This window comes from Strongylocentrotus purpuratus, unplaced genomic scaffold, assembly GCF_000002235.5.
Source record: "Strongylocentrotus purpuratus isolate Spur 01 unplaced genomic scaffold, Spur_5.0 spur5_scaffold_9, whole genome shotgun sequence".
Lineage (NCBI taxonomy): Eukaryota > Metazoa > Echinodermata > Echinoidea > Camarodonta > Strongylocentrotidae > Strongylocentrotus > Strongylocentrotus purpuratus.
Genome location: NW_022145615.1, coordinates 7,426,631 through 7,492,226, shown reverse-complemented (window position 1 = coordinate 7,492,226; position 65,596 = coordinate 7,426,631). Strand labels below are relative to the sequence as shown.

The 65,596-nt window shown below is 37.3% G+C and overlaps 3 protein-coding genes across 3 annotated transcripts in view; 1 reads left to right on the top strand and 2 right to left on the bottom strand.

Annotated features, from left to right (window-relative positions):
• Positions 1-11,791, top strand: part of LOC105437237 (stimulated by retinoic acid gene 6 protein-like) — a 15,584-nt gene extending 3,793 nt beyond the window's left edge. The window contains exons 4-18 of the mRNA XM_030977435.1: positions 1-104; positions 726-768; positions 1,700-1,828; positions 2,950-3,050; positions 3,455-3,522; positions 4,100-4,161; positions 4,730-4,835; positions 5,240-5,315; positions 5,640-5,715; positions 6,699-6,747; positions 7,190-7,286; positions 7,655-7,759; positions 9,393-9,557; positions 10,396-10,576; positions 11,205-11,791. The exon at positions 1-104 is cut by the window's left edge and continues 26 nt beyond it. Of these exons, the coding sequence (XP_030833295.1) occupies positions 1-104; positions 726-768; positions 1,700-1,828; positions 2,950-3,050; positions 3,455-3,522; positions 4,100-4,161; positions 4,730-4,835; positions 5,240-5,315; positions 5,640-5,715; positions 6,699-6,747; positions 7,190-7,286; positions 7,655-7,759; positions 9,393-9,474 (1,098 nt within the window). The 3' untranslated portion in view covers positions 9,475-9,557; positions 10,396-10,576; positions 11,205-11,791. The remainder of the gene's footprint in view (positions 105-725; positions 769-1,699; positions 1,829-2,949; positions 3,051-3,454; positions 3,523-4,099; positions 4,162-4,729; positions 4,836-5,239; positions 5,316-5,639; positions 5,716-6,698; positions 6,748-7,189; positions 7,287-7,654; positions 7,760-9,392; positions 9,558-10,395; positions 10,577-11,204) is intronic.
• Positions 11,792-17,767: 5,976 nt separating this feature from the next.
• Positions 17,768-18,892, bottom strand: LOC105437238 (solute carrier family 35 member G1-like). Its single transcript, XM_030977067.1, has 2 exons — positions 18,652-18,892; positions 17,768-18,378 (listed from the first exon to the last, which is right to left on the bottom strand). The coding sequence occupies exons 1-2, from the start codon at positions 18,890-18,892 to the stop codon at positions 17,768-17,770; spliced, it is 852 nt and encodes a 283-aa protein (XP_030832927.1).
• Positions 18,893-32,303: 13,411 nt separating this feature from the next.
• On the bottom strand, positions 32,304-64,504 carry LOC100893820 (stimulated by retinoic acid gene 6 protein-like). Its single transcript, XM_011663600.2, has 18 exons — positions 64,288-64,504; positions 61,423-61,508; positions 55,006-55,142; positions 49,362-49,491; positions 48,117-48,159; positions 46,705-46,827; positions 43,881-43,957; positions 43,346-43,407; positions 42,404-42,465; positions 41,994-42,069; positions 41,610-41,685; positions 40,717-40,789; positions 37,452-37,500; positions 35,877-35,973; positions 35,308-35,412; positions 34,347-34,510; positions 33,170-33,310; positions 32,304-32,556 (listed from the first exon to the last, which is right to left on the bottom strand). The coding sequence occupies exons 1-18, from the start codon at positions 64,390-64,392 to the stop codon at positions 32,387-32,389; spliced, it is 1,776 nt and encodes a 591-aa protein (XP_011661902.2). The 5' UTR covers positions 64,393-64,504; the 3' UTR covers positions 32,304-32,386.
• Between the last annotated feature and the right edge of the window lie 1,092 nt (positions 64,505-65,596).

Below are 65,596 nucleotides of genomic sequence, written 5' to 3'. Positions count from 1 at the left end.
GCGTACATCATCATAGGAGGTCTGGTTTTCTACCCTCTGCTGCTGTGCATCACGTATAGTAACTTCTTGACAGACGTCCTTGGCTTTGTCTTCACCTGCAACTGGTACATTAGAAAGCCATAGTCATTTTTTTTTCTTTTATTTAGTTTTTTTTTTCGTCCCCCATTTAATGGTTGTTTAACAATGTCGCAGCTCTTTTCGTAAATTGATAACATCCTATGATAAAATCATGACGAGCCTATTAGATGCTCTGCAATACGGCAACATAGGGAAGGGGCTGGATATTTTGATATTTGATTATACTGTCTATGTTTTATCACTTTTTATTCTTCAAAAGTGGAAGATTGTCGGCTATTAATTAAAATAGTAAACTTATCATTTCCATAGTTATGAAACAATGTAATCTTTTTGTGCTATTGTGTACGTCTCTCATTGTGTCGCGAATTATGGCGATAAAAAGTTATCATTTGGAAAAATGGGTCTATTTAATAGTGATCTCCAAAATCAACTCTTCAAAAGTTATATACCATACCAATAATGTACAAGTAAGGTATATAGGGCAGATAGAATGTACAGTATCATACAAGTACCAAAATCTAAACAAAGGTAAACATGATTCCAGAGTGAAGTGTTGTTTTAAGGACCATGAAACGTGAGATATGATTAAGTAGGTCATGAGAAAAAAGTCTAAATAGATTCATATTTCATCTCTTCTCTTTCACCAGGTTTGCTATGTATGTTTATATTTACACCCTCTGCCCTGTCGGGGTAAGTGAAACTAAATTTGTTAATTGAGTAATACTGTACGGTAGTGTAGTGTGGGCAGGGGCGTACGCAGGGGGGGGGGGGGTTGGGGGTTAAACCCCCCTTGGTATTTTTATGTGTGTTAACCCCCCTAAAAAAACCTAAAACGCCCCCTTTGGTTTAAAAAAAAAAAATTTAATTTGTTTTTTTTAATTATAAAAAAAAAATATATGCCCACGTCTAACCTAAAAAAGGTAACCTTACCCCCCCCCAACGACGAAAAAATGTCAAATATTCAATTTCGAGACCCCCCCCCCCCCCAAAAAAAAGTGTCCCGCTTACCCCTCCCCCCCCCCCCCCCCCCCCCCCACTGAGTGTATTTTCGGCTGGCTGAGTCGTTGCGATTATTTTTTGGACTCCAAAAAAAAAAATAAAAAGAGTGTCCGCTTACCCCCCCCCCCCCCCCCCCCCCCCCCCCCCCTTGAAAAAATCCTGCGTACGCCCCTGAGTGTGGGAAACGAGAAAGGGGGAGTCCGGTCTATGGCTTGTTTCGTGAAGGGAATGCCACCTAGCTACACGTTCGATAATTAGGGAGGGGTGGGAGAGATCCTATTACCTTCTTTTCACGTTTCTCTTTCGATTTATTCCCCCCTTTTCCCCCTGAAAATCTTCCTGATATTATTGGTTGCCAAAGGTGGGGTGCCAACGTGTCGCCTGCCTACATGCCCCTTGAACCAGCTACGTCACTGATACTAGAACAATGATTCGACATTTTGTGACATTGAATCAAGTCGAAACGAAAGTGAAACAATAAGTTATAACAAATATAATAATGGCCTACAGTGCGATTAATCATTATAGGCCTACGCTATAATACACACATTATTATACGGCTCAATCCTTATGAAATTAATTAATCATTTTGATACACGCCTTGTTACATTACTTTTGACAGTCAAGAGAAGGGATACTGAACGGTCTAAGTTACATCCCGTCTCTGATTTCGTGTCTTGGTTTGGCCTGTTTCTTCCTCTGGCGGATAGTAAGGCGGTTACAGAGGAGGTGCATGAAATTGAGAAACAGGGTTAGTAAATTGTGGAGTATTACCTATACAAGGCATTTTAGCTGCTAAATAAAAAGTTGTATTTTGCACGCTGCACCGAATACGAAACCGGAGCGGGGATATTGCCATATCGCCCTCTTCCGGGTTTTCCCCGTAGATCACTTAAAGGTAAAGACCAGTATTGGAAACGCCCCAATTTCAAAAAATGAAATGGAAGCTCTCATTACCAATCATGTGAAAGAATATGTTTTGACTAATACATGATGATAAAAAAGAAACCGCCTACTAATCCATATATTTGGTAAATTTGTTTCTCTCATGGTCTGTGAGAGATATAGGGTAGTCCCATATACATCTTTCTGTGTATAGTGCTTGTAACTTTACGAAGAATGGGCAAATTTCTTATCATTTTGATGATTCCAGAACCTTGCAGATGCTAGATGCTAGATGATCAACCTTCTGATCGATTCCACAACGTTTCTTTCACAATGCAATTCGCATGACCATAACTGGTCTTTACCTTTAACTGTACTAGATCAGAGGGCAATATTGAGCCATATTCCATCAGTGCGCTTGCGCAGTAGGATTCAATTTACGATCGCTAATTTCAATTCACTTGGCTGCCGTGGGAAAATGTAAAATCCCATATGCTTGTATAGCATTTGTACACAAAAATGCCTTGTATAGGGGGATTAATAATTATATTGACATAGCTATTTTCGGGGTATATCTTAAATATTGACCGCACTAAGACCATATTGCCCCTGGATATTGCTTTCCGGGTTTTCGCCTCCTTCCGTATCTGAATTAATTACTGTATACTCTATGTTGAAATAATTGTTACATATATCATGTATATATACATTGTGTTTTATATTGTGCTGTAGAGAAGAAAATAAATGTTAATAAATACAAATAAATACAAAAAGCCCAGTCAAATATTGAAGGGCCGTGTTTGTAGGGAGTACAAACATCGTGACTTTGGTTTGATTTTGTTGTTGTAATCACAACAATATAACCTAAAGTACCTGTTATGTACTTATAGTACTTCCAAACGTTTCTTCAAAAACTAGAAACATAACATCTGTATTATTTCTTAGTTAGTCAGCTTCATTATTTTCTGTGATTTTCTTTTTTTAAAGAATTTTAGTCTCGTTGAAGACGGCACGGATAATAGATTGATGAAAAGCCACTACGTCGAACGTGTTAAATACCTACTGCGACGCGATGACAAACGACACGGGTAGGTGAACTTATTTATTAGTTATTATTATTTTCTTTAAATACTTTTCCTTTTTTTCTTCCATTTAGATAAATCATAATTTAGAGTTCAGAACTAGTTTCAATCAACCTGAAACTGAAATTAGTGTGATCATTGAAAGAGGATAAAGACGGGCTAAGTCGGTAGCGGATACAAGATGCTATTTTCGGGGGGCGGGAGGGAAGGCACGATTTAGAAAATATCTGACAAGTCCCCTAACAAATTCTCATGTTATAAAGCTTTTATTTAGTTTAAAATGTCGGGGGGGGGGGGGACGGTATTGATAATATACCTCTGACAGCATCCTTCTTTCAATTATTAAATGCTTACACAAACGTTTTTTTTAAGGTTTTTTTAAACTTTCTTTTTGACTTACATATCCTAAGATGTTTAGTTTATGAACCCAATGGACAGATGAAGCGACTCGCGCTATGGATTTATCCCACCTTTGCAGGTAAGAATGTTTTACTGTCACCATGGCAACACATGTTTTATGTTTCTCAGAGGATCGTCCCATAATTCATTTGGATGTTGTTCTCGTTCACGCGAATATAAGATACAAATTATAGTCATTAGGCCTACTATTATATCATAGTCAAATCGGAGCACAGCTATGCTTACCAAAACAATGGAACACTCGAATTAGGTATATTTGTATATAGATGCGGGTAGAAAACCATCACTTTTACTTTTATCTCCTCATGTTTTTTTTTTACATGTGATAGAGATTTACTGTATCAATTAAACACCTAAACAGTAAAAAAAAAAAAAAATCACTGATTTATGCTGGCAATAAAGGTTATTGTGATTTTGACTTAGAGCGATGATGTAAATGCTATTAAAATCCTAAAGTACTATATTTTAAAAGGAAAATGAAGAGTAGGAGACATGACTTTAATAACACAATAATTATTATTTCTGCAACTGCAATAGCAGATAGCAAACTATTTTCATAAATAATACTACTCTTTTAGAATTATTAATATAATTCCTAACGATCTAAAAAAAAAAAAACCTTTCCTCCTTTACAGGCTTCAGGTATTCAACTCGAATCGTGTGTACATTTGGACTTTCCCTTATTGTTCTTTATCAGGTGAGTTTTATTTTTATCATTCTTTGAAGAAAAAAGTCCAACGTATAGATAGTTCTCTGCTTCAAGCTCGAATGGGTTCGTGAATATTAAATTCATCGCCAACGACCCGTTTAGGTAAACGGTGTGTTTGTCTGCAAGTTGTTTCTTAAAACCTTTTTCCCCTTTTCGTTCGTGTGAAGAAGGTCGTGATGTGAAATAGCTTGTTTACAAAGCTCCATGTCGAACTTTAATTTGTGAACTATGATGAAATAAACAACATGCGTAAGTTAAGATCAATAATTGTAAAAAAAAATTCTCCTATCAATGCGTGTGTCAGTTTTTATGTAATATACATTGGATAGCTTTCTCTGCGGACATTTGTCACTTAATTTGATAGTGAAATGAAACAGTTTTATCAAACGTTACAGGGGATAATTGCATTATATAAATTATGATTCAAGTCTTTTAGAGCTTTTGCAAATAGCTAACAATATTTAGTCGTGATAATCAACGAAACTTAATGTTGTATGTGATTGAAATTGGATTGAGAACGTTTTTTGTGTTCATTTTTTTCTCCAACCATGCTTAGATGAGCATAATCTACATCACTAGAACGCTGATAATATTTCAAGACTTGGTACTTCAGTTCGTAACCACCAGTCCCGAGATGACCAAGTTCTTTGAAACGATCAGGCGTAAGTAAATATAATGATCCTTTGCCTACTGGTACCGGTTGGTCCATGTATTAAGCCTAAGGGAACTAGAGAATTCACTAGTCAGCCGGTTAAGATGTTCTGAAGTCTGACAGAATCTACGGTTGAAATTAAATAATATTATGTTTACTGTTTATTTTTATGAAATCAGATAATCATACTTCCGTCAACGTTTTTCTTGTTTAAAGATACTTACACTTGACGTTCTTGATCGCATTTGTTAGTTCGTTGATGTAATTACGACCATTAGAATGAATATTAAGAAAAAACACGTAAAACGTGTACTAACTCCCAAAACATATACCTCCCGAAAACGCCCTTAATAACATAATCTGTGTTTCATCCGTTTGTAAAATTTCAGCGTTATCTTTCTCCGTTTTATACAGTCGCATTTCATCTTTCAAGTTATCCTGCGATATGCATATCTTTCATCAACTGCATCCTTCTCTTGCGAAACTACAGGTTGGTTATGATTTTTTCATTGTATTAAGGAATAGTATTTTGTAGAGCTTGTATCTTTAGGTCCAAGAAAAGGGGTGAATTATTTTCTTCTTGATTTGCAAAAGAAAGCGTTGTCGATGCAGTATGTTCATCATGCTGGATTCAAAATGCAGGTATCGAGGTAATGATTTCTAGCTCAATACAATCTGATTCTATTTGTTTAAGGGTTGTTTTGTCTCTCTCTATATATTCTCCATCTGTTCGATGAACATATCATTGAAATTTATGGAGTTTTAAATATAATATTTTGCATCATTGTAATGATATTATGACACCTTTTCCCAGGGAGAATACGAGAGAATTGTGGAAGGGCGACCGATCTCGATTCCGAAACCGAACCAGGGCACCACATTCTATTATCGTAAGTCATTCAAAGTGTTTTCTAGTTTCATCTGCTTTGTTCGAAAAGTAATCAATGATTCAAGCACAAGTATGAGGAAGTACAGTTAACAACTAAATTATTCATACCCTAACCAGATTTTTGTAATTTTGTTAATTATGTGATAAATTGTTTTGTCCCATTTCATGTTTCTTGACAATGCCACATATTAAAGCTTACATCTAAAAGTATTCGACATTGGCCCCATTTCAACCAGTCCATCTTTGATTCTTGAGTTACGGAAAACACCAACAAATATCAAATTTACAAGGGGTATGAATAATTAAGTTGTTAATTGTATGTCATTGAACGTTGTGTTTTGTCTTGTTTTACACGCAGCAGGAAACTGTTCATAATCGTATATTATCATCGTCTATATCTTTATCCTTTTTTCAAGTGAAAAAACATGTGTTATACTGTCTAGGATGTAAATAAATTGGACTAGATCATTATCAAATATTTTACAATTATTTTCCTAATATTTTTAGTTTACTGTAGTTTTCCATCAACTCTTCGGATACCGAATAGTCAGTTGACATCGCGGGGGCGGGGGGGGGGGGGGGGGGGGCGTTTCATGAAACAATTAGTCGGTGGTTTTCACGGACTAATATATCATGTTCACCGACAATTTATTCAGCGCTGACTAAATTTGACAAATTACAGACTTGGAAAATAGTCGGTGACAAAAGAATTGTCGGTGAACATGATATAGTCGGTGAAAACCACCGACTACTTGTTTCATGAAACGCCCCCCAAAATAATGGAAAATCACTTTTGTTAGTGTATGATTTTCCTTTAATTGTCGTTCATATCATTGTCTATAACTTTATTCTTTTGTCCAGTGAAAATATAAAATTTACCGTCTGGTATGTGAAATAATTTGACTGGATCATTTTTCAAACATTTTATGAATATTTTTCCTTTGTTGGACACGTAGACCATTTACTACATTTTCTTTTTGCCAGGTCTCGTGTTTGAGTTTCTCTAGCTTCAGCGTTGCCTACACATTCTATGGTAAAAACATTTGTTCGTTATATTTCGTTATTAATGTTGCTTCCATCATCAAATAATTATTGTAAACTAATGTTCCTCCATTCCCCTCACTCTTAATTGTTCACTTTCACTTTTACTTTACTTCCTTGTGCTACACAAGTTGTTGAAAACGCTATGAAACATCTCTATGAAATAATAATATCTCATTTTGAACAGAGAATCATGCATATACATCATATTTCATCAAATGAACAAAAGGTATTGGACTCCCAACTATGTTCTATATTCCCTATAATTTCTTTTTCTCAGTTTGCATTACAATCTATTGTCGTATCATGGTCCACTTATTAACATCTTATGAATAGGGACCTGCGGAACTAAGTGAATATGATTATGAAATATCTGTTAAAACACAGAATTTTAATGATTATCAAAACCTTATGGTTGTATTCATTTCACCTAGGTTTTCTGGTGCTTCAAATCGTTCTTTGGATAATTATGTCGTGTGTGGTTGCCATTATCCGATACAATTTCTTGATTCAACTGCTCGATCATTATTGGTGAGTATATAAAGCTTTTTTTTTTTTTTTTTTTTTTTTTGGGGGGGGGGGGGGATTCGTGTTCTATACACATTTTAAAAATACATCAATATTTTTTGTTAAGCTCTTAAAATAACACGAATGTTTATGATGGGGGAAGCGATTGGCTCGTATAGTAAAAGTAGATTTTTTTCTCCTTTTGAAGTCGTTCTTTATGTCAGTTTGTGGTTGTAATTATTATGATTATCTAGTATAAAGTACTGCTAGGATTGCTTTAAACTTTTAAATTTGTTTGGCGTATCGTGATTACTTAAGAAAAACCATGATGACAGAGATATATGTGAATGTGAATACTGATAATGCTTTGTTTGTTTGTTTTAAAACACCAGGTCGCATATCTTTCTCATCGTACTCTTAATAGTGATTCAGCAACTTTTAGCCAGATTTGTTCTTCTCGATCGGAAGACAAAGGGAGCGTTGGTCATAAACAACAGGTTTGTCATTCTCTTCGTTCTGTCGAATCTCATCTTCATTCCCTGTTGAGCGGTTGTAATAGAAGGCAGGATAAAGTAAACTATATGTACTTTTTAAAAAGAGTTCTTCAAAATCCACGGTTACGCGAATATAAAATAAAAACAATAGTAAATTCACTGCTCTGATTATTATCATTAGAAAGTGTGTTTCCTCTTTAACCCTTACTGTACTGGGGGGGGGGGGGGGCTGGGAGGCCCCCTTGACATTTTTGGAGATTGCGCCGCAACCGCTTGGAATTTTGAATTGTCGTTTCATGAATTTTTCCCTCAAGTATTACGCACGTTTTGATACCATTTTCGTCAAAATCGGATATACCTGTAAGGTGTTACATAATAATTAGTGTGCGCATGTCATCAAAAATATGCTATAATTGCATATATTCATGTACAAGCAGAAATGTGAATACTATGAATTGATATCAAATTGCTTTTATATGTTTCTCAAAGTAACTTGATGTATTCCAGAACATAAGAATACATTAGAAATAAAACAATAGATATAATAAGAAAAAAAAAACAATAAATACAAACGAAAATAAATATTTGAAAATCGCATCAAATTTGCATAAATTGTCATTATTAATTACATCAAAATAACCATTTTTTTAAAAAAAGAAGTTTCATAGGAATAATAGGTTTCAATTAACATTCAAAAGTGGAGTCTGACAATTTTTGTAATGATTCGAGTTCCCTGTATATTTCTAGATTTGATATTCAAGAATGCGTATTCATAATTTATGCAAATTAACCTATGCATTTTCAAATATCATAAAAATAATGTAACCTCATGAATTTGATATGAAGGAAACATTTATTCAATACATTTTCAACATTCTTCACAAGTCTACAGACAAATATGAAGAGTTTTCTGTAGAATGCATAAATTTAGCATTTTGCATAATTAATTAGGCTATAACGACAAAAATTTGCATATTAGGAAAAAACTAATTATACCATCTTGTTCCTTACGTAAATATCTACAAACATGCAAATTTTCGCGCTCATCGGACTTTCGACGGCCGAGATCATAGGGGGGGGGCCTCCCAGCCCCCCCCCCCCCCCCCCCGTCACGAGGTGCTCAAAATAGCCCAGTACAGTAAGGGTTAAAGTGATACCACATTTGTTATGATTTTGCAGCCATGAAGTGAGCAGTACATCGGAATAAGGGTCATGGTCAAAAGTGTCTTTGATTCATCGCACCTTAAACAAATTTCATAACGTTCTTAATTTTTAATCGGCGTTTGCTCAAACTTTCCCCTACCTTTTTCTCTCCTTTTTCTGCTTCTATTTAAACCAAATTAAAAACAGGGTGGACTTCCCCTTTTAATGGCCATTGAACTATTGGTATATAGTGGTGTGATCCCTAAGGTCCCCTAAAATTATTGTTCCCCCCAGGATTGAAATGGGTGATACAAAGGTTGCAAAATTGTTTTTGAGTTTCTGATGGTATAACTCTATTATCAAATAAAAATTTACTATACTTGTTATAAAGAGAAGTGTTGCTGAGCTAGCACCACGATCGTCCCTTGACGGTGTGTGCGCTCTATAAGTTTACACTATTATTATACTTATTATTATTATTTATTTCCCCTAGACATCTGTTCAACATCATCATCCACTTCTTCTTCTTTCTCACATCATCATCGTCGGCCTCCTGGGAAGTCTTCTTCGCATAATCAAAGTCACGTTCATCGGTATCTTGCTCATTGGCCGAGTCGACTTGTGTCTGGCGCGCCTGGGTTTGAATGGGCTGATAAAGGTAAGACGATAATAAAAAAAATGATGGAAAAAATGAAGAAAAAAGAAGAAGATAATTCTACAATTCAGATTATTGCAATGAAAGAAGTAAGATAATATCTTAATCAAATTTCAATCCGAGAAGTGAGATCATTTTCTATACAGACTTTATGAAGATCCACGAAAGGACTATTGCATCTCCTGACGATGCCATCTACGTCTACAATTAAGGAAAGAATATAACAACTTGTGTAACTAAATTTCAAAGGCTCTTGATTTGATCGATTGAGGCCTAATTTCTCACGTTTTTGCAAGGTTTTAAATATTTCCATTTGAAAGCCGACGAGCCTCTGGTAATATCCTCACCAGTTGTGAATCTACAGGGTCACTTCACCAAGCGAAATGACCCCCAAACTGACAGATCCTCGAAAGAAATGGCCGTGTTATGTTGTCGGTCTCGTTTTGGGCTGGGCCCGGGGGCTGGGGGGGGGGGAGGGTACGGCAGGAGGGGATGGGGGGGGGGGGGGGGGGGGCCGGGGGGGGGCGGGGGGCGGGGGGGGGGACGGGCACGTAGCGTTACAGGCTTTCTTAGAGGGGGGCTGGGGGGGGGGGGGGGGGGTCAAGACCCTCCCAGATTTCTTCAAGCCCGAGCCAAAATGTAGAAAATAAATGTAAAACCCAAAGTCCCTCCCCCCATAGTTAGCGATTGCATTGTTAGATCTTGCGCAGAGCCATATCACAGATTGCAAAATGAGTGGTGCACACACACACGAAAATCTGGGGTCTGTGCTATAAATTGCTATCGCAGACTCGATTAGCAAAGTGGTAACGCACCTAAAACTCTTTCAAATTCTCTCGAGGTTTCAAAGCCTATCGCTCCTTTCTCGAGTTGGAAGTCAGCCTGACTCACCCAGTGGTCGTCACATTCTGTCATTTACTTAACCAATCACGGAGAAACAGAAGTGCCGATGGATGGAGATAACGATGTCGAGAGCGGGCACGACCTCCAAGCGGAGGTAGATAGTGACGTCGCTATTATTGGTAAGTCTATCTTTAAATGAAATCACGTTGAATAAATATCTCAATATTTAACAAACAGGCTATAGGCTTGTAAAAGTCATGGGATTCCTGACTGACCTATAGGTTTATAATTATGATTGCAGCATGAACTCAATCATTGATTTAGTGTTGGATCCAAGGCAAAGTTACCCACTCCCTTTTAATAATAGATTCTTGTAATAAAATGTATTTTCCTTAAACAATGTTTATTGATATAAAAAACAACCACAACAGGAACAAGAGTAGCAATAATAATACTACTAATACTTTTACTACTACTATACTACTACTACTACTACTTATACTATTAATGCTGATGAATAGTCTTATATTAAGGGGTGGGTAGCTTTTTTGTATTACTAGTGCCCTCCAACCTCTTTATATGTGATATGAGTATTTTGTGTCAAATATTTTACCAGAAATTCAACGGCCAGAATTCTACTAAAATGTTAACCCGATAGCTGGGTTAAGCCTTATCATCTTCAAAATCGGGTTTAACAAAGGAACTTGAAAGTCTTCCAGTTTTCATTTCTTGAACCTAATGCTTTTTACTGAATTCGTTTTATTTCATTGACGATGTTTCTCTTTTATGTTTCTCATTTCACCAAAGATGTTGCCGCTTCCTGGGGCGCAAGTAGTGAACACCTCCTGAGAAGAAGAGTTAGAAATCGTTGGCTCAAAGCATTCACATTGATTCATAACAAACGACTGGTGTACGAGAGACTACACAAGCTGGATGAAGCGAACAGAGAGGAACAGCATAATAGGATGTTCTACATGATGCCCCAGGAAACGGAAGCAGTGTAGAGGTCAGGTCAGGTTCATCGGTGGACTACGGAAGCTCCACTGTCCCGAGCAATGCGATGGTTTGTGGTATCGACCGACCCTCAACAAAAAAATAACGACTGTGCCAGAATTAGAAGTAGACGTTTGATACATTTTTCCTCGTTTACTTATGTTATATTTCAGAGGGGAAAATTCTTTTATGACGTTGTAAATGACTTTTCATTCAAGACTTCCGGTCTAATTATCTTAAAGGAAGGCCGAGGCTATCGAGCGAATTTTGTCGTCGCCGAAAAGCGTAACTCCCTGAACCCTAGGTTATACAAACTTCGCGCGTATGTGTCTGTGCTTACGTTAGGCGTAAACAAACAGAAATATTGCACTTTGCGACCTTAAAACAAATCTTAAAATCTACGGTCGGTTTTAAAAAAGTGTTTTTTTTTTTTTTTTATCGTTTTTTAGAAAAATAAAGAAATATGTATTTTGTTTGTAAGAAGTTGAGTTCTGTTTTTAGACCGCAAATGTCTTCAAAGTGCATAGTTATTGCTCTTATTCTTATCTAAGACATTTCTAGTGCCCTTTTAGGGCCTAAAATTGATATTAAGGTAATTTTAGACCCCAAAATGTGTGAAATTTAGCCAATACGATCATACCAATTTAGCTCCACTTTCAGAAAAATACAGTGACCGTTAATTAATTAATTATTTGATGATAACAATACATGGGCCGGCTGGTTGTGCGTAATATAACCAGGACGAAAAACCAACAAAAAAGCCAACATCGGCATTGGTTGAAATACAACGTAAAAGGCGCAATTACGTTTTTTCAACGGCTTTTTCAAATTATCGAATGTTTGTGGTGGTACACAAATATTAGAAATCGTTATATTTGTGTGTGTGCGATTCCCGAATGATCGTAAAATTCAGGCAACTTTCCAGCGGAGATTAACCGACAGTGTCTCAGATTATCTGTGATGAAGTTTTAACCAGTCTTTACTCAAGAAAAGGATAATAAGGCAAGAATTCTTTGTAGACTATAAATGGACTGCTTTAATATTCGAGGCATACCTGTCTCTATGCTGTCTTTCGGGGTGCCGCGGAGCGCCGAGGGGGTCATAGCAGGATGTAACGTCTCTTTGAGCCTATAGATACAGCCATCCCTCTCATAGCAGTCAATATCTATACCATTATCATTTTTTTAACATGTCTGTGTGTGAGCTATTATAATCATCATAAGCATTCATTTTCATTTTTTAAAGAATAAAGTCTACTTGAATTAATACTTCATATTTTGTTTATTATTTTGTGTAATACTCTCTAGAAAGCCATACGTTAGAAGGTAGAATTTGAGAGATGTAATATTACGGTCACACCGACGAGACTGATACCGAACACAGACAAGAAACCGGACAATATATTACATTATTACCCGTATCAGACATCTGAGCAGTGGTTTTAAAATCTCATATTACACTTGTTTGTAATCCTAAAAGAGAGCTAATCAGTAAATAATGAAGAAAAGAGGAAAATTCATGTGACCAAAGGTTAATAAGGTATCGCAGACCTCTAGAAACCAAATTAACACAGCGAAAAAGGCATGACCTTTTCCGCTGTGACCAAGACATTCAAGAAGTAGAAGGTCTGCGGAAAAATAATTCCTGGTCTGATCACTCTCGTGGGCTGCAACTGTTTTTTATAGGGCTCACAAGATCGACGGTTAGAAATACCGAATTATTTGGTCTGGTGTGCCTTCTAATATGTAGTAAGAAGGTCTACGACATTGAAACAGTGAGCTTAGGCCTTAGGACTCGTGAGTAACTTGTGTCATCGCCTTAGCCCCGCCAAAGTTTACTTTAGGAAGAAATAAGAAGAAAAAGAAAAATAAGAAACAGAAAAGGGAGTAGGAGAAGAGAAAGAGAGTGAGAGATGTAATAAAAAGAACGGCATTGTGAAAAAATGTGCTCGAGCACATTGAAAACATGCTCGCAACGACTCTCATGTAATCGGCCTAGTAGGTAAATTACTGTAGCTTGAATATCACTATAATTAAACGTGCGAACTTTACCATATTCTATAATCCGAACATTTTCTATCCACGACACATTAACCCTTGGGATGATTTCTCTAAAGTTTTTGCGATTGTGTTTAAGTAACATTTTCCTTGAGAAAAAGGACAAGACCATGATTTCTTTAAAAAGATAAAGAATACAGCTACAGTTGATAACCAAATTATTCATACCCTTAACAAGTTTTGAGCGCCTTGAGCACTCTTTTTAGAATGGATATGTGCGCTTTATATTGTTTGATTGTTCAAGTATGTAAAAAAAAAATTTGTACCGATTTATGTTTCTTGAGAATGTGACATATTCATCAAAAGCCCATATTCAACAAGACCATCTTTCATTCTGGAGTTACGAAACACAAAAATAACATCAAATATACAAAGGCTACGAACAATTTAGTTGTTAACTGAGTGTAGATAAGAAGAAAGAGGTAGAAAACGTGGACTACGGCACAAACGATATCCATCAATATGAGGGCAATACACTCATCCACTAAACAAAGGAACAGAAATTGATTCAATAAAAATACATGTATTTTTTAATAAAAAGTTTAAACATTCATAAAGATTTTCTTAAAGGAAACAATCATGATCGCGATAGGCAGGTGACCGCAATAGAGGGTCTACAACACCGTAATCCCCCCGGACCTTCTATAGCGGCCGCTATCGACAGGTGGTCGCAATAACAAGCTTACATCATTGACAACACTTCTGCAATAATATATTGTCGAATTTCCATTTTTGAGAAGGAATACACGATGGACTAGGTATACCAGGACAGGAACATTGGAACTATCAAGACCAAGCCAATATGGATAGGTTCCAGAGAGATATAATGCGGTATTGTACACTCTTGCATTGGAAATAATAGGAACTGGATGAACTCGATCTGGAGCTACGAAATCGACCCTATAGCGACAAATTGACCGGTTTTCAACACTTTTTGGCCCGTGGAATCAAATATTCATATCATTCCAGTTCGCTCCTGATTATAAAGAACAAACATATACAGTGCGTCCCAGAAAAAACGAAACCGAGAATTATCGATGTTTTATCATAACTTAATCACATTTATATTAAAAAATGACACATATTTGGAAAGCTTAGATCCTCCACTTTCATTTGATGCAACTCATTTTGATGCATATTTCACGCATGAGTGATTAAAATGAATTTGAAGAGAGGGAACCGAAAAGTCATTTGGCGGGCGGTATCTGAATTTCAAAGAGAAAATCACATTTCTAGAAAGTTGGGTTTCTGCCATTTCATATGACACCTTAATCAGGAAAAATGAGCAAGGAATGACAAAGTTCTGTTTGTTTAAAGTAGCCCTTACATTTTCATGATTTTAGCAAACAAAATCGTTTTCACTGGCTGCCTGTCGTAGCAAAAAGCAGAATTGACAAAAGACGTAACTCCGTTTCGTTGACAATCAGCCATGCATGAGGTCTTTCGTCTACGGCTAATTGTCAACGAAACGGAGTTAAATCTTTTGTCAATTCTGCATTTTGTTATGGCAGGCACACAGTGAAAACGAATTCGTTTGATAAAATTATGGAAATGCAAGCACTACTTTAAACAAACAGAACTTTGTCATTCCTTGCTCATTTTTCCTGATTAAGGTGTCATATGAAATGGCAGAAACCCAACTTTCTAGAAATGTGATTTTCTCTTTGAAATTCAGATACCGCCCGCCAAATGACTTGTTGGTTTCCTCTCTTCAAATTCATTTTAATCACTCATGCGTGAAATATGCGTCAAAATGAGTTGCATCAAGTGAAAGTGGAGGATCTTACCCCCCCCCCCCAACGAAGAAAAATGTCACATTTTCAAATTTCGAGACCAAAAAAAAAAAAGTGTCCTCTTACCCCCCCCCCCCCCCCCCCCCCCCCCCCCCGCTTATTCAACTCCATGATAGTCGATATTATCATGTTCATTTTTTGAGTCAGTCGTATTTCGTTTTAACATGATTTCAGATGACTATATTTTCATACAAAATCAGCATTTATATTCCTGGGCACAGAGTCGAACCATATATTATCGAAGTATCATCAGAAACACCGACTGTGTGATAGACATAGGGCAACTACAAGTCTACCCTCTTCTGGACTGATGGACGCCCACAAAGTGCATGTGACTAAACATCGGGTGATTTTTCGCGACACTGATGCATATAAATGGACGGACTATATCAGAGGGTACGACTCAATTCAGTTTTAATATCGGAAGTTAACTTGGCTCAAGTGGACGCTATTAAATTGAAAGGGCAAATTTTGATCTTTATCACCTTACAACCATTGTTCTTTGACCAAGTCAGCGTGATAAATATATTCCTAAGGATTGTCAACATGTCTTCACTGTATGCAAATGTTATCGTTATTTGTCCACTGCAAACGTCCTTCAAGGACGGAGAGCTAAGAGATATAATAGCAATGCCAGTAAACATGTCCAAGGTATCAAATCTCCAATCTTGTGTAATAAATACAAATCATGTTGATGCATACGTAGTCAGGTAGTGCCCGTAGTGACAAAACGTTTGATACGTTAGTACTCTATGGATAATGAACGTACGGTACACATTTGAAATTAAAACCAACTATTAAATGTATATTTGAGTGATTTGCCACACAATATATGACGTATTAGTATATGGCATGAATATATGACTTGAATATATGACTTGAATATATGACTTGCATATTCATAAGTTTAACTACCATACGTATTAAAAACTAACTTCACTCTTGTCCTTTGCGGCGACAATGAATGTTCAATAACGTTAGGTTCATGCTATGAATCCATATTTCTCTAGATGCACCAATAAAAGCGAAGGGATGTCACTTTGAAAGATTTTTTGTCTTTTTTTAGGGTTGCCGTAAATTTTTGGCTCCACACGTATAGGGCAGTCAGAGTACACATTAGTTCTATTTCCAAATTATCTTTTCTCCAAGTAATCATCTTATTCGGACATTATTCCGACCAAAATACAGTTGTCAGGTTTCAATTGTTATTTTCAAATGATCCAATTGAAATGATTTATTCAGTTATATGTCAGAGAAAGAAAGGCTGCATTAAAATTATGCTGCACCGTAGAATGGTACGTATATCATGTACCCGAGGCACACACAATGAATAGATACAGTATCCCTGCAACCGGAAATGAAATTTTGGTGAGGGGTGTAGTCTTCCACACTTTCCAGTCTAAATGATTCGTTTTCCAAATGTTATCATGTGACTGTATCACAAGCGCTGTGCAAAATAGATGCATATCCCCAATCCTAACAATTTAGTTCGGCTTTATTTTCAGTACCAAAAAACACATACATACATACATATGAATATACAAGTAATGATAATTATTATAAACAAAATACAACTGGATTGCTCTTTTCAAAGCTATTTATTTAATGGATCTGTATATCCTAAAAGATCCAGACAGATAGGGTGAAAGAAATAAGAGAAGAATTAAACATGCATAAAAATTACAAAAAATATTGAAAAAAACGTGCACATGAATATACATATAACATGAACTATTATAATTATATTGTACAGCCCTGTTCTATAAAAAAAAAAAAATTATCACCCCCACACGATTATAATTTTGATGCACTATTAGGAAGACATTTTTTTTATATCAAAATCTGTTATCCATTCTGATGACGTGGATCCTAATCAAGTGATTGGTTGAGAGCGTACACGTGACCAGGCATTTGTTTTGCCTAATACGTAATTTAAACAATCACCGGTCATTAGTAAAATCATGTTATATAACATTATTTTTTTAAACAAATTAAACATAATCTTATGAGTGTCGTGGTCGAGTGGATATGTCACCGGACTGTCGATCACAAGGTCCGCGGTTTGAGTCCCGCGGCACTAATGTCCTTTGAAAGACAATGATCTACATTCTCGACGCACTCAAGCCAGGTGATGTAAATGGGTACCTGGCAGGAATTAATTCCTTAAAATGCTAGAGCGCCGTGATGGCAGCCGTGCAAAAGACAGGGTAATAATCGGGAGCGCCAGGAGTGTCAAGTCTGACAGACATGAGCACTATACAAGAACCCACTATTATTAATATTATTATCATCATAATACAAAAAATACACATAATTTTGTCCAGGCATTAGTAAAATTACCCACACTCGGCCTTCAAAATAGTCCAAACACTCGGCTATCGCCTCGGGCGTGTACGTAAGACTGTTCCAAAGGTACCTTGTGTCGGTAATTCTTACTAATGCCCCCAATGTATATTGTTAGGGACATTTTTTAAATAAGGCAAGTGTGTTTGATCAACTTAAACTGATTGGTAAGTCATTATACATCCTAGATCCGCGATAAATGATCATCCCTGTTCTCGAAAGAGGCCTCCTCCTCCTCCTCCTCCTCCTCCTTCTCCACCTGCATCTGTTTCTTAAGTTCATAATTTGCCGATATCGTCATTCCAATTGCGCTTCCGACGACCAAGATCGCTCCGACAACGGTCCACGCATTGGGTACGATGTGGAATATAAGAAAGTCGAAAGCAAAAGCGAGGAAAATATCATTGGTTCGAATAATGGAAACAACAAGGGCCGGTTCGGTCTTGAGAGCGAGTGTCACTGTGACCTGCTCCAGGAACCCAGATACTGCCATCCCTAATACAAACCAGCGGTCAATCCCGCAGTGAGGGGTCGTCCATTCACCGAGTGCTGTGGTCACGGCACAACTGCAGAACATGGCAATGAATCCATAGATGAATATGATGGCGTGTGCATCGATGCGTAAGATCTGCATGAATCGCAAGATGATGGTGGCCCCGGCCATGACAACAGCACCCACGGTCGCGCATAGTATTCCAGTCAAATTTCCGATGTCACCACCGCCGAATATGAACGGTGGTTGAACAACAAGGTTGACGGCGATGACGGTGAGTAACGAGAAGAACGCTATTGCAACTGAGCAATGTTCTCCCAGACAAACACGTGCAAAGATACCAGTAAATAGCGGAGAACTGTAGAGCAACGCTTTAGCAGTTGCGACTGGAATGACTTGAAACGCGAAGTAGTTCAGAAATGAGCTCAGAGATCCAACTAATGCTCTCGACAATATCAGCATTACTACTTTCAAAGGGAATCGAAGTGAAATCCTATAAAACACCAGGTGCGGCAAAGAGAATATTACCTGAGCTAGCCCGCGGAAGAAGAGTATCTGAGTAGCTGCCACTTTACCTGTGAGCAGTTTGATACATAAGGATAATGCTGTAGCCACAAAGACGGACAAAACGGCCCATATCACACCTCTATGATGGTGCAACGTCCCAAGAATAAGTTTCCATGAAGACACAGATGGGGGTGCAATACTGTCGCTGCGGACACTCCCATTACCCGTCGTAATCTCCTTGACGTTAACATCATGATAATCGATGTCATCATGTCTTTTCTGGCAGTCAGCTCTCCTTCGCTTGAACATTATTCGAGACGGCCGGATATCCTGTGAATGCCGCTTATAGCCGCCCTCGTGATGTGATGTCACCTAACGCTGTCCACCTAAAATAAATAAATATTCAACAAGAGTTCAATTTCTACAATCATGGAAGGTCTGTGATCAATGTGGCACACCGCAATTATGACTTGACATCACAATGGTTGATTACGTGTCAGCGATAAATTACTCTTCGTCAAAGATCCAGGCCAGCTTTTCATGAAACCGTCATAAGTACAAGTTCACCGACATCCCATTAAACCGCGTGTTAAACTTAATAAACGCATTTCAATTGGATGTCGGTAAACTTGTACTTATAACGTTTTCGTGAGACGCTGCCACGAAAAAAGGCCATAAAACCATTGTGACGGGGTCACTGTTGGAAAAAGATTGATTGAGTTGAATAAACGTTGAAAGACTGTTTGCACATCTCACGGGCGTCGCTAACGGGGGGGGGGGGGGGGGGGGGGGGGGTAAGACACCCCAGGGGCGGATCTAGCCGGCGTCACGGGAGGGGTCCATATAGAGGGCCCAATTCGTGAGAAAATATTTAGCGGCGAATCAGCCAGCCAGTGAATAAGCCAGGGGGAGGGGACCCGTCTTCTTTTATTTTGTAAACAAAGATTACATTTACCCGTTTTGGGGGCCAGGGAAGGTGGCCGTGGCCCCGAGATCCGCCACTGGACACTCCGCCCACCCCCCCCCCCACCTAACAGGATATTGTCGGTAAAATTGCGCTGCCGTCGGGAAGAATGATAAAAGAGGGGGGTGGTGAGAGTGTACTGAGGGAAAGAAGAAAAGGAAAATACGAAAAGAAAGGAAAGAGAAGAGAAGAAAGACAGAGAAAAACGAAAAAGAGGAAGGAAAGAAAGAAAGAAAAAAAAGGAAAAGGAATAGAAAAGAAAGAAAAGAAAGAAAAGCAGATTAAAATATGTTTAAGAGGTTATCATGAGGGTTTAGAGTAGCATAATATTCATAACGATACAAAATATGGCCGCCATTTTGGGGGAAATATGATTAATTTGCGATATCTATATCTAATATTTTAAAAGTTGATTTCATTATATTTTACTTAGTGTATAGGTCTAGATCTGCATAACACACGTCGTATCTACATGTATATACTTGTAATCTGTATCTTATACACTGTCGCTCATATAGGGGGAATATTTTTGTTTTACCCCAATTTATGGAATTATTTTAAAATAATATAAAAATAATAGATCTAGATAAAAGTATACATTCTCAGATTTAATTGAATAATAATTTGCCAATGTGTGTTTTGCGTGACTGCTAAAGCATGTGTATGCTTCTATGCTTATCAAATAGAGGACCTACGCCCTTAAGTCATAAATGACAGTAATGAGGATTAATGTCCTACAAAAGGGCACTAATATAGCACATCGACACGGTTTGGATCCTGAGGCCTCACAGTTACGAGGCCATTGCTTTGTCACAAAATTCCATGCTGAGCTTGCCAATATAACATGGGAATCAGTTTATGCAGCGGATGATGCTGATCTCGCATACTCCCGTTTTTGTGAAATCATGACAAAAGTGTGTGATGAGCATGCACCAGTTGTAGCTCAACACGGTAAAAGGAGAAAGAACGAACCTAAGAAACCTTGGATTACAAAAGCTATAATGAATTCCATAAAAAAGAAACATACAATGTATTCACAGGTTCTTGCCACCAACCACAATCCTGTCTATTTAACAACATACAAGAAGTACAGGAATATGTTAACTACAATAATCAGAAACTCAAAGAGAAATTACTATAGTAGGATATTCCTTGAAAATAAGGGTGATACTAGCAAAACATGGAAGACTGTAAACGAGATTTTAAGTGGTGGAAACAATTCGTTTAAGCCAACAGTGGTGGATAAATTGTGTGTGAATGATACTGGTACTAATGAAACCCTGTGTAATGAACAAGATATTGCAAATGCATTTAATGACTTCTTTGTTAATGTTGGTCCAAATTTGGCGAATGCCATACCAAACACGAATCGTAATACAGAGAAAGTTTTAGACGATGGTGTAGACAAATCTTTCTTCTGGAAACCAGTTACTGAGACTGAGGTTAACAACCATTTAATAGCCTTGAATGTAAAGAAAGCTAGTGGGTATGATAATATGCCAATCAAGCTGATAAAAGATGCTGTGCATTATGTAACTTCTCCCCTTACATTTATTTTCAATCTGTCTTTCACCTCTGGTAAATTCCCAGATGCCTTTAAAATAGCAAAAGTGACACCTGTTTATAAGAAAGGACCTAAAGATGAAGCAGGAAATTATAGACCTATTTCAGTATTACCTGTTCTTGGGAAGGTTTTTGAAAAAATTGTAAATAATAGGCTTCTTGACTTTCTTGAAAAAAAATCATGTATTATATGAGCACCAGTATGGCTTCCGTAAAAAATACAGTACAAAATTGTCAATGATAAATTTAGTTAACACTTTGAGGAATTCAATGGATGAGGGAAGAATCACACTTGGGATATTTGTAGACTTTAAGAAAGCATTTGATACAATTAATCATGATATTCTATACAGCAAACTTTCACACTATGGAATACGAGGAATAGCATTACAGTGGTTTAAGGACTATTTTTATAGAAGATTTCAATTTGTACAGTACGGAAATGTAACATCTCCCATGCTGCCTTTAACATGTGGTGTACCGCAAGGCTCTGTCCTAGGCCCAACGCTTTTCCTACTTTATATTAATGATATGCCATTTGCTACACGTTACTTTAACTTTCGACTCTTTGCGGATGACTCAAACTTATTCCATACATTTCCTGAAGGGCAAAAAGAAATTGATATGACTGAAGTGAACACAAATCTTCAAATTGTTTCAGACTGGTGTAATGCTAATAAACTGACAATTAATTTACAAAAGACGAGTTATATGCTAATAAGAAACCAGAGACGGCAGATTAATGTTCAAGGGCAACTGGCTATATCAGAAGCTGAAATAATAGAAGTTGATTCTTCGCTCTTTGTTGGGATAAAGATTGATAAACACTTGACTTGGAAACCCCACATACAAATGGTTAATAAATGCATCAGACAAAAAATAGGAATCCTCTTCCGCTTACGGCATTTTGTGCCTAGAAATATCCTAGTGTTGTTGTATAAAACCTTTATTCAACCTCATATATCATACGGAATTGAAGTGTGGGGGAGCACTTACAAGTCTCACTTAAATTGCATACTGTATACACAGAAGATGGCCATACGGACAATCACATTTAGCCATTTTATGAGTCGTTCAGCACCATTGTTTTACGAATTGAAAATCTTAGATATTAACAAGTTCTATGAGTTGTCTCTATGTACATTTATGTATGACCTAGTACATAATAATTTACCTCACTGTTTGACGGATTATTGTGATAAAATTGAGCATAGATACAATACAAGAAAAAGAGAAAAGGGCCATCTACGTATACCACTGTATAAAACAACACAAGGCAAATTTTCAGTAACTTGTGTAGGAACCCGATTATGGAATGAACTTCCCGATGAAATCAAAAACAAAGGGTCTAGAAACACTTTTCGTAAACATCTCAACGATTACTTGATGAATAAGTGATTGAATTATGCAAGTACACATGTATATATTGTAAATAATCTCCATATTACATTTTTGTTGTTTTTTTTTGTCAAAAAAATGCAATTTTTTGTATAAATAATCTGTAGATACATGTATCTATGACTTTTTAACCTGGTATATCCTCTTCATAATTATATTTGGAGTGTAGAAATTGTGCTACGGTATTACTCAACATGTATACTTCTACTGTCAAGTTTTATTTTTTGATAATGATATATTTATTTTTGCCAAGTGTGTGCTAAGAACAGGGGCCAGACTCGACTAGCACATGTGCTATTATTTGGCTCCTTTTCATCACCTTCTATATTCTATGAGAAAAGACATATGTCTAGCATATCAATACTTTGTTAGGTTTTTCTTTAATATGATCTATAATATTCATTTATGAACATGTACCATTCACGTTGTATTCAAATGTTTAATCACTGATGTTATTGATGATGAATAAATAAAATAAAATAAAATCAAATCAAATCAAACTGAACCATGACTGTACGCAGCGGGGGCCAGGGTAGGGGGCAGTTCCATAAATTAAAAAAAAACACAGAAAATGCAATAATTTTCCAATAATTTATTACATTTTACCCCGGTTCCCAACATAAAAAAAATCCTCGGTGTGCCCATGCCTTAAACCATAATGCATGGCCATCCAGAGGATTTGTTTATGTTGGGGACACAGTCGAAATATTTTTCATTTTACATCAATATATGGAATTATTTTGACAATGATTTATTCTTAATAGATCTAGATAATAGTATACATTCTCAGATTTTAATGAATAATAATTTGCCAGTGTTTGTTTTGCGTTACTGCTAAAGCATGTGTATGCTACTATGCTTATCAACTAGGGAACCTACGCCCTTAAGTCATAAATGACAGAAATGAGGATTAATGCCCCTCAAAAGGGCACTAATATGGCACATGGACACGATTTTTATCCTGGGGCCCCAGAGTTACGAGGCCATTGCTTTGCCACTAAACCATGACTGTACACAACGGGGGCTAGAGTAGGGGGCAGGTCCCACAAATAAAAAAAAAATGCAATAAATTATCAATAATTCATTGAAATTCCCCCCCCCCCCTTGTGTGCCCATGCCTTGAGCCATAATGCATGGGCGGCCGTACAGAGGATTTTTTTATGTTGGGGACCGGGGTCAAATGCAATGAATTATTGATAATTTATTACATTTTTATTTTTTTTTTTATTTGTGGGAACTGCCCCTACTCTAGCCCCTACTGCGTACAGTCATGGTTCAGTGGTAAAGCAATGGCCTCGTTACTTTTTTTTTGCTATTTTATCAGTCTAAACGCTGCACTCTTGGGCCCTCTGGAGCCTAAACGTGTATTGCAGTCATTATTCAGTATATGCTATACAATTTTGTTTGCACTTTTCCAAATTTCCCTTGGGGGGGGGGGGGGTTGATCCCTCCCTAAACAAATTGAGGGGCGACGTGTCCCCCCCCCCCCGTCCCCCCGGGATCGCTTCACCTGAGTTATACTAATACTAGTCAAAGACCAGGACCAAGTACTGCAACTCTCGTGCCGGTAACACACACAGAAGAGACTGCATCGTCACAAAACTCACAATCTCAGGTATTGCCACAAATATATGTTGTCTCTAACCAGCTAGCCTCGGAGTTGGCCAAGAAGCATATGATTGTACAGTCAATTTTCACAATTAATCTGATTTTGACTGCATATCTAGGCAGAGATATGTACTAGACTAGTAGCAGTAGTAATACTAAGGCCTAGCTGGAGTTTTAAGCATTTTCGTGTTACAATCCAGACTTTACCGGTGGAGTTTGAATTTGGCGTTTATTTTAGTTGAGCTTGTTCCTGTTTAGAAATAGTTGGATTTCACCACACATTTGCAGATTTCTTAACAACTGACACTGCCACTGGAGTGAAGAAAACATCCTAAAATTAGGCCTATAAACTTAAATTGTCCCATAATCTATGGTAGATCAAAGAGCACTAAAAGAAAAGCAAACAAGCACCAACAAAAAAGATGTGATGACGACGAAGTGACCCTAAGATTGCCCTTATCTTGATCAGGTGTTTCTCTCTTTTCTCCTTCTCTCCCCCCCCCCCTTTCCCCCTCTCTCTCTCTCTCTCTCTCTCTATTTCTCTTTCCTCTTTACTCTTCTTTACTGTTCATGGTTCAGCTGCATTTTCATAATCTTTTAAATTTTAGTTGACATTTCATTTCTTATTATGAGTTACACCTGTACTGCTGATTTACCAATCATGATTCCTAGCAGTGGCGTAGAGTAGTCCCAGTGGTTGAGGGGTTTTGTGTGGGGTATTACTAGGTGGGTGATATGCTTATTTACAATGTCCCAGATTGGTAAGGGGGACGGGGTGTGAGGATTTATCGTCTTTATAAATTGTAGCGGCAGGTGTCACAACGGATAAGGAAAAGGAAAGAGTAACGTACTGGCGATTTTATGAAATAGTAAGATGTGAATACGGTAAACAGATATTCGATTAAAAAATATGACACATATAAATTAAACTATTTATTATACTAATTAGGTAGGAAGAGAGAGAAAGAAAGAGAGAGAGAGAGACATACATAGAGACACAAAGAGACATCACCAGGGAGAACCGGCGGGTGGATAAAAGTAAGATGAGTTGCGGAGGGGGCCTGATGTGAGGTTTTGAGGGACCATTGTTTGTATTGTTTAATTGTCATGATTTGTGGTTGTACCGTTGTAATAGAAGTTGCGATGTTGCGGTACAGCTAGCTAGGAGTGATTGATGTCAAGAAAGTATAGCATATGCCAAGAAAGTATATCATATGCCACACAAAATAAATTGAACAATAGTAATTTTCGTACAGAGGCCTTTTAAATTTAATACCATTCACTTTACCACAGCAATTTATCATGTATAACTATTTCTACCTTCTTCGTACATGCAGGCTCTTCTAATATTTTCCTTTGTAAAGGGGCTTGTCTATACAACTAAAAACACGTACCAGATAAAAAGGTTAACAAAACAATTACAAAAACTATTCTATAAACTTCAAATGAAAATATAGCAGAAGTATTCAAACTTATTTACAATATTTATACATCGCATACATAAAAGAAAAAAACAGCCTTGCTCTTCCAAATATTATTTGGTAGACGTCCGGACAACAAAGCTTTTATGAAATAAAAAGTGTTGAGTTTAAACCTGAGTCTGCACATCAGGTAATTTTCTTTAAAAAACAAATATTTCACTTCAGAATTTAATTCAAAAGTTTACTATATCATGAAATATAATCTTTCAAAATTCCGACACGAGAGGACGCTTTTCACAATATCATAATAGTACATTCCACTGCTTTCCCGAATAATATGCATGCATTGTGTGACTTACGTTTAACATTAAAATTGTAAATGATCACTTTTACATCCTTATTCTATTAACAAATCACGGCCCAGACAAAAAAAAAAATAAGAACAAATTTGATTTGTTCAAATCTATTGTCACATGAAGAAAAGAAAGTTCTACATTCACTCATCGATATGAAGTATACTGTTAAAAATGTGTAGTAAAATATCTTCAGTATGATCCTTGACTATAAAGAAGGTGCCTTTGGGTCCGACCAAAACTGCTCCCAAATTAATCAGAAAATAATTGCGCTCCTTGATATTGACATTGCGCACCCAGTATCTTTTCAAGAGTGGAGCGCTCTTTACATATTATTGTTGTACCAAGCAACCAATTAAATTGCCAAGACGAGAACATGACACTCACCTGAATTCATCGAGATCCGGAAAACAACAATTGTATATACATAATGTACTTAGCTACACTTCATAATAATTGTGCATTCAACGGACCACAAAAGGTATTTAACGAGACAAGATAGTGTTTACACGATCATGATGATAGCCCTTGAAAACTGTGGTTTTGTTTTTTCAGACCTAAGCTGAGTATACACAGATTAGCTAATCGACATTTTCCTGCGAGCTACAACAGTTAACATTCTCCATAAACAGATCTACAATATTTATTTTGACTGGAAAAAATAGCAAGAAATTATTTACGAAAAACACCTTAAACCAGTAGCCATTAACCTCCTGGACTTAAACTTGGGCAACGAATTCCCTCTGCACAGGCGTCATTTCGATTGCGTCATTTCGATTGATTCATTAACTTCGCTAATCGGCACGAGCCTGTGAATTTATTTAGCCTATAATAATAATGATAAGCCAGTTATTTACAACATTTCATTGAACTGTATAATACTATAATGTTTGTTTGACTCAATAACAAAACCTATGTTTTTTAAAGTTTTTTAAACAAAGTTTGCGCTGTTCGTTTTGCAATACCTGTTTTTCTTATTCGTGCTACTTGACTCTCAGATGGGGCGTCAGAGACCGCAATCAGTAAAAACACGACCGCGCAGACCTTCCAGAAATCAAATTAAGGGCAACATCGATAACCTATAGAATTGCCTATAGCAAGAATATAAATCAGTCAGCAGAATAGTCCGGCAGCCAAATCCAGATTATTGGCCTAACCTTGTTTTATGGTCTATAGTTTTTTTTTCAATGGATTTTGATTGCTTAGACCTTCTATTTCAAGAATCCGATTGCTGACACTCTGTCAGCCTTGAGCAATTTAAGATATATGACGTCATACAAAATGGCCGCCAAAGTACATGATTTTCCTTTAAAAATGAATAATAAATATATAATAAGGATTTTTTCTACAATTTTTGGCAGCCAAATGTCTGTATCTCTCTAGGACCATCACTAAAAATATGTTTTGTGGTGTTGCATGGCCAGAGATGACCAGCTTATTTGCATATTTTGAAATAGCGCCCTCTATAAACATATTAATTTGAATAAAATATGTGTGCCAGCCAAATGCCAATTTCTTAAATCTATGTCACGTTGAAATCATATTAAATGCTTTTTGGGGGAAACAATTGCAGTTGTGCTGCATTAATCTTTCATCGTATTTGGTACAAATTTAGATAGGGTAGGTGTGGGGAATAGAAGACCCTTAAGCAGATTTGCATAATTTACATAAACATGAACAATGTTACACATACAGACATTTTTGTATTCTCTTTAGTATTTTTTCTCTTTATTTGGTAACGAAATTGTGGTGATGATGTAACTGATTAATAAGATAACAATGATTAATGACGTCATCACCAAAGGTCTCTCATTACCTACATGTGTAGGTAATAAGGGACAGTTACAAATCAAGACATTTTAAATACAATTTGAATGAAAATGGGATAGTTATAGTTAGTTCAAACACTTTTTGAAAGATATACATGCGGCCAATGAACTTATCGAATTTTGAAACGATTTTAAAACGATGGGGCCCAAAATATTTCTGTAGTTTTTTGTTTACAGTAATAAAGGTGCTCTCAAATATGTTAAAATACTTTCAGAATAATGTTCTGGCAATATGACTTTTACATTTATCAAACTCACAGCATAGAAACAACTTCTTAAAATTAAATGCATTCAAATTAGAATGGTGACACGTACAACCAAATTTGTTTCATGATAGTGCCTTTCAACATGAAATGGACAACTGGGGAGAAGTAGGCCCCCATCTTGGACCTGGTGTCCCCCATTACCTACACACATTTCTGATCAGACACCATTCATAATGTGAATTGCAACACCCATTCAAAACACACAGTGGACATAAGCTTTCTGTGATGGTTGGCACATTTCATAAACTTCCTTTTAAAACTATTTTTTTTAAGAGCCACCCCTAAATATCTGCATGCACCACAACATTCAGTGAAAATTGTGTTTTTATATCAGAGCAAAATTTTACGATCAAAATTGTTTATCTTGGTCAATTTTGCCAATTTTCTCGTAGAGAGAACGCACTGTAGTCTTCGAAATGAATTGGATATATGCAGTAGTGTTGTTGAAGGCCACATATGTCGCTATATCAATATTGGAGCCAACACGGACAGACAGTGATGGGTTCAAGCTTGGTGGTCTCCAATTCCCTACACCTACCCTACATATGTCAAGAAAAAAAATGGCTATGAAAGAATTTATTTTTCAACAAATCGGTGAGAAGTGGTTTTACGGCACACATTATTATTCAATTAATAGGCTTTATTTAGACCAGCATTGCTCCAACGTCAGTGAATGTGGATAAAGCAGTTAACATCTATACTAGACAGATGCATGATTTTCAAAAGAAATTACCTGGTGGATTCTATGTCACAATTTCCAAGAATGTTCAAACCGTGGCAGCCATGAATAAGTCAATGTTGGGGTACGAAAGTCTATGAAAAGTTGATCTACTCCAGAGTAATAGGACTGCAGACAAGTTCAAGAGAGGTCAATGTCAAGGACATTTTGTCATAAGAGCTTTTACCAGTCCCAACAGCACTTTTTGATGATTCTGGAAACGAGCACTCCCATGTCAAAGACGGACTTATAGAATTTGACAAAAGTTGAGATGTCAGCCAGGCATGAGACACTGGAACAACCTTGTACAGTCATTGGTGGTTGTGCTCTGCTGTGGATGAAAATCTGATGATGTTTGCTTGGTGTTTGACAGATCCGAGAGTATTTAGAGGTCATAACGGGTCGAGAGTCTTCCAACTCAGTCCCGCGTCACTGCTGCCCTCCAAGAAACTATCTCTTAATGTTCGTCGTCGTCGTCGTTGTCATATAGATCATGGCTCACCCTTGTGACCCGTTTGATGAGACCTTTTGATCGGCATCTGTCTCCTGCAATCCGGTAGAGTGTCTTTAGTATTTAGAGGGTGGCTAGTGATTTCCCTAAGGTCGTCAGTCCATCTGAGCTTGAGTCTTCCTTTGTTACGTGTTTCTTCAAAGGTACCTTGAATGATAATTTGTCAAGGTTGTCTCCTGATCTTCTGCTAACGTGACCAAACTATTGTAGCTTGTACTTGTCAATCCTGGTAGCAAGTGGCGGTTGATCTCCGATGATGGACATTAATTGTGTCCGTTGGTGATGTAATCTCTTCATGATATCCCAAGTAGCTTCCTCCAACACCACATTTCAAAGGCAGATATTGCCGAGCTTCCACCCTCCTTGACAATCATTGACCCAAGAACATTATATAAACTTGTCCACTTGATCACCTTCTTCTCTTTCAACCACCATGCTCTGTTGCATGTAGTTAATTTCCACCAATCATGATCTTGGTCTTTTTCACATTGAGTTAGGGTCCAAATTATTCACTTGCATCCTTCACTCTTTTTTAAGGAGTTCTAGTAGTTCTTCTGATGTTCTTGTTATAAGTGTTGTCAGTGGAATACTGAGCAAAAACACTTAGAGGGGCAGAAAAACAATCTGCATCACCACCACTCATACATGTTACATGCAGGCCCCGCGGAACTTTTTTTTTAAAGCGGGGTGGGGGGGGGGGGGGATTGAAGGATTTACGATCAGGAAGAGAGGAGCGCAAATTGGCGTGGTGTTCAAGGGGCACAGCCCCCGGAAGCTCAAGGGTTTCAGGCATTTATTAACTGTAAGATGAACATATTTTGATACCTCATTTCACCTCGGGTCACTTTCTTTCTTTCTTTCTAGTTCTCTTTAACATACTTTATACAAAAAGTGAGGGGGGCTCGAGTCCCCTGAGCCCCGCTGTTCTGTGGACCCTGACATGTAGGCTTTTAAATAAGCATATTTTTTGCTTGACTGTGGATTTAGGATTTGTCATTTTCCAACATACGCTTAACAAATAATAATTTACTAAAAAGTGAGAAAAACCCCAGGAAAATCATGTCATTTCAGCAACATTTGTAAATCACTGGTATCGAATATATATAAAAAAAAACTGTTCAACTGCCCCCCCCCATACCCTTCCCCATTAATACGCCAGAGAGTGTTGTATTGTCGGCGTATCTTAGGTTGGTGATCGTTCGTCCACCAACAGAAACTTGACCATAAAATGCCTTTCTCATGATGAATTCAGCATAGATGTTGAAAATTTATGGTGATAGGTTGCAGCCTTGACGGACAACTTGACCAATAGTGAACCTTTCGGTGTCGCCATTCTCTGCTCTTACTGTTGCTTCTTGGTATTGGTAGAGCGACTGGATGAGTTGAATTATATGTGCTGGAAAGCCCATCTAGCTCATAATCTTCCATAGGCGTTCATGTTGTACGCTGTCAAAAGCTTTGGAAAGATCAATAAAGCTAGGGAGAGAAGTTGTTGAAACGTGTCTCTAGTGTTGCTAACTTCACAGTCTTTTCATGACAACAAACTACAGTTGATCGACATCATAATTATATGCGCGAGTCTGCAGGATGATTGGGTGCTCAGAAATAGGCAAAAGCACAAGCAGGCCTTTACCGTCAAGATGAGGTTCTTGTTGAAGTGATTCCAGGCAGTGATGTCATGCCAAGGAAAGGTCTGTCCACAACATAGTTATGATGAAGCAGGCAACATCAAAGAACAGCAAGCGATTGGAGTTGATGCTAATGAGAAGATGTATGTTAGGGTCCTAGTGGATGACACAGAAGTCTACGTACTACTTTTGCATCATTATCTACATGACGGACTTATAAAACGCCAATGACCATTGAGACGCCCCTTCACAAATCGAACTGTTATTGATGTTCCTGCCAATGTAGACAAGTTAGGAGATATCATTCCATCGATGTTGGCAGGACATGCGTTGACGGGATGCGACACTCTTGGGGCATACTTTGGCATTGGATAGGGTACAATGCTGAAAGTGATGAAGCAGAAGATTCGACTCCCTTAGGACTGAGTTGGCAATGTTGATGCAGCATGGTCATATGTCATCACTCAACCTACTCAATGCTTTGCTTCATGTTATGGACAGTCAACAACCAACTGAATGTCAGAGGCTCGTATCAACGTGTGGCTATCAAGGGTCCGAAGACTAGGAGCTCCAAATACCCCCAAACCTTGCCTCACTACCTCAAACTACTGAAGCGTTTGTAGAAAATGTTAAGAGAACTCATTTGCAAACATGCGTGTGGAAGCACGCATTACGGTCACGACCTTACTTTGCAGAATTAAGTGTTAAATGACACCCTCTTCCGCATGGAATATTTTAGGGTTCCCAACACTTTAGAGGGCTTTTAAACAAATTTCAAGATTTTGAAGCAAACTTATAAACGGATATAGTCCTGTATCGTAGTGGTAGTTCGTAATTTTTAGGTTAAGTTAAAAGAATCTAGTACCTTAGAATACAAATCTAGTTTCTTAACGCTGTCACTGAAAATGGGCATTTATCACCATATGCCACTTCATATCTATGGGACAGAGAGCATAAAATTCAACCGTGTTTTCTAACTAAATAAATGTGCAGCACAATCTTTACTCACTGTATCCAGTGCATCTGACTCATGACATATGATAATCTCATGTTAGAAATTGGTATTTGGCCATCATTTTGACCTATGCAAGTTAATGTGTCTATAGAGGGCGCCATTCCGAATTATGCAAATTTGCATATCATTTGTGATCATACAGCATCGCAATTTTTATTTAGTGATGATTCTAGAAAAAAATCAAGATATTTGACTGCCATTTAATGTAGTAAAATGCTGTTAAAACTTTTTATATCATTAATTTTGGTTAAAAAGGGGATTTTGGCGGCCATTTTGTATGACGTCACACATCTCAAATTGCTCAATGCTGACAGAGTGTCAGCAATCGAATTCTTCAAATTGATGGTCTAAGGGACTATAATCCGAAGAAAAAAAAACTATAGACCCTAAAACAAGGTATATCGAGATGGCTGCCGGACTAAAAAAAAAAAAAATATATATATATATATATGGCAATAATAATAATGTGGTGACGTTATGGAGCCAAACTCTCCCTCATAAACCAACCACTTTCACCGGCTCGGCAACTTTAAACAAGATGGGACGTCTTCATTTCAGATGAACCAGAAGATTTGTCCTGGTTGTTAACACGGAGAGGTATCTTGTAAGCGAGTTGCGGGTTACGGATCAAAGTGTATGCCACAAGCCAGCGGTTGCGGGCGATCCTCCTCTTCTTACTTGGTGATGGTACCGCTGAATCTGACGGGAAAGTATGTGAAAAATCCCATTTGAAGAAAATCAAGATCTCAAAAGATATGTTATTTAATAATAATAATAATATGGTTATTTATATAGCGTCGTTATCCGTCAGGTTCTGACTCTTGCAATGTCTTAAGTAAAATTCATTTCTTAATTGCGCTCAGCTAATCAAATATTAAAGTTTTCAACATTGCCCTTCACTGATGACATCATCTAGGCGCCATTTTGTGAAATTTTCTGATTTTTCTCATTCATATTTATCACGATCAAGGTCAATATCATTCTGTCCGGTCAATTTCAGGTCAAAAAAGCACGCGCGTGCGCGTACGTCCGCGCGTCAATGCGCGCGCACAATTTTATAATGTTCAAAATCTTGTTGTTCTTGATTTATTTTGTCGGTTTTGTCGATGGGTATTTTTTTTTTCTCACAAGAAACTATTTATTTATTTACTTGTTCATTTATTCACTCACGTATTCATGTATTATTCATTTATTCAGTCATTCATTCATTCAAACATGCATTCATCCATTCTTTCACATATTCATACTAGTTATTTTTTTTTCTTATCATCTTTCTTATTTTCTTATATTTAATCATTCATTTAATGTTTACCTCCCATTTCAGTGGTACACTCGCCTTCGGGTTTGTACTTCCTTTCATTGTTTGACCGACATAGCAGCTGACAGAACGTAACGAGCACGGGATGTGTCATGCTAACCTCAAGCGTGAGATATCCACGATAAGCCATGTAGCCTAGTGAAGGGGGGGGGGGGAGACAAAACGGAAAATAATATAATTATTACATTAAATGTGAGGTCCATCCTGATATTACGTTGGTTTAGATAGAAAGTTGATAGAAAAGTGAAAGTTAATCAAAACCGATTAAAAATTACGAATTAATTTTAATTTTAACGCGCGATCAATCAAACACAAAGTTGCATCTCTGTGCCCTGTAATAAAAATAAATATATACATTTTTCTTAACAAAATTGTCACTCAAACATTCACCCTAAATATAATCGTTGCAAATATATATTTTTTGTATACACCCACGTATAACTAAGAAGATTAAAGCTTATGGAATTTTCTTTACAGAGCCAATTGGAAATGACCTCGCAAGAAAATGTTGCCACTTTGTTTTTTTACAAAATATATGAGATAAAAAAAATGTTGTAAATTTTTAATTTTTAATTAATCAAACATAAAATGGCAACGCTGAGCCGTATCTTCGAGGTCCTCCCAATTTGCTCTGTACAGATAATGTCATAAAAAGTAAATTTTCTTAATTGTTGATGTAGGAATAAATTAGTGTCATACAGGAGTTGTGCAAAAAATGCAATGATTACATTTAGGGTCCATGGATGACTTTAAAAATTCCTTAGGGAAAATATAGATTTGTTTTTCTTTTCTGTTTCTCTCATTTCTCTGGTTCTATTAAAACTAATCCAGGATAAGGTGCATGGAAATCATTTTACAACAAAAGTTTGTTGATATAGACGCACAATAACAATGTATGATTAAAAAGTGAAAGAATACAAGAAATTTAGTTGAAGAAAATGGCGTTGCGTACTTGGGCCAAGCTATTGAAAGAGCTCTTGCATTATTTTTGTATATCGTTGAAACCAAAAAAAAAGCCACTGTTATTATTTTTTTGATGATGATGATGATGATTATTGTTATTTTTTTAATTATAATTATTATCATTATATATTTATCGTTATATTATTATTATTATTATTACTATTATCATCATCATTATTATCAGAACGACAACGGATCATCATCCTACCACGATCGAAGCGTTCGAACCCGCGGATGAGGAGACACTGGTCAACTCGGCCGATGAGTACGAGTCCGACCACAGCCGCCTTCAAGATCCGAAAGATGCATCCCGCTATTCCCAGGAGGACGGACAGGAAGATGAAGAAGAAAGTGATGATGTGAAACAAGTGCCTGTAAACGTATGAGCAGAATAGAAGAATAAAACAAATTTGAAACAGGATGCGATACAAAAAAAACAACACGATTGAAATTCAACTACATATACATTAAAACAATACAAGCAATTTCAATATCCTTGTGCTTCACCTCGTGAAATGCGCGAACGTGACATGATAGTGGATTCTTGTATAGCGCTCATGTTTGTCACACGTGACACTCCTAGCGCTCCCAGCTATTACCTCTAACAACTCAAGGAATTAATTCCTACCAGGTATTACGTCCTACGAATATGGTTTCTTTGGATGTATACAACAATTTTTTTTAAAATAGAAATTCCATTTTAATTGATTTATTCGAAAACAGTTTTTTATTTCTATATTTTGTTTGAACAACTGGATTCAAAACGCTAGTAAAAAGTGATACATTCGTAAATAACTAGCCGTTCTTCTTGGTCTATGTATATAATCATATAAATCATAATCAAAACGATTGAAACGATTAATATGACCAAACTAACTAACAAGTTTGCAAAATTGATTGTAATCGGAATATTAGGTAAACAATTTTTATCCAAACACTGGAATCCATTGACTTAACTACTTTTAAATCATCCAAGTGATATTCGTTGTTACAATCTCTTAATAATTCAAATGTTTTCCACTAAATGACCGGTCTGTTTAATATCTATTAAAAATATTCTTGATTTAAATCTTTTGTTATAAACCAACAAAATAATGAATCAAGTCACTCGCTTGGAAACGAAACTTAAACATGTACGGGACTTAATTAATGTCTACCCATTCACTTACAGGTTCTTTAGTACAAGTGCGCCATCTTCGTTCGCTTGGAGAAGAACGCAACGAGCAAAAATTCGAAGAGCGATGTAGAGAAAAACTATCATCGCAAGGTGTACCCTGGAAAGAGGTTAAAAATATTAAAACAATCAATGGGCATAGCTACTAGGATACTGGGGGGGGGCACTACCATCCCCTCTACAGCCGAACGGCGAGGGAGAGAGAGAGAGAGAGAGAGAGAGAGAGAGAGCGAAGAAATAGGAGGGTATATGTATTGTCAACTTGCTAGAAGCTCGTTGGGTTTGGGATATGTTCGAACAAAAGGTAAGTATTTAGAGAACAATTATTTTAAGATCGGTTTATAAAAAATAACATTTTTTTCTTCATCACCTATATTCACAAAATATCTTTTCAATATATTCAAATTACATCAATTTGAATAATAAGAGAGTAAGATTGGAAACACCCAGCACTGAAATTAAATGATATTTTTTTTGGACGGTTGACGATTGCAATGGATGATGCATTAAACATTTTACGAAGGTGGTAACAAAAAGTCAGGCTAATAAACATTAAAATGATACCAGTATTCTCTCATCAGCTCCAAAAGTAAGCCGTATTGAAAGAGCAGACTGAGTCCGAAGAATATTGCCCAGAGCATAACTTGTAGAATAATGAATCCTGAAAACAAAATCAAGAGTAAAAAATAAAGTGAAGTAGAAAATTATGTAAACTTGTGAAAAAGTCCTCTTCCTTGTACTAGTTCGTGATACATTTAGAAAGGTAACGAAGGCCGGGAGTTGGAGGAGGGGCAGACTGAGAGTGGTGTTTATATCCATTCACAATTTATTGACAACATTTTTTTTTTTTTAACTTTTTTGCCTTTATTCAGATCTTCATAATTATACAAAATGATGAATAGGAACACAATTGTTCTTACAGTATAAACATACATGTAGTCAGGCGCGTACGCAGGGGGTGTTTGGGGGTTAACCCCCCCTTTGGTATTTTTATGTTTATAACCCCCCTCCCCCCTAAACTCCCCCCCCCCCTTTGGGGTTAAAAAAAAAAAAAAATTATTCCCATGGCTGACCTAAAAAAGGTGATCTTACCCCTCCCCCCCCAACGGAGCAAAATGTCAAATTTTCAAATTTCGAGACCAAAAAGAAAAAAAAAAGAAAGTGTCCTCTTACCCCCCCCCCCCCTCCCCGCTTATTCAGCGGCTGGCTGAGTCGATGCGAAATTTTCGGCCCGATTTAAAAATGTTAACCCCCCCCCCCCCCCCCTTGAAAAAATCCTGCGTACGCGCCTGCATGTAGTACATTGTCTCATACATTATAAACACAGACATATTTAAACAATAGTTTCCGTAAGTATCCAAACTAATATAGTACACATTCAAACAAATGTACAGAATGTGCTCCAATTCCTTTAAAAAAGGAAAAGGTGACGGTAATACTTGGATACAACATTATAAAAAGGAATTTAGGAAAAACGTGAAATTTAGGAGAAAGCTCATGCACCCTCTACAGTTAAAAAACACACTCTTGTTTTGAAAGATATGGGTTTCATTTTAATGACGGAAAATGATGTGTGGTGTTGTTGTTTGGTGCCATCGAGTCGTCTCCGACTCCTGGACAAACCCTCACCAGGTGACTCTGTCCTGGGCATGTATCTTCATCTTCATCTTAATGACATGTCTGTTTCTCAGGTCACACCTTCTATCCATCTAATCCTTTGCCTTTCTCTTTTTCATTTCACCTTGCACTTTACCAACCATGAATGTGGTATCCTGCTCCATACCCTTTAGATATTACAATGTTTCCCAAAGAAGCCAACTCTCTGTTTCGTAATCATGGCCTCCAAATAAAAGCTCACATCTCCCTGGTTGTAGGTCATCAAGCACTGATCTGTTTGTTGTTCTGGCTGTTAATGGAATCCTACGCATCCTGTGCCAACCCCATGACTTTTTCAAATGAGTCCAATTTCTTTCTCTTTTTTCTCTTTTTCTATCCAGTATACAATTCCACACAGCACCACGGGGAAGAATATCCATCCTCATCTATGTTGTTGTTTTGCTTACATCTTGGTATTTTTATATCTTACAACATGACTAAGTGAATAAATGCGTGTTTAAAAAGCTTTAACAAATTACTGACCAGAGATGAGAAAGGCAATGGTGTATCCACTAAACTTCAAAGCCGAGACCTAAAAAAGAAACACGTGAGACAAATTTAAAGGTAAAGATGAGAACTTGCGACGCGAAATGCCACTTCGGAGAAACTATTAGGCCGATAAAGGTCATTTATACCATGAACCTGAGCCATGTTTGTATAAAGTTATGAAGCCAATCGAGACGACTGTCAGATACATGTTATCGAAGGGTATGTAATTAATATTCATTTATGCACGGGTGTTCCATTCTACACAGGCGGAATGAAGGACCTCCATTATGCTATGGTCACATAACCCAAAAGTAGCCTGGTCGGCGGCCGAGCGGCGAGTTTTTAAGCAATTCTGCCCGGCGGCTGCCCGGCCACCGAGCGGCGGCCGCCCAGGCACCGCTCGTTTTTAGGGCATCGCTCGGTCGCCGCTGAAGTTTTAGCGCGGAGTTAAAATTTGGGCGGGGCCTGCTCACTTTTCAGTCGCCGCCCAAAATACGCTCGGTGCCTGGGCGGTCGCTGACCGGGCACCGACGTAATCGCTGGGCGATGCCTAATTCCAGCAGCGACCGAGCAGGCTACTGATCGGTCGGTCGCTGCTCTGATTTGTGACCATAGCTTAACTGTAGCAGTGATTATTCTAAAATGAACAAAGACGGACATCTTCATGTGAAAAAGATCTGTAGATATTTGGGAGTCATTTGTACAAGTTCCATCTCCGAAATGGCTAATTATCTTGTAAAGGAAATTGTCGTGAAGCTTGCAGAAAAGGTATTCTTCATGTAATACATAATACTTGATGTAGGCCTATGGCGCGATGTTTTGGAATAATCGAAAAGAAACACGAACTAGAAGAAATAGGGGACTATACACATCATTGGGCGTCAATCCTTGGGGGACGAGGGGACACGTCCCCCCCACGAATTTTCAGGTGGCGAAATGTCCCCCCCCCCCCCCCCCATGATTCGGGGTTAAAATCTTCTTTTTTTTTCTTTCTTCCTCTCTTTCTCTCTGTATTGAGAAAAATCAAACCAAATCAGGCGATCAGATTTTATTTTTTTACTAGAAGCGTCATTAATATTACATTCACATTACCGGAAGTTCAAACATTGGTTTACGATGAAAATCCTTTCACCAACTGAAAAAAAATCAAATTAATCCCTTGTATCTTTAAACTTTATGGCTGATTGTTCAATGGAAACAACAAATTCATCTATCTATTCCCCCCCCCCCCCCCCCCCCCGTTGCGTTCTTGTTCCTGTTAGTTGAACTTAAGACTGTTTTCTTTTTAATTTGGCAAAAATTAAGCCCAAAGTCAAGCCATCTATCCATCAATTTCAAAAAATCTTCAACTTCTGAGGGGGGCACATCCCGCCTCAGACACCCCTTGTGTTCTACTGTTTCTTTTTAATTTGGCAAAAAGTATGCACCAATTCGAGCCATCTATCCATCAATTTAAACAAAAATCTTCAACTTCTGAGGGGGGCACACCCCCACCCCCCTCAGACACCCCCTGCGTTCTACTGTTTTTTTTCTAATTTGGCAAAAAGAATGCACCAAATTGAGCCATTTATGTATCAATTTTAAAAAAGTATTCAACTTCTGAGGGGGCACATCCCTTCAGACACCCCCTCCTGCGTGGCGCGCCCATTCGTCCCCTTACAAAATAACCTGGCGCCGCACTGTCTAAATTGTGCCCCCCCCCCCCCACGGTCTGATTTGGATTGACGCCCATGACTATACACACGTATGGCATGAAAACTTGCTATGAATTTCTTAGCTATTTCTCTTTATAAGGGCATACGAAGAGCTATCTTCATAATTCCTACTATGCTATATTCCTCCTCAAATTTGTATCAAGAACGAAAGAGGAAGTTCACAAAGTATTTTTCATTTTACCGTAACTGTTCGAACCTCAACTTCTGCTTACAATACATGGATATATTTTCGTTCATCCTAACATCGTTTATCACATAATATCATCCATAGCAACCATCCCATCCAGATGTCACTCTGACAAAATAACAAAATATACAATATTTTGGGATATAGCCTGCCGAGCTACTAGCACGTAGATACAGCATTTATTTCACATAAATTATCAACACTTTTATTTTTCAAAGTATGAAAACAACTTCCAACAAATTCTGTCTGAAAATCATACATATACAATGTTTTTACACCTCTTAACATTTAATCATGTGAAATCATAACTAATTAAACTTTTATGCCCTTACCCTAATTATGCCCGGGTTTAAAAAAACAGAGATAAAACTCAATCAGCACTAAACTCTGAAAAGACCCTATGGCCACCGCAACCTAAACTTTGATGCAACAACGTCTCCTACCTATTATCATTTTTTAGTTCACTCTTTAAAAAGAACTCCATATATATAAAAAAATAAAATAAAAAAAACGTGCTAGTGTGCGGTCCTTGGAAAGCTAGAATGACTTCCCTCTACACACCACACCCTTAAGCCCCAGTCCCATATAAAGCCGGACCAGCACGGACGAGCACGGACCACTCCGGACCATCCCGGACCATGGTCTGGGGTGATCCGGGATGGTCCGGGATGTTTTGTTAAAAAAAGTGTGATGCTTTTAAGCTACAGTCCCATATACGTCCCGGACCGTCCCGGACCATCCCGGACCCCATCCGGGGTGATCCGGGATTCGGTCCGTGTTGACACCGTGTTGGCACCGGGGTGGTCCTGGATGGTCCTGGATGGTCCTAGGCGGTCAATAACTCACTCCCGGACTGCCACGGATCAACACGGACCGCCCCGGCGCCACTACGGATGACCCCGGACCCAGCACGGTGGCTACACGGATCACCCCGGATCAAACTATTGTCCCGGACCGTCCCGGACCACCCCGGCAGTTTTTGACCGTCAAAAACATCCGGGGTCGACTCCCGGACCGCCCAGGACCATCCAGGACCATCCAGGACCATCCAGGACCATCCAGGACCACCCCGGTGCCAACACGGTGTCAACACGGACCGAATCCCGGATCACCCCGGATGGAGTCCGGGATGGTCCGGGACGGTCCGGGACGTATATGGGACTGTAGCTTTATCTCGCATCCTCTCTTTTCATATTCAAATGAAACACCTTCGACGCAACGGAAATTGAATAATTCCGTCACGCATGCCGGAGAACAATTAGTGTTCACCACTTATTGGCCGTATAAACAACATTTGCCAGCTATACGATGTAACGCTGGCAAATACATTTCTTAAAAAGTTACTAGAAAAACTTACCACAGCTCTAGGGGGTGTTTGATGTATGTAGGTCAAGGAGTAATCGCCTTTCCAAAGACTACGTGTGTGGTTCCTATAAAATACATAAGGTAGGGAGATATTTAATTGCACATAATTGAACGACTTATGCCATCGTGGCTGATCACTTACAAAGTGATGAGCCACGAATTTATTAGCAGCCGGCTTGGTTATTTTAATGGTTTATCATTTGGCTAGCTAGATTCGCAAATAATCAATTCGCAGCGTGTTCCGAATTCATGTGCAAGACATGGGTCCAATTCCTCAAAAGGTCCCTATTTTACAGTTGTTTTTAATCAAGTTACATTGGTTGACTATAAGGCATAGAAAGGCATTTAAGATACTTTTGCTTGTTTACAGAGCGTTATATTGAATTGTCAAGCCCCACATTGTTTGAATTATTATCTTTTAAATTACATCCATGTACACATAACTTACGAAGTAAACAGGAGAGGCTGCCTCACACACAAAAAAATAAGTAACTCTTGGAGATTGCACTTTTAGTTGCGTCGCTCCAAAGCTTTGGAATAAAATAACACTTGACATACAGATAACCCTCATCTGTACTGTCTTCAAAGTCGCACTTTTTTCAGGAGCTTTTTAATTTTTTTCTAGAGGCGAATCATCATCATCTTATTATCATCATCTTCATCACCATCATCATCATCAATATCGTCCTCATCATCATCATCATCATCATGGTCGTCATCATCATGATCATCGTCATCATCGTCATCATCATCATCATCATCATCATCATCTCAATCATTATTGACGTCATACCATCATCATTATCATTATCATCATCATCATCATCGTCATCATTATCGTCGTCACCCTGATCATCATAACATCATGGAAATTGTATGCATTACCTGTAGTTACGCAGAGTAAAGAAACTGTTCGTGACAGCGATGACAAATGCCAAAATACAGGAGGCATAAAAGGTAGCTGAAAAATGAACGCGTGTAGGACAAACATCATTGTCATTGGTATTACTTAAAAATATAGGTTTGGCATATTATTAAGAGAGTTGTTTCCCATCTTTGCGTCATGTGTTCACTGAATGGCAATGTTAACATTTGTGTCTCTTTACGTACCAAGGTAGATCTACCAATCATGCTCATTATGCAAAGATAAGATTAGGTTCTTACATCGGTTACATCAATACATGAATGATAGAAAATGAAACGATTTTGCTTTTCATATGGCTAATGATATAAATTATTGATATTTACCGTTCAAGTAGTGTTACTCACCAGGTAAAGTTTCCAGCCAATGCTGATGAATTTCTTTCAACAAGGGTCGCAAAGCCGCAACGTAATAAGCACATGTCTGTATAATAAGGGTATAAACATGTATGAATTGAGTTTGATTCCTTTGTACCATTGCAATAAACTAATTGTAAGAGTTGTTAAATCCCTCTTGAATTAAACCATCAAAGACTGTTACTTAATATGTTCAAATTTTGCATCAACAGTAATATTTGTGAACAGCAGGACTGTTTCAAAGAAGGCCTCGACGATACTGCTGTATAACCATGTTAAAAATTCATTTATATTTGTGATGCAATGTTTATGGGGAAAAAATGAACACCAATCAATGAATTATTCTATCAATTTTCTTTCTTTCTTTGCCTTTTGGGAGGGGATGGGGGAGGGGAACCTACTTGATACATGCAGGCAAGAGCGAGACCAACTGTGCAAACAATGCGAGTAGAATACTTAAATCCTGAAAAGTAGATAGAATAGGATGGAAATTAGTGAAGACATCTTATCAGTAAGTACATAAATATGCATAAGTTTTGCAATAAAGGCGTTGCAGCTTTTTACCTGATCCCTTCGGATTGTTCGGAAGCCAATCGAATTTAAGTTTTCGTATCAATTTCAAATTAAATTCCGATATATGTTACTCATAACAACAGGGGGAAGATATCCATATGTATGTATGTACGTGTGAAATGACCAGTTAGAGTCATGAATATGAATTTACAATAAAAATATCAGCAGATAATATTTTTCCTTAAAACACATAAATGTGAAGCAGCAAGAAGAACTGATAACAAAACTTCAGCAGTCCATCATTAAATAGGTACGACATGTAATTATAAAATTATTCGTTTAAAGATAAAGGTGAGTTCTGGTAATGCGATTGAATGTGAACGAAAAGGTGTGGAAATGGATCAGAAACAGTTGATCATAAATATAATGTACTACTACTACTACTATCATGTAGCATGTAAGTATTGGTGTGGACTGCAAGGTTCTGGAGTCATGAAAATCATAATAAATTTAGCCCAGTCCTGGTAAAGTAACAAGCACTGTACACATCAAGATTATATTAGACTACACAAATGGTGTCAGTGCTACTATACCTTGATTTCCTTATCTTTCTATGCTCATTACTCAGCCATTATCCATTTTCATTCGAAATTGTTTTGCACATGACATTTATTTGTAATCTTGAACATTCATTGTAAGTTTCGTTTGATTCTGTGAGCATTAATGTTCTTTTTTTACCAGAACTCAAGTTTATCTTTAACAATAAATTTATGATTTTACATCAAAATCGAAACAGAATTGTAAAAGGAATAATATTAAAGAAAGTTTACCTGGTATGTTTGGATAAATGATTCTGAAAAGGGTCGTTACTGCTCCGCCTGACTTGTTCCTACTGGAATTGAACGAAACAGTAAACACACCTGCAGAGTCTAGATACTAGTCTTATCTTATCTTGTCTGATTAATAATCATAACTATTATTATACACCCTTCATGTGTATGTTATTATTACTTTAATTACCACAAGCTGTCTCAGTTTTGAGAAGAACAAGCACTGCTTGAAGAAAAGTTTACAAGAACATAATAATTTAAGTAATACCCGAGGGAAAAATTAATTCAAGTCATAAATATAGTTCGACCCCCATAGTTCGAGAGAGGGAAATTGAAATTGAAAACATAATGTTAGTACCGTCGGGGTAAATTTCCGGTTGTGCATGAATTCGCGTATTGCCAAGTGATACACAGTTCTTACTACACACTTTAATAGGCAATGCAATACGTGTGCTCAAAATTAAAGGCAAATTTCAGGCAAGAGCTTGGTAGCATTTTAATCAAATAAAACTTCAAACGTTTGCCAAGTTCTTACCTTGCCCACGCGGTGGCGGGCAACAACAGATACCGAACTCGAACGCAGTAGTGGGTTTCCTCAAACTGCCTTTCACACTAGATGGAAAATTAAAAAGGAAGCATCAAATTATACGTGTGTGATGGTCTACTTTGATAGGTTTCATGCAGTTAAACCATGACTGTGTGTAAATCCACGTTGAATATTGACAAATATTGGATATCAAAAGCACATGTTTCACGCGGTTAAACTATGTATACATCTACGTTCAATGTTGATTTTACACCACATTGATTATTATCGTCTAGTTTGTCACCCCAAAACTGTCCATTTCTGTTCATGTTATACTTGTTACCGTATTAATTACTTGCTGCCTCTGTGTGTACAAATCGGACGTTTGAATACACGTCAGTGAACTAGCGATGATTATCTGAAAGTTTGGTTACTAGTAAGTAGTAGAGAAACATCAAATTGAGCAGGGGTGTATCCAGCAAGCGTGACCCTCCTTCTTCCACGTATGACCAGTACTTTGTTTAATAAGTTCTAGATACACCACAGGTTGGTTGGTTGGTTGTTTTCTTCGTATTTTGTAGATCACATTAGTTAGGGGTGGCATTGAATCTGTCAACATGCTGATCAGTATCAGAAACTTAAACTTTTCTTGGATATGTTTTTCTAAACCTTTTCAACTGATCGATATTGATAAAGATAATGATGATAATAGTGTTGGTGATGATGATGATGACGACGATGATGATACTAATAATATTGATAATAATCGTAATGATAATAATAATGATGATAATATTAATATTCTTAATAATGCTACTACTACTGATGAAAATGATGACGATGAAAATATTGAAGGAATAGTCGGGTTCTGTTGCAGAGGGCGCTACACTAAATAATTTTTTGTGAGATAATTAAAACAAAAAAATGAAAGAACATACAATTTAAATGACAAAATCATCTTTGTCTGATAAAAATCGGTTCAGAGACAGCTGAAATATCCATAAATATAACGATTTCTAATACTTGTGTACCACCACAAATATTAGATAATTTGAAAAAGCCGTTGAAAAACGAAATAGCGCGTTTTACGTCGTATTTCAGCCAATGCCGATGTTGTTTTTTTTTGTTGGCATTTTTGTGTTGGTTAAATTACGCACACAACCAGCTGGCCCATGTATTGTTATTTTAATTAAATAATTAATTAACGGTCACCGTATTCTTTTTGGAAAAATGAGTTGAATTGGTATAATCGTATTGGCTAAATTTCACACATTTTGGGGTCTAAAATTACCTTCATAGCAATTTTAGGTCCTAAAAGGGCACTAGAAAATGTCATAGATAGGAATAAGAGCAAAAGTCACACACTTTAAGGGCCCACTGCACTACTGGTAGCTACTTGCGCCCTCTATATAACAAACAATGCCTAATCGGTGACCATTGGTCCCCCATGATCCTCTTTTTCTTATGTTAAGTGAGAGCTGAGTTGATGAGATAACCACCTGTCCAGTGACCTTGTAGAGCGGTTTAATCCCTCCTGTAAACTACGGCAGATAAGCTTTAAAGGCATTTGCGGTCTGAAAACAGAACTCAATTATACCTTTAATATGAAAAGATAACAACAACAACAATAATTACAGTAGTAGTACATGGAGTATTAAAAGTAATAGTAGTAGGAGTAGTATTAATATCAGGAAAGTAGTAAAAGTAGCAGTAATAGTAGTATTTACATTTGTAATGTCTCTAAGCGCTTTACAGTTAATAAGCGAATCGCTCATGCCAATTTTCTATTTCGAAATAGGAAATGGGCCTACGTAAATATTGTGTACTTCACACATGTCACTAATCACTTGGGAAAGGCCATCAGATAACACATACTGTATACATATACTCTACTAACGACCAACCTTTCCATGCGAATTAAACTATACGACCGAGAGACCGTTTAAAGAGAAGGTTCATTGACATTTTAAAAATATTTAAAATATACCTCTACAGATTGCTGAGAATCTTAAGAACATAAGTGGAGTAAATTAAATGAAATGTTGATGCCCTATCCAGAACCCATTTACAGATTGGAATGCCGACGATAAAACGCATGCGATAGTGCGACGTCACTGAATGAACTACTCTACTTCACACATTTGGGACAATGTAGGATACCTATTACAATTTTTAGATATGGGTTTAACTTTGTTTGAATATTTACCGCCAGTGGTAATATTTCCTTTATATTGGCACTTAAAAGATAAAGTTGAGTTCTGGTCACCATGCGATTGCATTACAAAAGAAACGGTATGGAATCGATTAAATACTTGATAATGATGTCAATAACAAATTATCATTTATTTAATATTAATTGTAGAAGTCTCCAACACAAGTTTGATGCATTGTCTGTACTTATAATGTCATAACGTAAGTTTCAATTCTTATGTTTCGGAGACATTGGTAAGGGATGAAAATTTGCAATATTCTCTGTGCAATTTCGATAATCATGAATTTGTCGGGAAAAAATAGAAGACTTAGACGCGATTCCTTAAAACGGACTAACTGATGTTACTGATAGGTCTTCATCATTATTAGATAATATTTTTACAAATGATTCTGGCCATATCTATTCTGGAATATTATTAACTTACATTTCTGACCACTACCCGGTATATAATATTTGTGAGACTGCTATTCAACAAAAGTACCCGACCTCTGAGTCGATCGACCTATCAATTTAAAAATAATCATTGAAATAATTAAGACAGATTTACGACAGTTCATTGAGATAATCATTGAGAACCATTCATAGTATACACATACTTGCAATACACATTTCCATGGTTACCTGATCTGCAGTAAGAAATCGTCTGCACATGCGCACTATCCTCCTGATGAAGTAAATTTCGAGCCCAATAAGAGAGAAGACAACGGGTATGTCTACAGCTCCTTGTATATCGCCCTCTTCCGTCTAAAAGAGAAAATAATCGTGCAATCCCACTCATTCTGGGCCCTGTTTCATAAAACGTGTTATCAATAACAAATTCCTGTTACTGCTATAAGCTACTGAAATCGTTGCGTTTGATTGGCTGAGAGCAAATTTGTCATAGAAGTTTAGCATTTGTTATTCACAAACAGGGGCCAGATTCTGGCTGTTTCTAACCGCACGAATTCACACCCGGAAAAAAAAGGGGGAAAAAGAGTGTGTATCCTTGCGTAATTGCGTGAGTGGGCGAGGAGGTCCCGAAGACAATTCGAGAACAGTCCCGGGGAGTATAATTAAACTCGACACTTGGTCTAAGATCACGTTTAACTAATGGACAAGTTAGACCTTCTTTGGTTAATCATTTAAAGTGTGATTTTGGACAAAATCTAAAACCCAGCGACGACCGGGTTTGATTGTTTTAAAGTATAATCCTGGCCTTTAGATTAAATTAAAGTAATAACCCGATGACAATTCACGTCAATTATTATGGACAAATTATATATGGATGGAAAGATTTTCTCTTGAAAAACACGAATAATTTGCTAAAAATATCATAGATATCATGGAAAGGCGTAAAGTGCAACTTTGTGGTTAGCTGTGTCTCGCATGTGACGTCACGAATCTTGACGCTCTACGGAGGACAGCTGAAGGCAGATAATCTGGATCTCAAAATCAACATTTTTGAAAGATGTTTAATGCGGGCCCAAACATATTTTGAAGAGGGGAGTTGTTATATTTGTTCAGGAAGGCCTTCCCTTCGCAATGATATGAATTTTGTATCAACTCAAAACACTTTTGATTCTTTGGGTGACTACTTTAAATACATCTAGCCCTTTCTCTCACTCTCTCTCTCTTCCTCTCTCTCATTCTTCATCCCTCTCTCTCGCCCTCCCTCTCCTTTTATCCATCCCTTCCTCCCTCCCTCCCTCCCCTCCTCTTGTTTTTTTCATGCATTTAATCCAATCTAATCAATAACCTTGGAACCAGGGGCATGGGGGCGTGTCCAATCAAATGACAAAACAAAAAATTGGGGAAGAGATAAACGGGAGTGGGCAAGGTTGAAGACAATGTGAAATAAGATAAATACCACCCATCCCATCCCGTCCCTTATTTGTCCTTGGTCTCTCACATGTCATCCAAATAGAACATGTTGTCGTGACCACCCCCCCCCCCCGCCCTCCTGATTCGAGAGCCCAGAGCCCTCACCAACGACTAGACCAATTCTGAACCACTGATTGTAATTGTCCTTAATAGGTTGCAAGCGAGTGACTCACCCCGAATGGACATGTGATGAATTTGGAGATAGTAAAGAACAACCTGTATAAAGATAATACAAGAAACACTTCATTTCCAAATTAATAAGGACAATTAAATTGCTGTACCATACTTTCTCAATAAAGTGATACCTCTGAACACCGACGAGGTCAAAATACTGACAGGTAGTTTCAGGTCGGACTCGATAGGTTTAATGAATTTATCAAAACATATTGTATTTGTATTTGTAACTATCAGGAAATCATTTTACATGGTATATTAATATAGTATTTCACAAAACATAAGTATGATAACAAAATATGAAAAATTGAACACAAATTTGGCAAGTTATATAGTTGAATCTACTTGTAATAATATACCAAATAAAAACGGAAATATTACCTCACTAAATACATAAAACAATCCACTTTTAATAAGCATGTGGAGTTTTTGCTAATAATCCACAATTTAAAAACAATCTTAACTCAATTAGAGACAAAATAAAAATTCATAACAGTCACACTCTTTTAGAAATTCTTTCTAGCTTTTAATGACCTATATGTTAATTGTCCTACTTTATCCGTATCAATTTGAGGTCATGGTGGACTCCCCATCCCCCAAAAAGCTTTTTTAATTTTTGTATTATTCATTTCCATCTTGTTTTCTTTCTTCCTTTCTTTCTTTCTCTTTAAGGGGTGAAACGAGACTGTCTTTAGGGAAAGTCCACCGTAATAAAACGCTTGTATTAATAAAATCAAAAAGCGAAGCAAACAAATTAGTGAAAGTTTGAGCAATATCCGATTACAAGTAGGAAAGTTGTGAATTTGTGAAGTTTTCTAATAGTTAAACACAAATGGGCAACACTGGGACACATCTTGCGAGGTCCTCACCAATTTTCCTTTTACATTAAATGTCTCAAATTTCCATTTATCTAAGTTAATGATGATGGAATAGATTTTTCCATAAAACATATGTGTAGAAACACATTTTCAATAATTATATTTAGGGTGCCCGTATGGTTGAATATTTTCTTGAGGGAAATTTTGCATTTCTGATTTGTTTTAGCAGCGAGCAAATGGGAGGGGATCTCGCAAGGTAAGTCACAGAGTTGCCAAATTGTGTTTGATTGATCGCATAACTGTCTAATTTGATTTTAAATCGGAATTTGCGAAATCTTTTACTGACCTGTTTCTATCAATTTTCTGCTGCTATCAAAACCAACTTAATATCAGGGTAGATGTCTCTTTAAATGGTTGTAGACTTACCAATTGGTGGTATACACAAGTCCAACCACATTCATCGGAATATTGTCAAAGGAGACGCAAAGTGGGAACGGGTAGAAAATGAGACCGACCAAGCAAATCGAAATATATTTCAATATCTCAGACACAAAGGCTGTGGATGAAAAAATGAACGACAGAAAGTAACAAAGATAAAGAAAACAAGAAAGAAAGAAAAAAGAAGGAAAAGAAGAATTTAAAAAAGGTGAAAAAAAGGCCTAATTATAATATGCGATGATAAAAATCAATATCTAAGGCTATTCAATACTTGGAAATGAAACACTACAAACACTGTTTCTTTGACTAACTTATTTTTTCTAACAAATATCCACAGTCAATGAGTAAACTATAATTAAATTAAATGAAAAGAATTATCATCAAAGATCTATCCGGATTTAAAATATAATGCATGAGCCAGGTCTCCAAATGTCAACGAGATTTGTTTTCTGTTTTGGAGCCAAAACAAATTAAATTCTCGACTTTATTAAAAACTGCAATGGCTGTATTTAAATATGGGGTCTAGGGGCAAAGCCCCGGCGTGGTTCAAGGGGCGAAGCCCCCGAAGCTCAAGGGGTATGGGCATCAGTGGCGGATCCAGGAATTTCTTACCGGGGGGGGGGCACAAAATGGCATGGAGTGAAATATATGTAAAACGATAAAGCGACAGAACGAGGCTTTAACGGCGAGGGAGCGGAGCGACCAAGCAGGGGGTGGGTCTGGGAAGGGGTTCTGGGCCCCCTCCCAGAGTAAGAAGTATTTGCAATTTTAGAACCAAATTAGACGCATTTTCAGGCACTTCCTGGAGAAATACGACGTAAAATTCCTTTCACCTACCCCTTCCAAGAGTAGGGATCTTTTGCAATTTGAGAACCACATTTGGCGCATTAATATCCACCGGCACTTCATGGAAATTGGCCTTCTTATTGGTTAGAAGTTAGAGAAAAGTGATCTGTCACGTCGTGAGACGTTGTATAAATTATGCTTTGATGTCGCACAATGCACAAAGACGGGGGTCCGGTACTTCACCAGTAGTACTTGCAAAATTATCTCGAGTGTATAAACTGTGTCGTTATCAGGGTCGTCGCTAGATCTTTTTAATTGGGGGGGGGGGGGGGAGGATGTAGAGGCCGCCGATTACCGACAAAACCAGCCACCAATATTATTAACGACAAATATAAAAATGCCAATGTCCAAATGTCTACAAATTTAACCCTATAAACCCGGGGCCAGGAACTACGTTATTTTTCAGTTTTTCACCTCCCGCGCGAAGCGCGGAAGCTTTGACACTTCATTGAATATTAGAGAAAGAAGACGCTCCGTTGTACTGTTCTCGATAATTAATTCTTGTTTCGCCCCTCCCGCGCGAAGCGCGGAAGCAATGACGTTTCATTTAATTATTAGAGAAAGAAGACGATTCATTGTACCGGTCTCGACTCTTAATCCTTGTCTGAATTCAGTCCCCCTCCCCCGTCCGCGCGAAATGTGGAAGCTTTGACGTTTCAATAAATTATTACTCTTAACCCTTGTCTGAATTCACTTTCGCCCAACCTGCGCGAAGTGCGGAAGCTTTCACGTTTCATTAAATTTATAGAGAGAGAAGACGATTCATTGTACCGTTGAACCGTTCTCGACTCTTAATCCTTGTCTGAATTCTGTTTCCCCCCCCCCCTTTCGCGCAAAGCGCGGAAGCTTTGACGTTTCAATGAATGATTACAATTAATCCTTAATTTCTGAATTCATTTTCGCCCATCCCGCGCGAAACGCGGAAGTTTTCAAGTTTCATTAAAATATTATAGAAAGAAGACGAATCGTTTTAGTGTGTCTTTGTCTGAATTCAGTTCCCCATCCCACGCGAAGCGCGGAAGCTTTGTCGTTTCATTTAATTATTACTCTTAATCCTTGTCTGAAATCATTTTCGCGTTTCATTAATTATTAGAGAAAGATTAGGACGATTCGTTATACCGTTCTCGACTCTTAATCCTAGTCTGGAATTAGTTTTTCCCCCCTCCCGCGCGAAGCGCGGAAGCTTTGCCGTTTCATTAAATTATTAAAGAAAGAAGACGATTCGTTGTATATACCGTTCTCTACTCTCATTCTCGTCTGAATTCAATTCCCCCTTAAGGGCCCCTTAACTGTATATGTGCAATGTTACATGATGCAAGTATGGAATGCATGGAATGCTCGTTCGCAAATCTGTGCATGCTCAGCCCGAGTGGTGGGTAGCCGCATGTTATCTCCCGGCAGTGCTTTGCACAGTAGCTTTTGGATGTTTCCATTTACTGTACCACTTTTTTCTGACCTACCTGACACACTTAATCTGACACACTTTTTTCCTATTCATTTTCTACACAGAGGCATTTTCAAGAGCCATGATCTGTGATTGGCTATTTTGCTAGTAAATATTCATGATTATGCAAATTATTAAGATCGCGCGCACAGTTCATATTCTTTGTTTTGGTCTTGCGAAAAATACGATCAACTTTTCAAAAAGTTCCTGAAAATGACACTTTGAGCGAGAAAATGTTATAATGAGTCAGAGCTCTTTGTAATTTCTGAGGAATGCATGTTGATTTGGTAATATTTAAATGTTATGAAACGGACGTATATTTCTTCTCAGGACCATGTTTTGAGGGGGTAACGGGTTTATTTTTCGCCCAATGAAGTAACTCCGGGAAGCTCCAACACCGGCGCCGCATGCGTCGGAGCTTCGGGTGGTTTCCTTGGTTTCTCGTGGGGGCTAGTAAAACAGCCGATTGGGTGATATTATCGTGAAATCTGCAAAGGGAGTACTTACAATTTTTACATCATAGGGTGCACGACTCCTCAGGGCTCAACTCCAATCACTTGAATGTATAATTTGAAGAAGTCTTCGATGGGAAAAAAAGGTTAATTCGGGGTACTACACCAACGATTCTTCCATGTCGCAGCGTTGATTCAAAATAGCGATGAGAAGGTACGCATGCGCGGCAGTGGCAAAGAAAATATGAATATTCAGGCTATCGAGCGCCGATCGCTCGAAATCGCTGAATATGCACGAGGTTGAGAAGGGCTCTGTATGTTCGAGTCGTGCATATTCAGCGATTTCGAGCGATCGGCGCTCGATAGCCTGAATATTCATATTTTCTTCGCCACTGCCACGCATGCGTACCTTCTCATCGCTATTTTGAATCAACGCTGCGACATGGAAGAATCGTTGGTGTAGTACCCCGAATTAACCTTTATTTCCCATCGAAGACTTCTTCAAATTATACATTCAAGTGATTGGAGTTGAGCCCTGAGGAGTCGTGCACCCTATGATGTAAAAATTGTAAGTACTCCCTTTGCAGATTTCACGATAATATCACCCAATCGGCTGTTTTACTAGCCCCCAAGAGAAACCAAGGGAACCACCCGAAGCTCCGACGCCTGCGGCGCCGGTGTTGGAGCTTCCCGGAGTTACCAATGAAGGTGATTGCAGCCATTATGTTACTGCACGACTGCTAGCCACGGCTGTGGGGCCTCAGCCGCCCCGCCGGTCAGCTGATCGACCTGCTGGGGCCTAATCATACAACATGACTTTGTCTACATAGGACTTGTTTGTAGCATCAGAATTAGAAGTTCAGACGTTGGTCTAGGCCTACATTACCATGTACAGAAACACTGTACAACTTTTACTAATGTAGGCTTAGACGTACGGCTGAACTTCTAATTCTAACATTTTCTCGCTCAAAGTGTCATTTTCAGGAACTTTTTGAAAAGTTGGTCGTATTTTTCGCAAGACCAAAACAAAGAATATGAACTGTGCGCGCGATCTTAATAATTTGCATAATCATGAATATTTACTAGCAAAAAAGCCAATCACAGATCATGGCTCTTGAAAATACCTCTGTGTAGAAAATGAATAGGAAAAAAGTGTGTCAGATTAAAGTGTGTCAGGTAGGTCAGAAAGAAGTGGTACAGTAAATGGAAACACCCGTAGCTTTTGGAAAGGAATTAGTGCCACTGTTAGTGGCCACTATAAGGCCCTTAGTGACTATAAAAAAACATATGCTCTTCCTGGCTATTTGGGAATGGGTCAGTTTGCAAGAGATAATGGAGAAACTAGCATTCTGTGATATCACGAACATTTATACATTACTTGTGAAAATAAGTCATGGTTCAATTTTATTGGGAGGGGGGGGGGGCTGGCGCCCCCCAAGCCCCCCCCCCCCCATCAGTACGCCAGTGACTATGACTACTACTACTACTATTACTACTACTACTACGACGACGACGACGATGACGAAAATAGATATGTCTTGCCAAAGAACATTAATAGGGACTTTTAGAATGAGTGGACGAGAACACGACGAACGCCGACTGATCATGCGTGTCAACGTACTCAACTGCCCATGTTGACTACAATTAGAAATCTTTTAGATTGCACTCGACGATATACATGCATGCAGGAAGTAACACTATGAACATGGCAGACAAAGAAAGAGGACAAAATATACAGTTCCACATTCTACCCTCAACAATAGGCCATTTTCGTAATGTAACCAAATTTAATACATAGGTCTTTGTGAAGTGCCTCAATACAAATTATTTCATTCACCTGATAGGAATAATAGTATTTCAATAGTCAGAATGCAACTGCATATATTAAGTGTTGCTAGATAGGTATAATGTTTGTCCAACCTGGCAACAACTATGCAGTTAGGATCCTGTCTATTGAAATACTATTGAGGCACTTCACAAAGACCTATGCATTAAATTTGGTTACATTACGAAAATGGCCTATTGCTGTGGTAGAACATCCCTTCACTGCTATTATGCAAAAATGTGTAGAACAGGTGAATATGCATGTGACACCTGTTCTACACATTTGTACATAATAGCAGGGAAGGGATGTTCCTTTGTCTACCTGAGGAACTGTGTATTTTATGCGCACGCGGCATATACTAGTACTGTACTAGATTTAGGAAAATCAAGGTTGACACCCTCTCGATCGCCGACTGAGACGACGTGATGCATGCACAGTGCCTTAAAATGACGTCACACGTTGCAGTCAAAGCTTCAAACGTGCAAATCTAAAAGTCCCTAATAGGGACTTTTAGATTTGCACGTCAACATCTTTGACTGCAACGTGTGACGTCATTTTAAGGCACTGCGCATGCGTTACGTCGTCTCAGTCGGCGATCTAGAATGCGTTAACCTTGATTTTCCTAAATCTAGTACATACATACATACATATTGATATTTATATAGCGCCTTTACATGCTCAAGGTACTAGTATGCCGCGTGCGCATAACATATACAGTTCCTCAGGTAGACAAAGGAGCATCCCTTCCCTGCTATTATGTAAAAATGTGTAGAACAGGTGTCACATGCATATTCACCTGTTCTACACATTTTTACATAATAGCAGTGAAGGGATGTTCTTTTGTTGAGGATAGAATGAGGAACTGTATATTTTGTCCCCTTTCTTTGTCCGTGATGTTCATAGTGTTACTTCCTGCATGCATGTATATCGTCGAGTGCAATCTAAAAGATTTCTAATTGTAGTCACCGTGGGCAGTTAAGTACGTTGACACGCATGATCAGTCGGCGTTCGTCGTGTTCTCGTCCACTCAATCTAAAAGTCCCTAATACCGCGGTGTGACCTTACCTTTGACAATGGGGTCTATTAATCCACCCGGTTTGGGGGCTCCCCGGAGAAATAACTGCAGAACGGAACCACTCATGGCGATGAAGGAGAACAAATAGGCCAGACGGTGATCATAATTCCTCAGGAAGTTTACAGGGCTGACAAAATATAAACGAGATAATGATAACAGCAACAACAATAATAACAACAACATAAAACATGTCATTACTATTGCTATCATTATCAATATTATTATGATTTGTATTATTATTATCATTATTATTATTATTATTATTATTATTATTATTATTATTATTATTATTATTATCTTTATTATTATTATTGTCATAATTTAATTAGAAGTAGTATCTTTATTATTACTATCATCATTCTCGTCGTCATCATCATCATCATCATCATCAACATTTCAATATAATGACATGATGTGTGATTTACAGATGAAACAAATAATGGAATAGCAGTTGACGTGTAGCTTAAGTGAGATATATTGTGTGTCGCTTTGGTAGAGAATGAAAAATTGGGATTTTAAAACACGAAAAAGAGATTTTTAGAAATGTAAAAGGGAAGAAATTAATGTACGTGGGTTCACAAAACTGAACCACCTTTGGAGGTAATTCAAAATAAATTTTCCATCATTCTACCGCATAGCTAACGAACAAGTGAAAGTGTCACATCAAATCATTTGCACCAACAAACATGTGGTGTATGATAAATGTTTTATAAAGGCTGGTATGACAGTAATCTAGACTACTTAGGAGACCATTTTATGAGAGATGGTTTCGGTCAAGAGAATACATCATATCGCAGATGCACTCCGAGCGACGAAAATGCAATGCTCTGGTTGACTATGCAAGGCTTAAACGAGCGATACCACTTGTATGGGGCAATAGGTATAAGTATAGTAATTTATTATACATAGTAGGAAATTTGGTTTCCACTGGTTACAAAGTAATACAATACAAGCATATAAATAAAATATTACAAGACAGTGTTAAATATACACATATGACAAACATACATAATGAATCAGGTGATTAATGAGTAAGCCAAGGTATAGGGTAGTAGAAGAGATAATATCAGATTCTATCAAAACTAATATGAAGCTGAATTATGTACTATGATTATTCCATAGTAAATCTTAAAATAATAATGAATACATTAATTATTATCATTATAATTATTTTTATTGTTAATATTATTTTTTATTATTATCAATTACCGTTTTCAGTAGTAATATTACGGACATCGTTATAGTTTAAAAGAAGAATTTATGCATTATTGCACTAGACAAAAATGTGACAACAAATTTCCTTATATGTTAGTTGCAAATGAAGTAAAACATTTTACTGATATGAGTAGCAATCGTTTCTATAGAAAATTGTTTCATAAAGAAAAAAAATATACACTGTTGCTCATAACGGTGGAATATTTTTTTTTATCCCAATTTATGGAATTATTTTAAAAATAATTTAAAAATACTAGATTTAGATAATAGTATACAGTCTCAGATTTTATTGAATAATAATTTGCCAATATGTGTTTTGCGTGACTGCTAAAGCATGTATATTATGCTACTATGTTTATCAACTAGGGGACCTATGCCCTTAAGTCATAAAGGACAGTAATGAGGATTAATGCCTCACAAAAGGGCTCTGATATAGCACATCGACACGGTGTTGATCCTGGGGCCTCACAGTTACGAGGCCATTGCTTTGTCACTGAACCATGACTGTACGCAGCGGGGGCTTTGGTAGGGGGCAGTTTCCATAAATTAAAAAAAAAACAGAAAATGCAATAAATTTTCAATAATTTATTGCATTCTACCCCGGTCCCCAACATAAAAAAATCCTCTGGACGGCCATGCATTATGGCTCAAGGCATGGGCACACAGAAGATTTTTTTATGTTGGGGACCGGGGTAGAATGCAATAAATTATTGAAAATTTATTGCATTTTCTGTTTTTTTTTCAATTTATGGAAACTGCCCCCTACCATAGCCCCCGCTGCGTACAGTCATGGTTCAGTGACAAAGCAATGGCCTCGTAACTGTGAGGCCCCAGGATCAACACCGTGTCGATGTGCTATATTAGTGCCCTTTTGTGAGGCATTAATCCTCATTACTGTCATTTATGACTTAAGGGCATAGGTCCCCTAGTTAATAAACATAGTAGCATAATATAGATGCTGTAGCAGTCACGCAAAACACATATTGGCAAATTATTATTCAATAAAATCTGAGACTGTATACTATTATCTAGATCTAGTATTTTTAAATTATTTTTAAAATAATTCCATAAATTGGGATAAAAAAAAATATTCCACCGTTATGAGCAACAGTGTATGTACAATATCAGACAGAACAATAATTTGTATGTTCCTAATTATGAATATAATTTTTCTAAATGTACTATTAAATACTCAGGGCCGATCTTGTAGAATAATCTCTCGAATGCCTTAAATTGTACCAAAGGTCTTTCAGTTTATAACGAACATATAATTCATGTTAATTTGCCTTCTCCCTTCCTCTCCCATTCCCTTTCCCCCACCCTTTATTGTTTTGTTATTTTAGTTGTTGTTGTTGTAATGTTAGTTACTTAGTTCATGTTTGAAATTTGACTTTCATATATATACTTAAGGGATCGACCATAGAAAGACCTGTATGCTTATTCTCGATCCCAACATTATCTGTCATGTTATATTTATGTTGTAGTCTTTTTTTTTTTTTGTATTTCTATCAGATTGTGGAAATAAAATTGAATTGAATTGAAAAATAAATTCATTCCTTCGAGAACTGTACTTAGGCTAAACACATGTTGCATTTATTGGAGAAAACCCAAATTGCGAGAGTTTAACTTAAAATTACTGTATAATCTATTGCCAGTAAAAAGTAGTCTTTAAAATGGGGAATGTCTAATAACGATGTATGCACAACATGAAATATGAAAGAGGATATAAATCACGCATTTATAGAATTAGCCCTTCATTAAACACCTGAAAGAAATATTACGAGATATATACCAAGTAAAGATATTGACGTTTAGTATCCTACACTTGCTCAAAATAAATTGTGTAAATCACTGTACTTTATTCCTAACTATAGCTTTTCGGACCATTTACAAATTAATTGTCGATCGGAATATTACAGGAATAAACAAAAGAAACGTTGCTTCAAATTAATTTTCCAAAGAGAAATGTAAAAAGATAGCAAAGTCAGTCAAATATTGAATTATCAGTATAATTATTATGTTAACGATAATTCAAATGCTTTGGAAAAACTTAATTTTAATTTTTTGCTATGCCAATTATGATGAGTTTGTCATTATGTAAATTTGATTTGTATCATTGTAGCTTTGAATGTTAAACATGTATACTTAATAAATCCTCTGATAAGGGAGGCAAAGAGGAAAATACAGTCTCTTGAGGTGGTCCAGTTTCCGGTTCAGAGGCGAATCGAGAGCCAGACTGAAATCTCTGCTGGTGTTCTCCAAGGCACACAACACGGCACAATTGTATTTTTAGCCATCATCAATGATGCTTCCTGAGACATTGTCGATCCCATCATGAGGTACAAATATGTGAATGACCTCAATCTCCTGGAGTGTCGTGATCAAAGGGAGGACTCCAACATCCAAGAAGCCGTAACATCTTTGAGAGATTGGTCACTACGCAATCAAATGAGATTTAACCCCCGGAAATGTATATCTATGGAAGTGTGCTTCATGAGAGATGCCCCTCTCCCTTCAACTGTTGTCCTTGATGATGGAGTGATAGCGCAACAGCAGTGTGTGAAACTCCTTGGTGTGTTTATTCAGCAGAACCTCAAGTGGGACAAACAGGTAAATGAGACGCTGAGGAAAGCATATGCAAAACCCCACATGCTTCGACTACTGAAGCATCACAACGTCCCCACAAGTGATCTCCTGACCGTCTTCAACTGTTATTAGGCCAACGATCGAATCCGCCGTCCCCATTTGGAATACAGGGCTCACCAAGGAACACGTCAGAAAACTTGAGAACATCCAGGAAAGGGCACTGAAAACTATCCTTGGACGTGAATTCACACATTATGATGACGTTCTCATCCTTATATATATATATATATATGTACCCTGGTTGATCGGCGAAAACAGATCCGTCTTCAATTTGCTAAGGAACTAAATAAACCAACATGACCCATCCATCACCTGATGCCTCAGGTACCGGAAACCGCCTTTGAAATCGAATCGAATTGAATTGAATTGAATTGACTCCTTTACCACCATCAAAAACATTGAAACAAAAGATATGTAAATGTACAATGACAATGCCAATATAACATAAATTGAAACATGACATGAGTTAAAATACATGGTCTACAGCGATTTACATTATAAAATTTAAAAGAATGGTTATAAGTAAATTTAGTGTCAAGAGTAAAACAATAAATGACTATTTACAATGAGTTTGTTATCGATGGTAAAATAGAGTAAAAAATAGCACATGTGCTAGTCGAGCCTGACTCTCGTTATCTAAAGCCTAAAATAAAGTCAAAGAAAAATACACGATGGGTTTCCAAATCAGAACAAACAAACTCAGGGACAGCCCTATCCCATACTCAGTAAACATGTTAAATGAACTCTAAGTAAACATGTTAAATGAAGTCTAAAGTAAACGTAAACAAAATGTTGATTTTCTTCTTCTTCATGTAACTGAGATGTAACTTGCAAAGCTTCCTTTAACATGTTTTTTATATATATTTTACCAGTATGTTTTGCGGTCGACACTCGGCCAGATTGTGCGTGTGCACATGGGGGGGGGGGGAGGAGTAAAAGATACACTCTGTTATTTTCTCTATGGAGGGAGATTAATCATTAGTCAGGCAATAATTTGTTGTTTTTTATTCTTTTTCTTTTCTTTTCTTTCTCATTCTTCTTCCCCTTTCCTTGTTCTTCTGTCTTTATTCTAGTTCTTTTTCTCCTTCTTTTACTCTTGTTCCTTTTTCCTCCTTTTCCAACTTCTCATTCCTTCATTTTTTTTTCTTTCTTTACTATGATTTACCAACAGTCAAAATGTCAACTAACTATACTAACTACTCCACAGTATAATAATGATAAATATCAATTTTGATGCAGTCTAAATTTGTAATATGCAATATGTTTTTGATATTATATTTCCCAATGTATATTACATTTTTGTACCAATGTTTTTTATGTCTTGTTTAAAATAAATATTTGTCAACTCATCGCAACTCGGCTATGCCGCACTGATGTTTTCATTAATAAACCAGATATCTATCTATCAGATACTCTGAACGCGTCTGGCTTTTGAGGCGAGTTGAACCGCACGGTTATTGTTGTTTACATGCTACAGAGAAGATACTGCACATTAAAACAAAAAAATCACTCAAAATACCCAGTTTATTTTTTATTGCCCGTAAGCATTCTTTAAATATCCTGCAAAATATTTATCAAGACATCTCTGACTTTGCAAATAATAATTAGACTTATTAGAACCTACTAAGTTTGAAAATGATCCTCTGATAAACTATGTAAAACATGTCGCCTCCCAAAATTAAGTTAGAGTGTTTCTCAGTGTCTTTCAGCCAACGCCTCACAAGCCTATGTCAATTCATGTAAACCTCATATTATTATTTTTCTTTTAGTTTTCTACTTTTGTTAAACTCCTGAAGGAAAAAAAGAAAAAGTTCACAGAGATGACAAAGACTTAACTCCGTTTCGTTGACGATCAGCCATGCATTAAGTCTTTCGTCTTCTTTGTGCATGGCTGATCCTCAACGAAACGGAGTTAAGTCTTTTGTCAACTATGTTTGTTGCTACGGCAGGCAGCAAGTGAAAACGAATTCGTTTAATCAAATTATGGAAATGCAAGCATTAATTCAAACATACAGAACTTTGTTATTCCTGGCTCATTTTTCTGATTGAGGTGTCATATGAAAGGGCAAAAACGAAATTTCTAGAGATGAGATTTTAACTTTGAAATTCACATACCTCTCGCCATATGACTTTATGGTACCCTCTCTTCAAATTGTTTTAATCTCTCATGCGTGAAATATGCATCATATGACTAGAGTTGCATCAAATGAAAGAAGAGGATCTAAGCTTTAAAAATATGTGTCATTTATCAATTATAATTATGATTAAGTTATGATAAAACATCGATAATTCTCGGTTTCGTTTATTCTAGGACGCACTGTATTGCACAAAGTAATTTAACATTATACTCCAATATTAACAACGTTTAAAAGATTTAAAAAAAGAAGGAAAAAATTGTAAAGAATAAATTAAATGCAGATTAAAACAAATCCGTATCATATATTTTATGTTAATTAATACAACCCTTTAACCACTTTACCAAGAATATACTAGTGAAGGTCATAAATCAATTAATAACAATATAACTTTGCATTGTTTTGACTTACTAGACAAGACGTGGGCGCTGTCTTCGCCTGACATCCCCACACCTCTCCCCATGTTGGAAACAAGTCAGAAAGATGATCAGGACAATCTGTAGTAGAAAATAATGTTTGGTGTTGTTTTATAACAAACATAATAACAACGATAATAATGATAATGCACTTCACATCTTTCCTAACCTTTCCACACTAAGCCTTGTACGTTTGCCAACGCCTGATGTACTTTAGGGAGCTTCCCTCAGCCAACTCACAGAAGTAGCCTGGTCCTTTAAAAATATTTATGTCTGTGCTTTGTTTTGGTTTCGTCTGATGACACAATAGTCCATTAGACGGTGTCATATACCATGTACATGACCTGGAAAAGTTTATAAGTACAAGGTCTTTTTGTTGATTTGTGTTCTAGATGGGTATTGAAGTAAATTCAGCTTGGTTGCCAGCTTAGCAACCTTGAGCAACTTTTTTAATAGCCATATTAGCATAATCATCTAATTAGCATATGAGCAATATGTAATAAAGTTGCTAATCTCAATCCAGGAAGCCTGAAACCCTGGACAAGACGACTTTTCAAGGGTTTTCTATGACAAGGAATTCATTTATGACACCTATTTTTATTTTAAAGTAATACAATTGTCTTAAATAGCATAATTAGCATAAAATGTACAATATATGGACCTCAATGTCATTGTTTATCTATAAAGCCTAAAAATGGTGCAATGCAACATTTTAAATCACTTTTGAAAGATTAATCATTAATTCATGAGAAGATATTCCATGTATATGTAGTATAATTAGCCTAATTAGCATAATCATCTAATTAGCGTTGCTAATCTTAATCCAGAAAGATTGAAAACATAGATAATATGACTTTTCCAGGGTTTTCCATTACGAGGGATTCAGTTGTGATACCAGTTTTTATTTTTAAGTAATGCAATTGGCTTAATATGTAATTATTGTACTAATAAGCCTAATTAGCATAAATGTAGAATATAAATTATTTGGGACTCTATTTAGCTTCTCAAATTGTATGTCCAATGTGGTGGTTATCTTGGTTGAAAGGCAATGTTGTCGAACCTCATGAAATGTCTAGGAAATGGTCATCATACACATTGAAGGTTGGGCTTCAGTCATTGGATTAATAGAGAGACTGTCGGAAAGATGGTTAAAGCAGATGATAGTGATGGAATTGAATATGTGGTGAGACAGGTACGTACGTAGGCCAGGTATGTTGTATATAACAGTGCGAAATATGATCTGTCTATGTTTACCAAAGCTAGAACCATTGAGAGTACAAGCCCGACGTTGCTCAAGCTTGTGGCAGAATTCTTGGAAAAGTCATATTATCCATGTTTTCAGGCTTCCTGGATTAAGATTAGCAACATTATTACATATTGCACATGCTAATTAGGCTAATTATACTACATCTACATGGTATATCTTCTCATGAATTAATTATTAGTCTTTCAAAAGTGATTTACAATGTTGCATTGCACCATTTTTAGGCTTTATAGATAAACAATGACAATGAAGTCCATATATTGTACATATTATGCTAATTATGCTATTTAAGTCAATTGTATTACTTAAAAATAAAAATTGGTGTCATAAATGAATTCCTTGTCATAGAAAACCCTTGAAAAGTCGTATTATCCATGTTTTCAGGCTTCCTGGATTGAGATTAGCAACATTATTTCATATTGCACATAAAAATTATGCTAATTAGATGATTATGCTAATATGGCTATTAAATAAGTTGCACAAGGTTGCCAAGCTGGCAACCAAGCTGAATTTACTTCGATACCTCTATACTTCAATACTACAATAATAAAATGATGAAGTAGAAACTATACACAACGTTTACACTTTTCTTCATTGGAAACAATTACAGTCACATTTGTATAGTGCTTAATACTACGTTTCTAATTGCTGTACATCGTAAATATCATTATCTGGCCATTGGATTTAATTGCCAATTTGTACATGGTAGTGTACGAAATACAGCCCGATTCAATAAGCATAGAGGTAACCATAACAACGGGGAATAAAAAGCACAACTGACAAGAGCAATCCATGTAATTCCTTCTTTACTACCAGATCATAAAGGAATACAATTATGGCGACACAAGCTCAAATATTTAAATTTTAAATTCACGAGAGCATTTATTATTACTTTATTATTGCTTTTAGGCGTTTTGTTTTCACCACAGCACAATAAAGAATATTTATGCAGTAGCTTATTATCATTATATTAATATTTCCTTTTCAGAACTTTGCGTTACCATGTGAGAAAGGTGGCGAGGATTGGGGTACGCCGTATGAAAATAATAACAAAATATTGTACTAATATCAATCACCAGAGGAAGAGAAGGAAAAGGGGTCATTTTTGCATTATATGTGGGAGCAGTTAGGTTTCTCGGTAAAATAGGCTCTTATATTAAACTCTCATACGAGATGTCCCAGGTTCGATCCTTGCTTGGTGCTTGCTTCCTTGGAAAATGTGTTTTTTCCCACATTAGTCCTTCTCGACCAAGGTGTATTAACCAGATACGTAGCAATGTATGGGTGATCACAGTTACAGAGACGGTTTTATACTAATGTGGCTACCCTGGGTAAAACAAGACCAACATTATTATGGTTTCTCTGAGGTGGCGTGTAGTGGTTCATTCACTTCACCCTCAATTCACTCTCAAAACCCGGCACTCCCGTCTTGTGGCACGGCATTAATCAACATTTTCCACTCTCCACCCCGGGGTAAAAAGGGGGTAACTGGCCATTGCTTGGGCAATGATAATTGCAGGGTCCCCAAGAAGAACACTATTGATGATAAAGGGGGCTCCCTTGGTAAACATAAGTAATATAATAATTATAACTTACCGAGGCTAATGCATTGCCTATCATCCAAAAAATAGTAAGAGAAGATGTAGAAGCACAACGCTCTTGCTCTTGCTCAGCCTCAAAATTGTGATAATACTCCGACATCTTGGGTATGAATCGCCAGAATGAATTATATGTATACAATTGTCTATAATAGCAATTTTCCGTTACAGCAGTTTCACATGCATGCGAATGCAATTATGAACATGCTTAATAGCGTGTTCAATGATGCTGTTTACAGCGCATCGATACACATCGTAAAACTTGGCGCTAACCACGGAATTTGGCTATTCGTGCCGGGGTCCAGACAACTCGCCACAAAGACAACCCGCCCCAAGACAACCCGTCACAATACCCTGGACATCCCGCCACAATACCCTGGACAACCCGCCACAATACCCTGGACAACTCGCCACAGCCTTTTCGGACAACTCGCCACACTTTTTCCCATCATGATTTCTAGATCTAAAATGAAATGAAATTGTCATTTTTCATGATTTTCGTGCTTTTATAAACACAGTCATTACAAAGAATAAAGAATAAAGTTGATTTCCCTAATTGTAACAATAATATATATTGAAATGAAATTGTCATTTTTCATGATTTTCGTGCTTTTATAAACAGTCATTAAAAAGAATAAAGTTGATTTCCCTTGTAACAATAATATACTTCTGATCTAGAGGTCTATAACAGCTGCATTTTTCTGTCCCAGAATTTTTTTATGGTAGGATACTGGAAGCACTGGCGTACTGATGGGGGGGGGGGGGGGGGGCAGGTAATATTAGAATGTAAAGATACGCCAAAGATACATAGCAGCATATTCCTACCATTAAAAAGTTTCCTGAGACATGAACTTAAAAATCGTAGTCGTAACTCGTAGTCGTAGTACGCCTGGCTTGGGTTCGTCCAAAATAGATTCTTGTTGCAAGCGCAAGGAAAATCATCTTTATTCTTTAGAACAGCTCTCAAAATACTCACAATTTCCATGTTTCCTGTCATAACTGTGTTTATAAAAGCACGAAAATCATGAAAAATGACAATTTCATCTAAGATGAGGGATTTTAGATCTAGAAATCATGAGGGGGAAAAAGTGTGGCGAGTTGTCCGAAAAGGCTGTGGCGAGTTGTCCAGGGTATTGTGGCGGGTTGTCTTTGGGCGGGTTGTCTTTGTGGCGAGTTGTCCGGGATTCGGCGTGCCATGCCACGCGTGAGCGTGTTTTGCTCCAATTGAAAACGGTACTAGGGAGCTGTGGCATATCCAGATAAAATAGGTTATAAATAATTATCAGATTATATATTTATATATATTA

Coding starts and splice junctions, on each gene's coding strand:
- LOC105437238 (XM_030977067.1), bottom strand. CDS start 18,892: ATGTTCAAGCGAAGGAGAGCTGACTGCCAGAAAAGACATGATGACATC. Junction 18,379..18,651: donor ATGTATCAAACTGCTCACAG/GTAAAGTGGCAG, acceptor AACATTGCTCAG/TTGCAATAGCGTTCTTCTCG.
- LOC100893820 (XM_011663600.2), bottom strand. CDS start 64,392: ATGTCGGAGTATTATCACAATTTTGAGGCTGAGCAAGAGCAAGAGCGT. Junction 48,160..49,361: donor CTTGTGTATACCACCAATTG/GTAAGTCTACAA, acceptor ATCTTTATACAG/GTTGTTCTTTACTATCTCCA. Junction 34,511..35,307: donor GCACTTGTACTAAAGAACCT/GTAAGTGAATGG, acceptor ATACGTTTACAG/GCACTTGTTTCACATCATCA.